Raw genomic sequence first — 71,718 nt, 5'->3', positions numbered from 1 at the left:
TATTGGAGATGAGCGTCCGTAATAGTGGGGATCGTGGTCTCATGATGTCACACGCGACCTGTAGAGGTCGTGCTCATCTCAGCTCGGTTGCTGCAAAGCTACAGGTCGGAGCTGTGTGTTGGACAAGTCCGGAGTCCCACGAGACATTTGGATGGGAAGGAAAAGAGAAGCAGAGGAGGATTTGCCATGGTCGTCTTTGCCGCTCCCCACCACCACGAAGGACGACTCCTGGCATGGTTGTCGTTGCTCTTCATTGCCGCAGATTCGGTGAGCTCGCGACCAGATCCGATCCGATAAGCTCATAGCTAGATATGCCACCATATCCAGCGTCACCGCTTGTAGAGAAGGGATGAAGTGAGAGGCCGGCGGTGGAAGAAAAGCCAGCCATGGTGGTGGATGATAAGGAGGGGGAGAGACGTCGTTGCGTTTAAAAATTGGAGGTAATGACATCAAGAGAAGGGGATGGTGTTTGGGTTAGTGGCAAGTGGGGATAAGGGAAGGGTGGGGTGGGGGACATAGAAGAGGCTAACATCTACGTATTTATTTTGTTGTTATATGGTCTCAAATATAAAAGTTTAAGTTGATTTGATAATGATAATTATGCAATGGCCGACATATAAATGGTTAGGAGCTGAAATAAAATAGATAAAGGTAATCTCTATTATTGAAGGAAACATACAATAGATAAAAGTAGTCTCTATTATTGAAAGTTATGTGACATTTATATAGTAAAAGATATAAAATAGATAAAGGCTCTGATCGTTTCCTGGAGTTCCCAACTCCCCCATCTCATTTTCCGCGCGCACGCTTTTCAAACTGCTAAACGGTGTGTTTTTTGCAAAAAGTTTATATACAAAAGTTGCTTAAAAAAATTATATTGATCCATTTTTGAAAAAAAAATTAGCAAATAATTAATTAATCACGTGCTAATAGACTGCTTCGTTTTCCGTACCGGAGGGATGGGTTCCCAACTCAACCAAAAGAACAGAGCCAAAGGTTAGTCTCTATTATTGGAGGTTGTGTGACATTTGTATATAGTAAAAGATATATGTATCTACGGTGAAGAACCAATGATAACAGACCAAATGAGGGGAAAGTAGTGTGCAATTTTTCTCCTGTAGAGCAGAGAAGTGCGATTAGGCATGTGGTCCAAAATCTTGCCGAAATCAACCAAAACACAAGTCGCACAAAGTCACAACCTTGAGCTCAGGTCAGGCGTTTTAGCTCAAGGAGTCAAGGGTAGCAATCCGGAGTAGTGGCGACTGGCGAGCCCTGATATCGGGCAAACTGGTCGTCATGGAACCTGGAAGCAGCAGTAGGGAGGGGGAGCAGCAGGAGCCAGCAAACGAACGACTAACCGCCACCGGAGGAGGAGGAGGAGGAGGAGGAGGAAGCCCTGTCTCAGATCAGGAACTCTCGGATGGTGAGGAAGTGTCTGATGGTGAGTATCAGGCCGGCGACGATTTCTCTGGCTACGCGGTCCGGGGCCGGGGGTTCGTCGAGAAGGAGCACATATTCGACAAGGTGGTGACGCCCAGCGACGTCGGGAATCTGGGCCGGCTGGTGATCCCGTGGCAGCACGCGGAGTGCTACTTCCCGCGGGACGTACCCGCGAACGAGAGGGAGGGCGTCGTCCTCAGATTCGAGGACGATGCCGGCAATTCATGGCGTTTCCTCTACCGCGGCAGCAGCTTGACGTTGGGATGGAGCCACTTCTTCAGGAAGAACCGCCTCGACGCCGGGGACATGGTCTCCTTCTACCGTGGCGCCAGCGAGGCCACCCGTGACCGCCTCTTCATCCACTCGAAGCGCCGGATGCACATTCTCCCTACTCTAGGCTACTCAGACCCTCAGGTTCATATCAATCGCCTCTTTCAGCTGCTGGTTCGGGTAAGAACCATGGTTTCATCCTTCGGTAAATCTGGGTCGCCGTCGCCGCCCAATTCTCCGCTTCCTACAGTTCAAAATTTCACCTACAAAGCGCTAAAAGATTGCCTCCAAGATCTGCACTACTACAGCCTCCTGTCCATGATGGGGAGAAACCACAAAAGTCAGTCAACATCCGCAAAGATCCGTGATACTATTCCTACGCTTGATGCTTTGATACAATTACGAAGCCTGTCAGATCCAGTTTTTCGTATTCCCGCCGCAGCGACGTCGCATTGCATCCTCTTATGCCGTGGTGTTTTGGGGATCATGGGCTTCCTATGCTCTGATGAGAATATGAAGGAGGATCACCGGATGCTTCAGGTTCCTGCTTTTGATGATCTGAACTACTCTGCCCAAGACAAGATTACCAGGATGAAAGAACAGACAATGCCATCATCCCTGGCTGACCCCATTTATCTGTTGCCCACAGCAATCAGGAACCTGCTGTATTTGGACCTCTCAAATTGCAGTGACATTGTACAACTGCCTCCTTCCCTGGGATCATCACTTCATATGCTCTCTGCACTAAACCTCTCTTGTTGTTATTCTCTTCGTGCGTTGCCGGATTCACTAGTATGCCTGTACGACTTGCAGATTCTGCTTCTTTCCTTCTGCCACAATCTGCAAAACCTTCCGGTGTCATTTGGTGATCTTTCTAATCTCAGGCTGTTGGATTTGTCGGGCTGTCGCAGTCTTAGATTGTTCCCTTCTTCTTTTGTCAATCTGGGCAGTCTAGAGAACTTGAACTTATCTGACTGTATAAGGCTGATGGGCATTCCACAGAATTTTGAAGATCTTCAGAAGCTCGAGTACTTGAATTTTGCAGGATGCTACAGAGTGGACCTGCCTGTTTACTGCCTAACCAACCTTGTTAATCTGAAGTGCCTAACTCTGTCAAACCACACTGATATCAAAGATTTTCCTTATTCCTTCACTGATCTTAAAAGACATCTATACCTGTCAAGATGGTGGAAATACAACTGGGTACATACCCAATGCAACCTAAAGGTATGCTGCTTCTCTTTTTTCTTAAGCTTCAGATCAAGTGTTTTTTAACAGGCTCAAACCTTTGCAAACGTACTCTAAATGTGCAATGTCATTAGTGGAGCAGTGCTTGTTTTATACCATGCCTTTAATACTCTTTTAAGTGTGAAATCTTCTTACTCCAGAAGCTAGTTTTAGTTTATAATCTGTTGATTTTCCTTTTAAAAAAAGATCTAACGTGTAAACATCAACCAAACAGACAAATCTTTTGCAGTCCTATAGGTGTCACCAGCAAAGAATAATTAACAGCTTACTGTCAGATGGTTCTGATGAGGGTGACATTACTAGTGAGCAGAGTCTCACATCTATCTGTATATTTGGTGAAAGAGGCACAGGGAAGACTGAGCTACTCCATGAAATTTATAATGATCAAAAAATTTTAGAGGGTTTTCATCTGAGGATATGGATAAATATGTGTGACAAAAAGAGGCTATTGGAGAAGATCATAGAGTTTACAGCTTGTGCCTATTGCTATGATGCCCCATCAAGCATTCTTGAAGAAACTGTAAGAGAAGAGCTTAATGGCAAGAGATTCTTACTTGTACTGAATGATGCTGATATTGAAAACCAATGTTTCTGGACAGATGTATGGAAGGTATCAAATGTTGGTGCCGCAGGAAGTGCTCTTATTGTAACCACAAGGAGCAAAGAAGTGGCTAGCCTATTTGGAGCAATGAAACCCTATTACATGAATCCCCTATCTAAAGAAGAATGCTTTATGGTCTTCCAGGAACATGCTGATTGTGGTTTTGATATTAATAATGACCATGAGTTAACAAAAGTTGGCTGGAAGATTGTTGAGAAATGTGGTGGTAATCTATTGTGTATGAAGGCTCTAAGCGGGTTATTATGGCATTCTAAAACTGCTTTGTCTGAAATCGATTCGCTTGTTGGCGGTATTGTACCAGCACTAAGACTCTGTTATGATCTTCTACCGTCACATCTGAAGCAGTGCTTCAAATTCTGTTCCCTGTTTCCAAAAGACTATGTTTTCGTCAAGCATCACATCATCCAATTATGGATCTCTCAAGGTTTTGTATACCCTGAAGAAGATAGTCAACCAGAAGACACTGGCCTGCAGTATTTTAATGAGTTTCTCTGCAGATCATTTTTCCAACACTGCCCCTTTAGTAATGATCATGAAGACAAATTCGTTATGCATGAGTTATTTCATGATTTGGCACGTTCCGTTTCAAAGGATGAAAGCTTCAGTTCAGAGGAACCATTTTTCAGCCTTCCTGAAAATATTTGCCACCTTTCACTTGTTATTTCAGATTCCAATACTGTTGTGTTGACAAAAGAACATAGACATCTGCAGTCCCTTATGGTTGTCAGGAGATCAGCAACAGAGTACTCAAGTTCCTTTGTGCCACTTTTGAAAATATTGGGTTTGAATGATCTTCTGATGAAATGTGGATTTTTAAGAGCATTGAATTTGAGCTGTACAACAATAGTAGACCTGCCTGGTTCAATTGGGAGGATGAAACACTTAAGATTCCTGGCTATGAACAACACAAAGATCAAGAGTCTACCAACTGAAATAGGTCAATTGAACACCCTTCAGACATTGGAACTCAAGGATTGTTGCTGCCTCATTGAGTTACCGGAAAGCACGAAGAATTTGATGAAGCTGCGACACCTTGATGTTCAAAAGGAACCAGGAAATATTCATGTTGGCATGCCTTCTGGGCTCGGGCAGCTAACTGATCTACAAACACTAACGGTATTTAATATTGGGGATGATTTATCACATTGTTCAATTCGGGACTTGAAGAATCTCAGTGGACTAAGGGGACATGTTCATATAACAGGGCTTCAAAATATTACTGCAGGTGATGATGCCAAAGAAGCAAATCTAGTAGGTAAGCAATTCCTACAAGCTTTGACACTAGAATGGTGTTGCAGCAGTGAGGAAATGGAAGATGAAAGTGACAAAGAAATTGCTAATCAGGTCCTTCAAAATCTTCAGCCAAACACTAGCATTCAAGAGCTAGCTATTCAAAATTATCCTGGCAATTCGTTCCCTAATTGGATTAAGGATTCAGGGCTTTGCATGCTTGTTTCAATTACAATTGACAACTCGCAAGACTGTAATGAGATCCCGTACCTTGGTGACCTGCCATGTCTTAAATTTCTCTTCATACAGAAAATGTATGCTGTAGAAAACTTTGGACAAAGAAGTAACTCTTTGACTACTGATGGTAAACATGCCCCTGGATTCCCATCACTGGAGATACTGAATCTGTGGGAGATGTATTCTTTGCAATTCTGGAATGGAACAAGATATGGGGATTTCCCACAGCTTCGAGGTCTCTCTATCAGTAGATGCCCAAAACTCAGTAATTTACCACCCCTGATTTCCCTGCTATATTTGTCATTTCACTGTGGTGATCAACTGCCAGCCTTGTCAGAATTTCCATCACTCAAGTCACTGAAGATTGAAGGCTTTCAGAAGCTCAAGTCTGTCAGCTTCTGCCCTGAGATGCCATTGTTACAAAAATTGGAGATAAGTGATTGCAAAGAGTTAGTATCAATAGATGCTCCTTTGTTGTCTGTTTCAAATTTAAAAGTTGTCAGGTGCCCAAAACTTCATTTTGGAGGCAGTTGGCTCGAAGGCTGTCTCATGTGGGAAGAGTTTAAAAGGTAAACAAATATATAAGTTTATACATTATAAATCCGATATAAATATTTGTTTGCCTTTTCTTATCCACTTATCCATAGTTGCCTAGTAACAAAATGATGAGACCAAAAAAAAAAAAAACAATTCTGTCTCAGTAATTTTAATTCATTCTCTCCATGTAAAATATGACCCTACAAACCTGAATATCTATCATATTCTCTAAGAATGCATATATGTTGAACAATTATACTCCATTTAATCACAAACTAGCTGGGTGGCCCGCGCAATTGCGCGGCTAGCACCTATATAAAATTATATTTTTTAGTATGATTTAACTTAAAATTTATTAAATAGTTATCTCATTGTCTTAAGATTTTGAAAGACCAAACCTTATCATCCTCGTATTTCTAATTTTATAGTTTTTAAAAGACACATCAGTTGCTACCCCTTAGCTTGCTCAATCTACCGCTGTTTCTATTCATTCTCCTTGGAACCTTTAAACATTGGATCTAAAAACTTAGTTTTTAGAGTTTATTGTCCTGTTGGGCTTCTTTTTTATAATTTCTAGAAGTCCCGTTAAACACTGCTATTATACTCCTGTACAACCGTCCACTGCATCTTCTCTTTATTATCATTGCTATTTTAAAAATTGAACATAAGTATCATTTAGGTTCATCTTTTTACTTTCTAGAAGTTCCGCCAAAACGTCAATGTCTTTGTCACTGTACTCCTCTATGGCTCACCCGCTGCCGCCCTTCTTTATTGTCATTGAGATTTTAAAATCAAACATGATTATCATTGCGGATTTTTTTTTACTTTTTAGAAGCTCGAACCTTTAAAAATTGAACCTTATAGTTTTTAGAGTTTTATTGTCTCGTTGGGTTTTATGTTTTTTATAATTTTTAGAAATCCCGTCAAACGCTGCCACTATACTCCTGTATGACACGTCCGCCCGGCGCATAATCTTTATTGTCATTGGGATTGTAAAAAATCGAACATAACTATCGTTGGAATTCATTTTTTACTTTCTAGAAGACCCACTAACCATCGGCGGCTCTACTATTGCACTCCTATACAACTCGTCCGTTGCCTCTCATTTTTATTGTAATTGAGATTTTTAAAATCAAATATGATTATCATTGGAGTTTACTTTTTTACATTCTAGAAGTCCCCGCCAACCGCCTTGACTGATTACTTCACGACCTGCCCGTCGTCCTTCCTTTTAATCGTCAATAGGATTCTATTTGGTGTTTTATTAATAGTTTTTAGATGTCTCATCAACCGCCACCACTCTGCTCGTCTATAGGCCTGTTACTTAATTAATCTCATCATGTGTTTTAGATGGTCTTTCCTTTTAATAGTCTTATTTTTTTATCACCAATTTCAGTTATTTATAAACTGTATTCCTAGTTGAAATCTTTTTTTCCTAATTTCAGAATTTATTTTATTTATTATTGTGTTCTTTTGATATTTTTATTTTTTATTTTCAATTTCAGTTGTTTCAAAATTATATTCCTACTTTAACTCTCTTTTTAATTTGCCTAATTTTGGATTTTATTTTATTTTTTATTCTGAATATTAATTAATCTACTATTGGGTTCTTATATGTACTCTTATTTCAATATTACTTATATTTAATTCCGAATTTAAGTTAATTTTAAATTGTATTCCTATTTGAACTCTTATTTTCTTTTTTTTTCTAATTTCGATTTTTTATTTTTTATTATGAATTTTAATTAATCTCGTATTGGATTCTTATATGGACTCTTCTTTCAATATTCCTTATTTTCCGAATTTCAATTATTTATAAATTGTATTCCTACTCAAACTCTTCTTTTTTTCTTTTTCCAATTTTGAAATTTATTTTTTTATTATTCCGAATTTTAATTAATCACGTATTTGGTTCCTATATGGACTCCTCTTTCCATATTGCATATTTTTAATTACGAATTTTAGCTATTTTTAGATTGTATTTCTACTTGGACTCTTCTTTTCTTTTTCTCCGATTAATGTGGGAATTTCTAGCCTCCACAGCGAACGTGATGCCTCCTTTCAAAGCTGTTTTAATAATATATTAGATAGATAGATAGATAGATAGATACTTTCCAGATCACAGCAAAGCAACTTTTACAGTTTGTTCTTACTGTTGTATAATCAACACATTTTTTTGATAAAATATCAGTTAAAGATTAAAGGTTTGATTGTGTGCTTCTCCTTGTAATTAATAACTTTGCTAACAGATTTTATTAATAATAAACACAATTAACGGATTTTTATCTTAACTAATAGATTCTGCTATAATAATAGCCATCCTCCTCTGCAGCTGTTATTCACAGGAAGGTTGATGTGCCTAAAACAATTGTATCAGATCCTTATTGTTCTTTCTTTTTCCTCATACATAGGGATAAATGCACAATAAAATATCTCCTTGTGAACACTATGAAAGATGATGGCTGGAATTGGATAAAGTACGGCCAGAAAGATATAATTGGTTCCAAGTACCAAAGGTGAGAACATGCATCTCTCTTGTTTTGGACTCTACATTCTAAACAGATTTATAGTCAAAGCTAACTTGTTTTGGCTGACTAAATCCTAAAAAACGTACTTTTGTGGTCATCAGGAGTACAAAATAGGTTTTCTAAGCATGTTTTGAGCTATAGATAAAATTTTATGATCATTTTAAAGATTGGAAACTTAAGCATGACTTCCGGCAATTATTTCAGATCATACTTAAGGTGCAACCAGATGCACTCAACGGGATGCAAGGCAAGGAAGATTGTTGAACCTAGCAATGATGATCTGAACATATGGTTGGTAACCTACATATATGAGCACAACCATCAACAACGAGCAGGGCCCACCGACGAGCCGTTGCCTTCTGGTCAGCACGTTCAGCTGGCAACAACACGTAAAAGAAAGGAATTTGATGCATCCAATGATGAAATGACACCAAAGAAACAGTTCAGTGAACAATGAAGTTTTTGTGATTTTTCCTCTGTAAGCTTCCGCTCCTCTCTCACTTGCTTATTCTATACTAGGAGTACAAGCATATGGATACATGGGCCTCTTGGACTACAACACATACAACCTAACACTCCCTCTCAAAGGCGGTATATATCTATCATACACATCTTATTACATAAAGATGTACACTCTTTAACACCTAGAGCTTTTGTTAGACAATCAGCCACTTATTCTCCAGACACTACATAACATAATTCTAAAGTTTCTTTATCCAATTTTTCTTTGATGAAGAAACGATCTATCTCTAGGTGGTTTGTTTGATTATGCTAAACCAGGTTATTGGCAATGTTAATAGTCGACTTGTTGTAACACTAAAATTTCATTGGGGGGAGGGGGCATTCTTCAATAGCTTCAACTCAATCAACAAATTCTTTAACCATATTAATTCACTTACACTCACTGACATGGCTATGTATTCAGCTTCGGCCGTTGAGTAAGACATCACAGGTTGTTTCTTGCTCCTCCAAGGCACCAAGTTACCACCAACAAAAGCACAATAGCCTAAAGTTAACCTTCTATAATCTGGACAACTAGCCCAATCTGCATCACAATAACCTTCCACCCTTAGATGTTTATTTTTCTTGAACCATAGTCCTTTGCCTGGGTGTGAACACCAAATTTGGTAAGCCCCGAAGTCATCATTGGCCTAAAGTCAGTATCGGCTTCAGAGTTCTAGAATCGGTCGGTAGGCACTATCAATCGTCGACAGTTGGATTCTTGATGGGTTCGGTTAAGGAAATTAATTAATTAAAAAAGTTTATCTGGAAGAGACCGAGTTCAAGGAGGATGTGGCATGGTAGCTTATCTATTAATTAGGAAGAGTCTGCTAGTTTCCTTTTATCATTAGGAAAGTGTGTTTATTGTTCGATAAGGACTTTATGTTTTCCTTTTATCTTTAGGAAAGTTTCTTTCTTGTCTAAGAATGGCTAGTATCTACCCATGAGTATAAATATGTACACCTGAGGTCATTGTAAACTATCTCATAGATCAATAAAGTTACAATCGGCGCATCGCCAGCCTCCTTTCCGAGGTTTTATTTATCATCCGGCGGAACCTGGCACCTGACGCGGGGCTGCATCGCCTTTCGATCTCCGGTGAAGGGGTAAGTCCTACGTTTCGCCGGCCCAGGCAATTTTTTTTACGGGTAAAACAACAGGAGAGGCCCAGGCAATTGCATCGGCTACGTTGGTGTTGTTCAAGGCTGCATCGCTTCGATCTCTTAGATCGCTCTGGTTCAATTGATATATTTTCCTACTTATTTATCATATATCTTAGTTAATCTAGTTTGGTAACTTGATTTACTTGTATTGGCTAGGATCTGCTTTAGGGTTTTTTTTGTCGGTATTAGCTAAATTGCTTTGCCTGATTAGATTAGCTAAGGTATCCACCACTCTTAAAATCAGTCAAAGGCTTGATTGTTTGGACTTTATGTTTATTTGCATACTTCGAGTTGCATTGACCTTAGCCATGCTTATAAACGTAAAAACTAACATGCCTTTGATTGTCAATAAGGGTTTCATCGAGGTTTTAGACGATAAGTTATTTGGACGTTGTATCGGCTCACAAGGATTACATACAAGTTAGATTTAGCCGACCGCAACAAAGGTTTCATTGTTTATCTAATCATTTGGATTTAATGGCATCGGACCTTTAGCCGATGTATGCTTTAACCATTGGATCACTTATTCTATCATATCATTGTTAGCCGATTGGTTTCTATTAGACTATATTGTTGTTTTATTATCATTAGCCGATTGTCTTTATATCATTATGTACATTGGACATATAGCCGATTACTCAAAACTCTATCGACATCGGCTAGTATCGGCATTGGCTGAAATTACTCCATCGGCTTGTCAGTCGATCGGCCTCCTGGTGATTAACATATTTGTCTATCTTGTCGGTTGTAGAATCAAATTGACTGGAACGTCCACATCTCATCAATATTTTGTACCTGCACTAGAGCTAAGCAGATCTCCCAAGCTATTGTGTTTGTCGACTTAGTTCGCGCTAACACAGATCTAGCATCATCGGTCGAGCGCGGATTTTTCGTCAACATTAGGCTTCCCTTCAAATATCTTAGGATCCTATACACAGCCTCTATGTGACCACTTTTTGGATCATGCATATATCGGCTCACCACACTAACAGCATATGTTATATCTGGTCGTGTATGGAACAAATATATTAGTCTTCCCACCAACTTTTGATATATCTCTTTATTCACTGGATTTTCGGACTCAGCACACAACTTATGGTTTTGCTCAATTAGTGTAGAGGTTGGTCGACAACCAAGCTGTTAGGGTTACAGATAAGGCATACCCTCCACCCTTGGATATATGTTATACATCGATATGGTATATCTGCGCGTATACGGACGTTCTCTGTACACGCAAAGGAAATTCATCACGGAGTCCACAGATGAAAAGATTCCTACTCGGATAGAACTGGGTCGTCACTGTATCGTGTAGGGTCCGATGTCTCCGAGTCCTACTTGGAGACCACCTGACCTGCGATATAAAAGGGACTCCCCCGGGAGGACCTAAGGCATCGAATCTCATAGCCAAGACAACCACCACAGCCTACGAAGCCGGAGCCTACAGAAGCCAGGTCACCGGGTGATCTAGTCAAACCAACTCGATTACGGTTTCGTCAGTATCATCGAGTTCTGCTATTCCCTTTGTAATCTGTGGTTCCCACTATATAATCCCATACCAACTGGATTAGGGCTATTACCTATCAAGGGGCCTGAACCAGTATAATTCCTGTTTTTTTGTTTCCTTGATGTCGTACTACGTAGATCCTCGTACCAGCGTACCCCAATACCCTCTATATCCGGTCTACGGGTATCCCCCGTCGACACAAGCATACATGTGTCACTGAGCATATCCAATGCATATTTTTTTTTGAAAGTACTATCCCTTTAGTGTATCTTGCAATCTCGATGCCTAATATGTATATCAGCCGACACAAATCCTTAACTTCAAATTCCTTAGATTTTTTTAGTCTTGCTATCTCGATAGAATCATCCCTTGTGATAATCATATCATCCACATACACAGCAAGGATACTAGTGTGACACCTCTTATGGCGATAGAATATTGTATGATCCCCATTGCATTGCTTATAGCCCATGCTACACATTACATGTCTGTTGGTATTTCTTAACGTCACAAATAAAATCCGCAAGCGCACGGAGATACCGATGTAGCACTTCACCCGGGAGTATTCCAAGGTATCGATTTCCACAGGGAACATGTGTGTCAGCTCTTCACCAGGTTCGTCCAAGGACGTGAAGCAAAGGTAGGCAAAGGGTAGAGAGGATTTACTAGTGAGAGACAGTGTCTACAGAAAGCTCAATTTAATCCTAACGCGGTACTTCGGGCGCTGGCCAGCCTGCTGCTCCCAGATATGGCTCTACAATGTACCCAGACAGGGAGGACTTTAGTGTTTTGAGGGCTGTCATTGCCTTTGCACCCACCTCAAACCTACTGTGGGATACGAAGCAAACACCGGAAATTAACTACCTAGACACCACGTCTACGCAGTTTGATAACTACTTTAGCGTTAGCTAAACACAAAAGCAACCACTATATTTTACGAGATTATAGTGATCAGTGATGCTGCACGCTGATTAGGAACTAACCAAGAGGTAACTCTCACAGAATAAATCTTCATTACTCCAAATGATATTCGATTAAAGCAGAGTACTTAATGTGGAGGAAACCGACTGTTAACAGTGAAATTTGGTAAGCCCCGAAGTCATCGTCGGCCTATAGTTAGTATCAGCTTCAGAGTCCTGGAATCGGCCGATGGGAATTATTAAGTCATTAATAGTCGGATTCTTGCTATATTCGTTTAAGAAAATTAATCTATTAAAGGAATCTTATCGAGAAATGAGCGAGTTCAAGGAGGATGCGGCATGGCAGTTTATCTATTAATTAGGAAGAGTCTATTAGTTTCCTTTTATCTTTAGGAAAGTATGTTTAGGTCCAATAAGGACTTTATGTTTTCCTTTTATCTTTAGAAAAGTTCCTTTCTTGTTTGAGAAGGACTATTATCTACCCATGGGTATAAATATGTACACCCGAGGTCATTGTAAACTATCTCTTGATCAATAAAACTACTCTCGGCGCATCGCCACCCTCTTTACCAAGGTTTTTACTTATCATCCGACGGAACTTGGCACCTGACGCGGGGCTGCATTGGTTTTCGATATCCAGCGAAGGGGTAAATCCTACGTTCCGTCGACCCTAGTAATTGTATTGGCTACATTGACGTCGTTCAAGGCTGCATCGCTTCGACCTCTTGGCTTGCTCTGGTTCGGTTGATATATTTGCCTACCCATTTATCATATATCTTAGTTAATCTAGTTTAGTAGCTCGATTTATTTGTATCGGCTGAGATTCACTTTAGGGTTTATGCCGGTATCGGCTAAATCGATTTACCATATTTGATTAGCTAAGGTATCTACCACTCTAAAAATTAGTCAAGGGCTTGATGGTCTAGATATTATGTTTCTTTTCATACTTAGTGTTGCATCAGTACATTCGACTTACTAAGTCGTGCTTAGAACCATAATCTCTAGTTTGCTTCTTGATTGCCAATAAGGGTTTCATCAGGGTTTCAGCCGATGAGTTATCTGGACGTTGCATCGGCTTACAAGGATAGCATATAAGTTGGATTTAGCCGATGATAACAAATGTTATACTGTTTATCTATTCTTGTGGATTTTATGACATCAGACCTCCAACCGATGTATGTTTTAACCATCGGATCATTGCTTATTTTATTATGTTATTATTAGCCGATTGATTTCTATTCGATTATGTTTATCAGCCGATTGTCTTTATATCATTATATACATCAGTGTCGAAGGAAGATCCTCAATAGCGGGGGGTCGTGAAACCCCCATTCTCGTGAGTTCGGCCGGGGGCAGAAGCTCGTTTCATGGAAATCACTCACTCGTCCCTAAGACTAACGACAAGCTTGCACACAGTCGGATTGTACAGGTTCGGGCCGCTGTGGAGCGTAACACCCTACTCCTGTGTTTGGGATTATGGACGAGTTTTACAGAGGTTTCTTCATTCCAGAGAGCGCACTCGCTTTTTTTCTTCTGGAGTTTTGGTTTTCTTCGAATCGTCCCCCCATCTCAGTGGGCAGGGTCCTCCTTTTATAGCTCAAGGGGATACCACATGCGCCGCCTCTACCTACCCTCCATCGGAGAGGGATCCCATTCCACTTTTCTTGGGCTTTAAACCGTGCCTTCTCCCGGAAGCTAAGCAACAACCAGTTCTCGAGTGAAACCCGGCGCCGCCCCCCGCCTCACACGGGGGACAGCCCTGTCATTCCCTCATAAATGAACGATGACTTGTGACGGCCCTTCCTCGAGTGACGCTCGGATGTGACGGGTCATACCCACCCCCACTCCGCCGGGTACAAGGGCGACGTGAGGACATGATTGCCCTATCCATCGGATGTGACGGTGACAGGCCGGTCACAGACCGGTCACATCTGTTGGACAGGGGTTAGCTAGGCGCGCCGCACGTCTACCCTTACCGCATTAAATGCGGTGAGGGACAGTTGGGGCGTCGCACATTTATGGCTGTTCAGCCTATGCTCCCCTCTCGCTCTCTCCCTCCGCCGCGTGGCAGCCGGGTGAGGGCCTCGGGGCGAAGCCACGGGATAGCCCGAGGGGGTGACGGCATGCCCCGAGGCCCCCCCACCCCCTCCCCCCCCGGCGCTTCCACAACTCGCGTGAGGCTTGAGTGGGGCCAACTTACAGAGTCACGTGGCCGGAGGGAAAGTAATTCCCCTCTACTTCACATACCTCTGGGTCCATATCTCCGACAATCAGACTTATAGTCGATTGCTCAAAATCCTATCGTAATCGGCTGGTGGCATAGGCCGCGCAGGTGCCGCTCGAGCATAAGGTCGCACGTGGCTACCGATCGGATCGGTAACATAAACGGTACTGCAAACAAAAGCAATACAATAGCAGATCAGTCTGTATTTAGAAATTAATCTAACAAAAACAACAAATTGGAACGTTAGCGGATCATTAGATTCGTTCCCTGTTCCTCCCACAACAATACAGACATGAGATGATGTATAGAACATCTGCGCCCTTCTTTTGCCTAAAAAACATTGCATAATTAGCCAATAAATACAGTTGTAAATCTCGAGTAAAAACTAATTTTACATGTCTCACCCTTGACCCTTTATATATAGAGGTCTTAAGATGAAATAAACCTCATGTCCACTCCGGTTCGGATTGGCCCACGGAAATTTATCTCTTCTAAATTTGTTTCACAACAGTTGATCTCAGCACCCAGGGACTTAGCATTGTGGCCGGATCTAGATATATATTTTTTTAAATTAATTTATAAAATAAGTTTTTTAAAAGGACCAACCGTCGAAATTTCTGCACAAGCCAAAAGTCTTCGTCAACGCCGCCCAAAGAGCTGTGACGACATTCCTAATCCCTCGTTCGGCTCAACAAATTGTCTGCTTCTCCCTCGCTAATCCTTGATCCCTCGAGGTCCAGCAATGGCTGAGAAACTCATCACCCACGCGCTGCGAGACGCACTGTTTCAGTTCGCGGTCAAGTCCAGGAAGCTGGCGTCTCCGATGTTGCGGGCGTTGGGGCGCGCGTCGACGGGGCCGGTCACCGTCGGCGACGACGAGCTGGCGGCGCTCAGGTCCATGCTCCGCAGGGTCCACGCCGCGCTCCGCGACGCCGACAGCCTGTCCGTCACCGACCACTCCGTCCGCCTCTGGCTCGCCGAGCTCGGCGACCTCGAGTACCGCGCCGAGGACGTGTTCGAGGAGCTCGAGTACGAGTGCCACCGCGCCGCGCAGCTGGAGGACCTCAAGATCGACCTCCTGCGCGCCGCGGCGCTGGCGACGGGGAAGCGGAAGAGGGAGGTCGCGCAGCTGTTCGCCGCCGCGCCGGCCGCGCGCCTCCGCCGCAAGATCGACGACATTTGGGCGAGGTACGAGGAGATCGCGTCAGATCGGAAGAAGCTCCGGCTAAGGCCCGGCGACGGCGCGGCACGGCCGGCGGTCGGTGCCCTCGTGCCGAGCAGCTCGCTCCCCCGTTGCCAGATCCACGGCCGGGAGCGCGACCTCCAGAGGGTCGTCGAGATGGTCTGCCAAAGCCAGCCCGACGGCAGGAGAAACTACGCCGTCGTGGCAATCGTTGGTATGGCCGGCGTTGGGAAGACGTCGCTTATGCAGCACGTCTGCGGCGAGGAGGCCGTCGCGTCGCGTTTCGACCTCGCGCTCTGGGTCTGGGTGTCCCAAGAGTTCGATGTCGTCGGCGTGACGGCAAAGATCGTTGAGGCCATCACCAGGTCACGCCCCGACTGCTCCGAGCTGAGCGCGCTCCACGGAACCATGGTCGAACACCTTACGGGCAAGAGGTGCCTGCTCGTCCTCGATGACGTCTGGGATGACAACCCCAACCATTGGGACACCATCACCGCGCAGCTGAGCTTCTGCGCGCCGGGGAGCACAGTCGTCGTCACGACCAGGAGCAGGATGGTCGCCAAGATGGTTACCCCCAATGTGTACCATCTTGGCTGCTTGTCCGACGAACACTGCTGGCTCGTGTGCCAGCGACGTGCATCGCACGGGTGCACCACCGCCACCATTGATGATGAGCTTACCAACATCGGCCAGCAGATTGCAAAGAAATGCAGAGGCGTACCATTGGCAGCAGAGGCAGCAGGCACAGCCATGAGCACCTCAATCACCAGGAAGCACTGGACACATGTACTGAATAGCAACCTGTGGGCAGACAATGATGAGGCCAAGAACCATGTGCTGCCAGCACTCAAGGTGAGCTATGACCATTTGCGCCATTGAAACGATGCTTCGCCTTCTGCTCATTGTTCCCCAAGAGCTTCGTCTTCGACAAGGATGCGCTGGTTCAGCTCTGGACAGCGCAGGGCTTCATTGATGCCGGAGGAGAACAGAGGCCTGAAGATGTAGGCACCGGCTACTTCTATGATTTGGTAGCAAGATGCTTCTTCCAGCCATCCCCATCTCATGGAATCGATCAAGAGAAGTTTGTCATGCATGATCTATATCAGGAGCTTGCACAGTTTGTTTCAGGCAATGAATGCAGAATGATACAACATATTGTTTCAGGCAATGAATGCCGGACGATACAGCAGAGTAACCTGAACCGAGCCGACAAGACATCGGCTCGCCATTTGTCCATTGTCAACAATGAGTCCCATCCTGAGCAAGAACTATCATTGGACTCATTTTGTGGCCAAGATCTGAGAACATTCCTGTTTCTTTCAAGATTGGAACAGATCATCCATGGAGAAATGCCACTCAGAAGAAAGATTGCTCCATATGGACTGATGACAGATTTTGAATGTCTAAGGGTTCTAGATTTAAGCAACACTGACATTGTGGAGGTACCAAAGTCTATTGGAAGCCTGATACATCTGAGGTACCTTGGTCTGGATAACACTAGAATTCAGATGCTGCCGGAGTCAGTAGGTGCTCTCTTCCACTTACAGACAATCAAGCTTAACCATTGTTCCTCCCTTACTCAGTTGCCCCACGGCAGTAAGCTCCTGCAGAACTTAAGATGCTTTGAGATAGCACATTCCAATGTACAGATGCCATCTGGGATCAGAGCATTGACTAGCCTACAGAAGCTACCTGTTTTTGTCGTCGGAGATGGATCTGCTGGATGCGGAATCGGAGAGCTGGATGAGCTGATAAACATCAGAGGAGACCTGCACATTATAGGTTTAAGCAATCTTGATGCTGCACAAGCTGCCAATGTCAATCTATGGAAAAAGGAGGGACTTCAGAAGCTAACACTCGAATGGTGTGACATACTTCAGAATTCAGACGTGACATTGCGTGATCTGCAGCCAAATGAAGCAAACAGAGTACCAGATTGTCGTTGCGTGCCACAACAGAATGACAGAGCAGCTCAGGTGTTACAGTGTCTCAGACCAAATTCAAATCTGGAGGAGCTCATCATCAAAGGTTATAATGGATCATCATTCCCATCATGGGTAGGGTCTCTGCCTTTGGACAGGTTAGCTTCTATAGAACTAAAAGATTGCCAAAATTGCGAAGAACTGCCGCCACTTGGGTGCTTGCCATCCCTGAAACATGTTGTGATACAGTCACTGCCAAGTGTCCAGCTAGTTGGACCTGAATTTCTTGGCGATGTTGGAGATATCCCTTACAACAACAGGAAGAAAGCCTATTTTGCTTTTCCTGCATTGGAGTCTCTGAAGTTCAGGGATATGGGAGCCTGGGAGGAATGGTCAGGTGTCAAGGATGAACACTTCCCAGAACTTAAGTATCTCAGCATTGTTAGGTGTGGAAAGCTGAAGGTATTGCCCAACTTCACTTCAGGACCAAAGCAGAGAATCAGGAATTGTGAGAAACTACTCCAGCCTCTATGCCAGGTATGTTCTTCAAGTTCAAGTCAGATGAATACCATCAATTTTTCTTGCATCGATTTTTATATAAGAGATTTTTTTATATGCAAATTTCGTTGTTCATCTGCTCTTGGATCATTTTTACTATAGTCACAGCTGACAGCTGCAAATATCATTTCTCTCTTTTTTCTTATGGATTGCACAAATATGCTCATAATTGCTCATCAGTTACGACCAAGAATCATTAAATCATATGAAATGAGCATTAGACTTTTTGCACTCACAAACAGGGTGAATGAGGCAGACTATTTCAGTTAACAGGGACTTCTGGTTTACAATATAAAAACTATTTTAGCCCATACTACAATTTTTTTATCATGGAATAATTAAACTAAAAATAATTTGTTCATTCTTCCCTGATCAGAATATACACTGGAATTTGATGGAATACATACCACCTTCAAGTGAACTGTCGTACACATGCATGGCAGAAGGTGATATTTCAATCCTAGAAGCTTCCTGTTCATACAGTACATAGAACATTGGAAATGGAGGGAGGGGCACCCATTATTGTAAATGCTCATGGATTGGTGCTATTTTGTCAGAAAATCTTATTTCCAGGATTGACATGAATTTTTCAGTAAGTACACATCGTATGAAATTGTTTTGTTCCAAATGTACCCGATCAAGAATATTCATTCACACCAAAACTACTGAATGCATGTTCCTGGAAAACTGCAAAGCATTCCTCCTCTGACAGAAGATGCAAGTAAAAAGTTTGCATTAGCGAAAGGGCCTGTAATCTAGTGGTTACAAGAGCCTCAGTAGCACCTTAGATCCTGGGTTTGACTCCTCATGAGAGAGCGATTTTTTTAGGATTTAACGGCTTTGTGTTTTTAGTGGTAGAAGTGTTTGTGGGTCATGAGAGCGATTTTTTTAGGATTTAACGGCTTTGTGTTTTCAGTGGTATGCGTGTTTGTGAGTGTCTGCGTTCAGTGGCGAATCCAGGATGTAAATTGAGGGGGTGCTAGTGTAAAAATATAATGTGATTAAAACAAATAAAGATATATCAACTAAAGTATTTTCCAATGAATACCAAAAGCGCATATGATCAAAACAATTTTCTCTATTTTGATTTGTGTCTATCTTAAAATATTCATAAAAATCTGTGAATATATTGTTTTGTATACTCAGAGTAGATTCTATTTGGGAAAATTTGAACCATGCCACACAAATTTTCCAAAATTTGTGATATGACACCCTGACCCACATGTCATTGACTCATGTGGGTTCTACATGTCATTGAGATACGGGTGGCATATCTCAAATTTTGCAAAATTAGGGTGGTATGGTTCCAACAAACCCATTCTATTTTACCAGTTTGGACAGTAGAAGCAGTGAGGAAGCCTGCATCTTTGCCGTCTGGGAATTTTCTTCACTAATGACTAACTAGACTTGTTAATGATTAATTAGGGGTAGGGATTAGAGCTAGGGCTGGCGCACCAACCAGTCCCAACAGTGGATCCGCCACTATCTGCGTTGTACTGTATAATTCTTAAAAAAAAAGTTACGTTGTACTGTGTAATTCTCAAAAAAAGAAAAAAAAGTTTGCGTTGCTCCCAAAAGCCAATGACCAATCCACATTCCCGCTCTTGGTTGTTACCATAAGTGCGCCGACATTTAGTATTTTGTACACCTCACTCCAAAAGCATTCATCCTCAATATCTGCATCATCCAATACAAGCAAGAATTTCTTGCCAGTAAGCTCGTCTCTTACAGTCTCTTCAAGAATGCTCCGTGAGGCCTCAGCACAAGAGGTACCGGTCGTGAACTCTAAAATCTTCTCTAATAATCTTCTTTTGTCGCACATACAAATCCATATTCTGAAACTAAAGGCATCAACAATTGTTTGATAATTGTAAATTCGAATGACAAGCTCAGTTTTGCCCAGAGATGCACTTGATACTGCGGTGACAAGGGGTGTGTTGGATAAGCTGCCAATTGAAACTGGAAGGCTCTGTAACTTTTTGCAGGAGCATAGAACCAGAATTAGCAAGCTTTCCAGGCTTAACAATATGGGAGGTTCAGAGCAGAGAGATCATTAAGGGCGCCAAGGGAAACACGCAGTTGTGCAAGGTTACTGCAACCTGAGAGGTCCAAATACAACAGACTTTTGATGGCTTTGGGCAACAGGTAAATGGGATCAGACACATGCTGGCATTCTCTGTGCATTCTGCATTCATCCTAGCTATCTTGACATCAACAGAGTAGCTGGCATTCTCTGCTTTCATAAAAAACAGATCGATCTTAGAAAATCTATTGCTAGCCTCAGACTTGGTTTGGCTGTGTATATCCTTGGTGGATATAGAGGCCGGATTAATAAAAAAACTATTATCTAAAAAAAGCCTTCAACACGTGATAGCACTCAAGCTAGACTTCCACAAAGCCTTCAACACGATAAATTGGAATTGTCTCTACAAAGTGCTCTCACACATAGGGTTTGAACCAAACTGGATAAAGTGGATCCAACAATTATTAGAAACCAGAAAAGCACGTATTATGATCAATGGATCAATAGGGGAATCGATCAGCTACAAGAGAGGTGTCCGTCAAGGTGACCCACTATCCCCATATCTCTTCATCCTGGTGGCAGATGTTCTATAGAAACTAATGCAACTCTAGAATGGCCACCTGCGGCACCCTCTCCAAATACAAACCACGCTGCCTTTCCTTGCAGTATGCAGATGAAACTTTGATCTTAATTCAGGGATATGTTCAACAGGCTAAACTCTAAAAGACATCCGAGATTCCTTTGTTGACTTCTCGGGTTTGAAAAAGAACTATCATAAGAGCACCTTCGTGCCTATCCACATGGACGTTTCTGAAGCAAATGCAGTCGCAAACCTCCTCGACTGCCCGGTGAGTCCATTACCATGCAAATACTTGAGGCCTACCTCCGTCAGCAGCAAAAGTAACCCGTAAAGTGTTGTCCCCGATTATTGAGAGAATTAATAGAAGACTAGCAGTATGGATCCCGGGACTCTTATCCTAGGGAGAATGATTAATAATGATCAATTCAGTGATGTCCGCGATCTCAAATTACATCATGGCATGTACTAAATGGCCGGACAAAAGTATAGAAGAGCATTCCGTTAGAAAGAAAACAATGAAGCAAAAGAAGGCCAATGCCTATTAGCATGGACGACTGTGACCTCGCCAAGGGAATAAGGCGGAGTAGGTATACGAAACCTCAAAAAACATAACTCAGCGTTATCGATGAAGCTGGCTAGTAATCCCCTAAACCATGTTTCCACGGGCTTAGATCCCATCACCTACAATACCAAATACCTTTCAAAGCAAAACCCAATGACACACCAATTTGGAAAAAAAAAATATGGTGCCTTAGAGCCAATGATCATATCAACCAAAGTTTTAGCATGAAACGGTCAATCAACGCAACCCTGGAGAGACCACTAGACAAATGTGGGTCATTTCTTCATTGCATACCCAACACCGGCCTCCTTCGCAACCAACATCAACTGCAGAGTACCTTCACAATTCATACACAGCACTTGGGCCATCGAGCCTCCATCCAATACTGTCCAATCAAGCACATCTCAAACTCCAGCAACTTATGGACACATCGGCAAAATACCAACCTTGGCTAGAAACAACAGATAAAGATCATGCATACACTCCCATGCGGGAATAACAACCGTATTAATTTACAACTTACTCACATTTCATGGCATCTACTCCTTTTGTAAGTTTACTGGACGATGAAAAATGCATAGTTTTAAAGTGGTAGGAGCCATCTTGGGCAACCAAAATGTAAAATTTTCACGCCCCCATTTGCATTTATGATCTCAAGAGATACGTAGCCTAGTTAGGTTTTTTCTTTTTTGTTGAAACCAACCCACTTGATTTAAGTTGTACATTTGACATGGATTTACGACTATCATTAGTGACCGATAATGCTTTAGTGGCAGATCATCTGCCCATCGATAGTGACATTCCCATGATGACTTAGGCTGTGTTCGCTGGAGGTTCATGGAAAACAGAACGGTCCATTAGCATGTAATTAATTAAGTATTAGCTATTTTTTTTTCAAAAATGGATCAGTATGATTTTTTAAGCAACTTTCGTATAGAAACTTTTTGCAAAAAACTCACCGTTTAGTAGTTTGAAAAACATGCGCAAGGAAAACGAAAGAGATGAGTTGAGAAACCTGGGGTGAGAGCACAACCTTGGGCTGTGTTCGCAACAATCTGTTCCCAGCACGCATGCGCGCGGAAAACAGAGCAGTCCATTAGCGTGTAATTAATTAAGTATTAGCTTTTTTTAAAAAAATTGAATCAATATGATTTTTTAAGCATCTTTTGCATAGAAACTTTTTGTAAAAAACACACTGTTTAACCGTATGAAAAGCGTTTGCGTGGAAAATGAGGCGGAGGGGATGAGAACCAACAGTTCCAAACACAGCCTTGGTCAGTTTAAGGTAATCTACCATAGTTTTGGTGGGAAAAAAATAGCGCTAGTAGAAAGGAATTCAGAGGTTGAATTGAGCCTGGGAGAGTGCCGGGTACGCATAGCAATTCCATCCATGCAATGGAAACTGCTGGCGGGAACACGAGCCCGCCACGCGCCTCCCGTCACGCTCCCCGTCCCCCTCTTCCGCCCCCCGAACAACATCGCCGCCGTCCAACTGTCCCGCGGCGCGCACGAATCTCGACGCACTCGCAGGAAAAAACGTTTGCTGCCGTGGGTTTCTTCGTCCTCCTCCTCGCTCCAGCCGCTTCGTATCCCACTTCTTGCCAACAACAGAGGCGAGGTAGAGCAACGTGAGCGCGTTGGGGGGCGGCGGGGGCGCAAATCGGGATCAATCTAGGAGGATCCGCCCGGGCGATTGGTTCGCCGGACGCGCTGGGAGGTAGTGTGGGTCGCTTCTCTCGAGTTCTTGGTGAAAGATTTGGGGTTCTTTTATTCCTTCTTTGCGATGCAGCGATTTGGTTCAATCTTGGTGAGGTTTTCGTTCTGATGGAGGTTTCTCGGTGCTTGGATGGCGTGGATGAGCGAAATGGAGGTTCTTGCTGTTCTTGTCCTGGATAATTTGTTTGTTTTTTTTTCTCCTTTTGCCTTTGCTTATTTGTTTGTCTCAAGTTGTTTTTGTTAAGGATTTTTCTTCACTACAGGCCGATTTGCCGAGATCATCGCTTTGAAGGTTGTTACATTTTTTTGCGCGGTGATAGATTTCTGTTTTTTTTCCCGATAAGGAATCTGTTTCTTGGATATTCTGTTCATGGGTGGTGAATGGGTTTCTTGGATTGCTGGTGTTTTGAGCATTATCCAGATTACTACAAAAGCACAATTATTTGATTGATTTACGTGTATTGTTCAGAATATTAGTGTGAATCAGAGGGATTTGTAATCTATTGTTTCTTGTTTTGGCAAAATCTAAAAAGACTTCTTATTTTGTTCCTGCAAAAATATTTCTGGATAATGCCAGCATTTATTCCATTTCTATCTAATCGGAATGGCATTTAATCCAAGGTTTTCAGATGGATGGTGATGAAGCAAAAGAATCAGCTATGGATGGTCTAGCCAGCGAAACTGCTTCTCGGATTCCTGATGTCTCCAAGAAGCAGCCAAAGAGGAAGAGGACCCTGGTGGATGAAGAAGTTGCATCTGCTGGATTGCAGGGAGAGATTGACGCATTGTTTGATTATTACAAGGAGGTCTCTGGTTATCAGTTGAAGCCAGAGGAGATTGGCTGCTCTACTAATGACTCGATTGTAGCTTGCTTGCTGGAGGAAAGCAGTCTTCCCTATGATAAGTTGGTGGATGAAATCTACAGGAGGATGGAGCTGCGAGATGGCGTCACAAAGTCTTTCATTAGCAGCGCTGTGAATAACATTGGTCAGAGAATGTCATATGGGATTTCTGATATACATGATCAGGTGTTGGTGGATGAGTCTAAATCAAAGCTTTGGTGTTGGGAGGTAATGAATGAAGATTCATATCCTCACAAAAAAAAAGAAAGAAAAAGAATGGCGATCCATATGTTTCTTTTCATCACATGATCATGTTCTAACTCTCAATCTTTTCTGATCTGTAATATGACCCTGTGGGATAAGACGCGAGATTTGAAGCTACTGCCTTCACAACTTCGTGGGAGTTTGCAGATCAGACGTACGGCTCGGAAGCTAATCCATGAAAGGATTCTGGCTATTTCAGGTATGATCATTTCATAATCCTAACCGGATCAAAGTATTGCTCAATTGACAATGTGCAACCTGAAGTATGAACCAAAAAATCATATTTTATTTTGTTTGTTGCTTAACTATCCTATCATTTGATTGTTTCTCACAAAGGAAGAGGCTGATATCTGATGTTGAACCTGTTAATGTATAATTAATGAAGTTTGTGCAATTAACGTGGATGCGCATGATTTTTATAATATGGCAATAACATGTGTATCATGATTAGTGCCTGTGCTGTTTGAACCCTTAATCTTCTCTTTGATTGTTTATGTGTCTATTATTTGTGTTTCCTGTTGAAACCATTGGATATTTTTGCTCACTTGCTATGTTGCTAATGTTTACAAGAAAAGTCAGCTAACTTGCTTTATTTATCCTATATTCAGCGAAAAAACGTACTTATGCTTTTAATAAGAATTAGGCGGGTTGCCATGTATACCATCACATTGCTGTTGTATAACCAGCAGCATGCAATGAATTCAAAGTCTGTAAACTAATGTACAAAGATTCTCTCTTATTTCCCTTGGTCTTGATGATTTTGTTAATAAACAGGCTATTTAGGGTTTAATTAAGTGCATGCTAGCTTGGAAGTTCAGGGTTCTCACAGATGAAGTTAATGGCCATTTCTTTTAAAGCATATGAAGCATTCAAGCTGACAATGGCTCATAGTTCATCAACTGTAATCCTTAGGAAATATAACCTAGTTTGGAAATGAGTAATATTTCGATATGCAGATAGATTCTGCATTAATGCACAAATATATTTCGTTATAGACTTAATGATGAAATTTTAATCTAAACTAAAACATACACTTGGTATATTATTATGTTTCACTTGAATCATTACAATATTGCATTAAAGTATATTTAGTGAAAACAATGTAATTAAAATTAACACATTAAATCCTTTATCCAAAGAATAAAACAGAACACACCTGAGAACATTCTGTTCCTCCTGTGTCCATCTCAGCCTATCCTTGGCTGCTTCCTTCCATCTTAGCTGCTGGTGCTATGATACTCCTGCCTGCTGGGCTCTGGAGTCTGGACCTCCTGTGCACCCTCAGAACAATATCTCTCATCGTACATGACCCTGAAAATGATATCATCCTAATAATTAGCTTAACAATTTCCAATTCAAAATATATGATATTTTGTGCGGTAACTCTTTTCAATGCATGGATGCACTTTTCTTCAATCCCGACCACATATGTGTGAAATATTTCAACATCATCAACCGAACATGGCCTGACTCTGGATATAATCCAAAGCAATCTTCGATTTTTTAGCTTGATATTTAAGAATAATTTTAGGTAGATTTTTTTTACTCATCTTCTTGGCAGTCATGAAAGGAGAGCAGTGCAACAAAAGTTATGAAGCATAAAATTAAGACTAAAAAAAACTCAAAATCAGCTTTGAATTCTAGTCAGAAGTAGGGCAATTGTTTTTTTTTAAAAAATCAACTTCACAAGTTTAGTTTTAATGATTGTGAAGGATACGGGCCAATGCATCATTCTAAATCCCATGAAAAATCTGAGGGACCAAATGTTCATTAGTCATTACCCCTCTGCCAATTAGTTAATCACAATACGGCAAAAAGAAAACCAACAAACAGATAATTCATGGTATGTAGATCCAGACAATAACATATGGATATAGTATTATCCCATGCATGGTAGACATGTACGGAATATTTGATTATCCTATGAAAACAGAATGTTTACATTATAGACTGCCTAGCTATAGATTTCATCTTTTAAAAAAATTACTAGGGCAAGCACGTAACTGTTTTTTGCAGTAAGGTTAGCAAGCTTTATTATGGTGGAGTTTGGCTGTGTGCTTCATTAGGTGGAGGTGCTGGGAGTTTTTTACAATCTTCTGTTATGAAAAAAATTAAGGTGGAGTACTGAAACAAAACTCTAGCAACAATTAAATGATGTCCTTCAGCAAATGCTACTGTCTCTGCCGACCAACTTTATTTACTACTGCAATGTTGACACATGTGAATAGGAATAATTGGTGCAGCACCACTAAAAAAATAATCTGCTCTCTGACCGGATTTTCACCGATCTCAACTAGTGACAAATAGCTTAGCAGATCCAATTGTCATTCTGATTTTCCGTCAAAAAAATATCATTCTGATTCTAACTATGTGTGCCCCAATTCTATCTTACACTCTGCATAGTTGGTCTACCTTATTTGCCAGCTGTATACTTTTGTTTAGTTTTATGAATGAATGCCTTCTGGATGTTCCTAAGTTTGCTATTATATCTTGATTGGATTGTTGATTTTTTTAAAATTATTTAAGGTATATTACAGTTATCTCTATTGCATTGTAATTGGACTCAATGTTGATTGTATGTTGCTTAACCTGTAAGGGATTATGGATATGTGTACCCCATGTTTTACTCTGCTGGAGATTTGTTGGCCACAGGAACTCCTAAAGTACATGTCAACCAGAAGAACACTGGATCTGTAAATGCTAGTCAGGATATACTAAATCTTGATGGTATTCGCTCTTTGGTGGAGAAGTTAAAATCCGACATGTATTATTCTTGCTTCATCTACTTCCTGACATATATATTTCTTACTTCATCTATACGTGTCTTAAAAGTTTTAACATTACTTACTTCGGACCTTGTGTTTTGTCCAAAAGGGCTCAAAAGGATACCAAAACAAAAGAGAGAAGCAGTTTGAAAGCTTCAAAGGAACAGAAAAGGATAGATCACCAAGTTCAAAAGGAGCAAAAACTGAAAGCAAGTCCTCATTTCACACATGCAGAAAGTTTTTACCTTTTGTTTCCTATATTTCTTTTACTGCTATATTAAAGTGAGTAATGTAACCCGTTATGAACATTTGGGAATTACTAAAGTGTAAATCTATCTTTCTTCCTGTTTGAATTTATTTGGTTCAATGTTGCTTCTTTTGTTTGAGAAAAAAAATGTTGTTTTCCTCTTGATATCTTATATTTAATATTGTTCTTTTGTAATATAGTACTATCACCGGTGAACTAACAAATAGGAATGTTCAGAAGACTAATTTATTCCCTTGTGTATCTATTGTAGTATTCTTTTGGGTATTCTCCACATTAAATGAATTTATTCCTATCAATAATCAATTCTTAAATGGCTGCTCTTTTCATCGCTATATGGATCCAGAATCTGCATGCAATGAGCTCAGAAGGTCCATGTGGCATCGACTCCCTCAAATCAAATGTAGCAAACATCAAAGGTCCAGATGGCTCCACATCATAATTTAGGGCAGGATTGTCACAAAAATGAAACAAAAGCAAATTTATTCATGTGTATCATGGAACTCTGTTGCAAGGTCTTCCTTTTGAATTTCTTTTTTTTTCATAGTGTTACTAGTTTAGGAAAGGACATTTTATATTTCCATATGTGTATCCAAAAATGGATTCTGGATATTCATACTAACTGATTTTTTTGAGATGATTCCTGGGCAAAATCAGTCAAAAAGCAGAACTAAATGATTCAACTATTTAATTTGTTGGAGGTTAATTTAAAGTCCACTGGAAACTGGCTGGTTCATTTGAAACTTTTAAGTTTTAATCCTTGTAGATTAATTTATCACATGATGATATTATTTTTCTAGGTACAGAGCTCTAAAATTTGTTAGAGTGGTGTCAAATTATTATATTTATACAGTGTGATGTCAGTCAGTATAAACTGCATTCTGTTTTCTGCAAGTATGTGTTAATTGTTTATAGAAACAGGTTTTTGGCTTGTTGGACTGCTGGGAGTTACAACAAACTGGTTTAGCGTAGTAAGAGTAGGTTGGAGAAATAACCAGCATATTATTTACAAGTAAATTAATTTAGAGTTAGTCAAATTATGTACTCTGGTTCTTCAATAGATTTGCTTCATTACATGATCGAGTTGTAAAATACAGACTGGATAGATTTTTATCCCTTAGCTGGACTTATTCTTTGCACTGAGATTAAACTGTACAATCATAGCTAGTACTATCCAGTCACAACAATTGAGTTATTCAAATTCTATAATTGTATTTCTCCTCTGCAAGATGAAGTTTGTTTCAACATAAACTATTATTGAATTGGCATTGTTTTTGCACTGGCATATAATACTGAAAAACTAATAATCAGGATAGCATTCTGATTCCAATCATTGTATAGTAGGAAAAGTGTTACAATCCTTATGCAGTATGTGACAGTAGATGCTAGCCTCAAGGTTAGGAAGGTAGCATTAATTTATCAGTATTGTGTTCTACCATATCATCTAAATATTGTCTATGATATTGCAGGAAAAGGAACTTAAGCATATCAAAGAAAAAGCTGAGAAAGAAGCAAAACGTGCTGAGAGAGAAAAGGCTGAACAAAAGAAGCGATCAAAGAAGCATCAGGAAGAAGTAGAAAGAGAACAGAAAAGGAGAGAGAGGCAACAAGCAGAACTGAAAAGACAAGCTTCCATTCAAAAACAAGCAAACTTCATGCAGCATTTTCTTAGAGGTAAAAAGGGTGGCAACATGGAAAGCCTTGGCAATCACCATTCAATGAGAAGTCCACATCCTAATGTATTCAGCAAGATTGAGGATTCTTCAGCTACATCAGCAATGGATTGTACATTGTCTGAAGAAAATCAGTTGAGATCGGATGAAATCTGGAAGTAAGATATAGTTTACTTATCTTTATATTCATATTAGCTTTTATTCCTACTAATAATAAAATCTTGATGACGCATGCTTTCTACTGTTTGTCAGCTGTCAGTTAACATGTACAAAAACTGATTTCAGTAATTAATCCTTCAAAACTTAACATTGTGTTAATCATTGGGGGTAAACCACAGTATCAGGCCATAGGCTTCTTGCAAAACGTTTACAAAGTAGTTTGCGTCATATATCTGTTGCATACTTGCGTTGTAGTTCAAAACTATTGTGCTCAGCTTTGGTCAATCATATAGTGAATAGGTAAATGGCATGCACATCAAAAAAAAAATGATGTGATTATGCAATGCAGGTTGCAGATTGCTAGATGGAGAAAACTCTATCATCAGAAAGAATTATGCCGATGGAGTGATAGGAAAAATCCTAAGATTGAGTTATTTAAAGAGCTTAAGCTACAAAAGTGCCCTGCAACTGCACCTTCTGAATATGTGTCAACTCCAAGTAAAGAGCAGTCATCTCAAATGGAACACCAAGGAAGCCTTAATTTCTCAAAATTACTTGACCAATCATATGATGAGAATGCTGACACCTCTAAAACTACTAATGCTAACACATCCTCTTCAGTTTGGCGTGTAAAGAAGCTTTTACAGTTTGACAAAAGTCATAGACCAGCATACTATGGTACCTGGACAATGAAGAGGTATGGTCGATATCTTGAAATTGATAATTTTATTTTAGAGGTGAAACAAATTATTTGAACAGTTCGTTTTTATGCATGGCTAATACCACTCTCATATAAGATGTATTTTACAGCTCTACAGTTAGTGCAAGACACCCCTTTAAGGTGGATCCCCTTTTGGACTATGATGTTGATAGTGACGAAGAATGGGAAGAGGTAATCATTTCCTTTTTTTAAAAAAAAAATTCTGCTATAGACGGAAGTCTTAATGATGGCCTTGATACAGGAGGAGCCTGGTGAAAACCTCTCCGATTTTGATAACGATGATGAAGAGGCTATGGGTGAAAAGGATTCCAAACATGATGCTGAAGAGGAAACTGATAACAGTTTTGTAGTGCCTAATGATTATCTATCAGAGGATGAGGTATAACTAATCTCCTTTTCTTTAAAATATTTTGTTTTGCATTGTTGCTACATGCACCTCTTCTGGCGCCTAAACCATTCAAATCCTTGCCGGTGTTTCTCATGTGGTTTTTTCTTCTTTTTGAATACTTTGTTTTCTCGTAACTTCACCTGAGTTGCTTATTTTGTTAGCTTGGAGACTTTTTATGGGTACTGTTTTTCTCATTGGTGTCCTGAAGACTTGAAAATTGAAATAATTGTTTTCTTGATTGTCATGTTGCTTGTAGTGATCAGATGCATCACTACAAGACTTCTTTATGGGTACTGTTTTTCTCATTGGTGTCCTGAAGAGGCAACTTGAAAATTGAAATAATTGTTTTCTTGATTGTCATGTTGCTTGTAGTGATCAGATGCATCAATTTTCACTGGATTGTGAATTGGCAATTTAAAGTTGTTAGTTGATGAGAAAAAAAATTCTGGTTGCATCACAATTGCTCAAGATTTTGCAAAATACCATTGTGTATAGCTGAATGTCTCACAGTGCTAAACACCATCACAAAATGTCACAAAATATGAAAAATAACAATGCTGTCACATGTGCATACCAAAGAAGTTAGGTGATCAGTTTTATCCCCCATTCTTCTGTTCTTGTTCCATTTTTATTATAGTGGCCCCATATGACATTGTCCTCATTCAATTTCAAAATACAGGGTTTATGAAATTAAAATACTGAAACATGAAATATTAATTAAGAATAGATTAATTCTAAGTTATACTCATTGAAATTTTGTAAACTCATGTTTTCTTTATATTCAAACTATAATAATCTGGGACTTGACATTCAAATTGAAAATGCTAATAAAAATGATTCATGTTTTATGTTTGTAAGTTCTCAGTATATACTTCTGAATATAGAATATTAATCAATAGGAATTTTAAATTATGACATTTTAATTGTTAAAATTCACAATTTTCAAATTAAATTTCCTTAAATTTTGAAACACTGTGGGAAGAGTAGGAAGTGAACAAAAGTATGTTGTTGTTTTTTTCATATTTTTCTCTGCTAATGGGATGCTAATGGTGCCTTAGGATGGTAAAGCTTTCTCAGTGGCATTTTTCACATTTACACTGACATTTCGTGGCTTTCATCATTCGTGACGGTATGCTTAAATTTTCTGATGTTTTTTATGGCACCATACGAAAATGCTCTTTACAATATCACAATCGAAATTTATCAGTTATGAGAGCTTTGGTTTCTCCTACTTTGTATATTTCCTTTATTTTCTTCCCCTTAATGAAATGAAACGCAATTCTCTCGCGTTTTCAAGAAAAAAAGAAGTGCTATTTCTAGCTGATGCTATTTTGGAGTCCCATAGGATGTTTTCCAGATCTCTATTATTATTGCTAATTGTTTTAATACTTTGTTAATAATTTTTATACAGAAGAGATTTTATTCTCATTATTATATGAATTTTCTATTTCATACAAAGTTGACCTTATACACCACTCTTCATAGACTTATTTATTTCCTGCAGGGTGTGCAATTTGAACCTCTGTCTGGTAAATTAGATGACACCTGCAGGTTACTGAGCATTCCTAGGGTTGCAATTGAGGAACTTGATGTTGTTCTGCAACAGCAGAAGGCTCTTCATAGCTTCACTGAACATGCTCTTAAGAAGGACAGGCCTTTAGTCATATACAACCTAGATCATGGGAAAGCTTACCTATTGGATGCTGAAGCTATCACTGGAATACTTAAGGTGGAGCAACTCTGTTTGCAAGCTCTCTGTATGAAGGAATACCTGGGGGCACCCATCATTGATGTTCCTGTCGACATTAATTTTCCCATTAAAGATCTGGAAATTGGTCGACTGAACAGAAAGGGACCTAGCACACCTGTGGCCTCCAAATCAATTTCAGGCTCTGACTTGCCAGAATTTGTAAGTTGATGGTATGCAATGAAATGACAATTTTCTTATAAACTCTTATTTCAAGAGTTCCTACTAAATCATGCTGTTATGCAGGTAAAAATTATTTCATCATGCCCTTATGGGATAGGCAAATTGGTGGAGTCATTGCGTGTGCAATTTCCTTGTGTCCCTAAGTTGCAACTGAAGAACAAAATTTGGGAGATAGCTGACTTTACCAATAACCGTTGGCAGGTCTTTAACATTCCGCTCATTATTTTAATTGATGTGTAGTTATGCCTATATTACATAATAATGGTATTTTCGAGCAGGTTAAGAAAGATATCTTGGACTGGTGTGGTCTATCTCTTCCACCAGGTACTAAGCCATCTTATAGTGCCTTTGCTGCATTTGAACATGAAGTGTTACTTGTAACTGAGAACAGTGATGTGATGTTGCTAAAAGAACATCTCAGAAGCTACTAATGGAGTTTTTTTTTCTTTACTTTAAATAGAATCGATATTGCATGCTTTTAATCAAGTATGTGTTGCGGATGCTGAATTGATGAATGTGGATTGATTAAAAAAGTGCATCTAACTGTCTAATTGATTATGCCGTGTATTTCTTAGATTCTGTGTTATCTGCAATTCTGGTTTGCTTTCTTCTATAGATAAAGGTATACAGTAATACACTGCTTTCCTGGTACAGATAGAGGTATCCAACAGATGCAGCCTGATGAATCGGGAGATTCAGTTCAACCCTCTCCTCAGCCTGGCGCTAAATTGGAAATACACAAACACCAAATTGATGCCTAAGGATCAGGTTGCAGCACATCTCCCTTCTGGCCCTTGAGAATCGAGACACACTGCTTAAAACAACACCATAGACTATACACCAGTGTATATACTTAGCTTATTAGGTTGTACAGAATAGAGAGTTTTAAGATTCAGTCGTTCAGAGACTACAAGTATTGGGCTTCAGTTGTATAGTGTAATGCAGCAAGTCCCTTGTAGAAATGGTGGTCATGGGATGAGTCTCCTACGTAGTACTGCCCTCTGTCTGGGTTACTAGCATGTGGGCCTGCTGGATGTGGGGCTCATATATCAGATTATCAGTCCCTCGAAGTCAGATGGCAGTACTGTAGAGGATCTGTTGCCGTGGTCATGTAAACTGTCTTGAGGCAGAAATAGGCTTTTTACACCTCGTGTCATCTTCGAAACAAACTATGGTGCACCATGTGCTTGTTTAATGCGTTAAGTGGTATATGGTCTGGATCAGATCTGATGACAAGAATCTAGAAAACTGAAGGAATGATTGGATTGAATTGTAATCTTAAACATCATGGAACCAAAAATGCTATGGCACTGGAATACTGGGTAAACTGGTTTGGCTATCGGGGCTGTTTTGGTATCACTTCGGCTTGATGAATAAATTTGCTTTGTCGAAATCCCTATAATGAGTAGTATTTGCTGTTGCCGAATAAACCAACTCTGGGACAAGATCTGGCATGAGGTTCAGTATCATAATGGTTTCTTCGTAGTAACGCATCTCATGAAGAACTCTTTTGTACTTTGAAAACGGACATGGATGTGTTTTTGTGCTTTGAAAACCCGTTTGAACTAGTAGATGACCGGTTGGTATTTTTCTCGCAAATTCCCTTAGCCCACTCTTCTTTATTTTATAGGGGTATAATTTATCTTCTTTATTCTAGGGGTATAATTTACCAGTTTAAAATTTACTAGTTTGAATTGACACTTTATTACTGATTCATGTGGAATGTATAAAATCTTATCTCTTCATGTGGATGGCCCAACAAATTAAACTAAAATCTACATTTGCGGGTTTTGATGTTAATGCATGAAGTTTGCGGGTGACAAGTGGGGTTTTCTATTTGGTGCAGACGTACATCTGCCACGCACTTTTTTTTTCCACAATTGTTTTTTTCAATTTTTTCGCAACTTATTGTCACGTGAGCCTTTTTCCCGTGTTCTTTTTACGTATGTTTGGTGAATTTTTTAAATGTATTTTAGAATTTGAGTCTTTCACCTCAAAATTCAAAACATGCTATTGAAAATTTTGAACTCAAATTTCAAAACATTCATCTCAAAATTCAAAACTCTCAACTCAAATTTTAAAACATTCAACTAAAAAATTCAAACCTGGATATATCTTGACTTAAAAGTTTTCAATTTGAGTTGAAAGTTTTTTAGATTTTAACTTAAAAGTTTTTAAATCTGAGTTCAAAGTTTCAAATCTTGAGTTTGAGTTAGAAGTTTTCAAATCTTGACTAAAAATTTTTCAAAGAGTTGAAATTTTTGAATCTTGAGTTTAAAGTTTTGAATTTTAGATGTAATTCAATTTGGAGTTGAAAGTTTTTAAATTTTGAGTTAAATTGTAAGTTCTAAATGTTAGAAAGCAGAAACCGTCCGGCTAGTCATGCATAAAATCGTTAATGACATCGCTAATCAAATTTGTTACAAATTCCGATTTTCATGGCAGCTAGTGATTCCGCTCATGTGGATGCATTCGTTGACACATGCACATGTGATACGTGATGAGCGAGCTCTATTTCTAGTGCGTAGGCGCACGTTAGCCTTTTTGGCGACTATTCGACGTATACCTATTTTGCTTTACACATAATCTGTGTACCTCGTGTGGAAATGGTTAGAGCAAATTGTGTTATTTTATTACAAACATACCAAGTTTTAAATTTAAAAGTCGCTTACTATAGTTTTTTATGAGATAAATTTAATTTGATGACAAAATTAATTTTGTACGAGAAACTTTTGAATAAGGATAGAAACTTCCACTAGGATTTCTTTTTACAAAAAGTTTTTTCATTAGAAAATTTTGACTATGCAACTACGGAATGTAAATACCCCTAAATTTATACTTTGTAAAAGAAGATATAAAATTTTATGTAAGATATTACGTCTATTTTACCTCTCTCAAGTACTGCCCTTGGTCGAATCACGTCTCTCAATCGTAAAACTGGGTATAGAGCTTGCTCCTCTCTCCCCTCTTTATTCATTCTCTTTCTTTGCGCCCACATGTCGTTTCAGTTCATTTGTTGTCCTCCTGCTCCTCTCACCGCTTGCCATCTCCCACCTCTCACCGTGGAGCTCTCTTATCACATCCTGATTTTTGTCTTAAGATTTATAAATTATTTAATAAATTATTTTTAGAACTTATATTAAATGTTCATTAATTTACAAGTGAAGTTAAATGTGGGAAATAAAATTTCCTAAATATAAAGTATGGTTGGATTTAATTTTTATTAAATTCTCCATGAATAATTATACTCTTTGGAATTTTCTCGGATTTTTCGGAGCTCAATTCCTAATTTTAATAATACAAAGAACATTTCAGTAATTATTTAAATAATACATTAATCATTAAATAATCTGATTTTAATCTTGTTAAGTAATTTAAGTGTTCAAGTATTTTCAGGATTATTCTTGAAATTATTTTAGCATTGGAAGTATTTTTAACAATTCAAAGATCATCTCATTGATTAATTTATTAAATTGGAAGTCCTTTGATGATCCCTTCCGGCCCAGCCCAAAAAGTCTAGTTTCCCTCCCTGCCGCTACAGTGTCGTCTTCCAGCTCCAGCCAGAGCCGAGCTAACCTGTGCAGCCGCCTCCTCCTCCATCAAATCCGGTGCATCCGTTGCTTCCCTTCCAAAATTGGTTGCAAAAACGAATTCCTCTCTATCTCCTCTACCTAATCCCCAAGAAACCCCCACCAAATTCGTTATCTATCCCACGAATTTTGGCCGTTTTTATCCGGGTGAACTCGGGATAAGCCCGAATCTTCCTTCACCGAATTCATCCGTTCCCGAGCTGATCTCTCCCTCTTCCGGCTATAAATAGCAGACCCTCGGCCTCCTCTTTCGTTTCCTCCTTTTTCCCCAAGTTTTTCCTAACCCTAGCCACCTCCCCGCGCTCGTCTTCTCTCTCCGCCGCCGGCAACCGCTCCAGCCGCCGTTTGTCGTCGCCTCGACCGTCGCCCTCCTGCGCCGCCACCTCTCTCGGCTCCGCAAGGTCAAGCTCCACCCCGGCCGACGGTTCTTTTGTGCCGAGTTCCACCGGAGGTTGCCCGCCGCCGTGAACCAGTGGGTTGCCACTGGGTTTTGGTCTCCAGCCGCGCCGGTCGTCGTCGTCCATCGTCGCCTTCGGTCGTCGTCGCCGTCGTTGGATTCGCAAGGAGAAGAAGCCCGGCCACCTGTTCCTTTTCGTTGTAACCCGCTGGAATCCCCTCGTCGACGTGAAGCCGATCTACTCCACCTCCGGCCGAGCCTTGCCGTCGACTTCGTGGTTGCTGGACATCGTCGTCGTTTTCTTCGGCAACGTAGCGCCAAGGTGAAGCCCGTCCGCTGGTTTTTCTCGTGTTGGTAAGAATCGTCGCGTCCTCCTATTCCTCCTTGTGCTCTCGGTTTCCGCCGTCGTGCAGCCGTTCGCCATCGCCGTCGTAGCCTAGGGTCGCCGGCCCTCGTGCTCGCATGGCAGTGCGTGTGCTTGCCTTGTCATATGTCCAGTTAGTCACCTATCTCTTTTTAATGGCATATTAGGTCTTTTTACTAAATATCGTCAACTAAATTCATTCCAGTTTTTAGTCTTATATCTTATTATATCTCAGTTATAAATTATTTATAAATTGTTAAATTAATTTGGAATATTTTTTTTCTTTAATAGGCTTTAATTGGAATTAATCTTGTAAAATTCATAACTATTTTATATGTAGTCAGAATGAGGCCGTTCAAGTCCCTAAATTTATTTAAAATCATGATCTACATGTTTGTTTACTTTATATGTACTTTTTATTTGGTTTTTGTTAGTCTTTTTCTCCGTTTTGTGTGTTAGCTTGTCGTTTCCGTCATTGCGAAGGTTCGTTAGTGCGTCGGAAGTGGTTCAGAAGACTAATTGAAGACCGATTATTGCAAGGCAAGTCACACAGATCCTAAACACAATCCTTTGAGCATGTTGATCCTATATTTAAATTCTCTATTTATTTCAACTGTGCATTTATTTTTGAATGTCACCGGGTGGAGTGAACATATTCCTTTGTTATGGCCAATTTGAATTGAATACCCTATTCCTCGATACCTTGGGTAATAAATTGATTAGCTTGAACCTTATATATTGGTTTGGTTCAGCTAAATGCTATATATATATATATATATATATATATATATATATATATATATATAATTGCTTAGCCATGCTTAGAAACATTAGCTCATTAAGGGGATAAATCATACTACATTATTACTTATGGTTATATTTAATAGTAGCTCACGATGGTTAATCGTGTTATGATAATTAATTGATAATTGAAATTTGACAATGGTGGGTTGTGAGCGCATGGTTTTGAAGGTCGTGCTCATGACAATTAAGGACCGGTTCACGAGCTACTGGTGTGAGACATTAACCGTACTAACCACAAGTCAGAATGGGCAACGGCTAGACACTTTGTATAGCAAGGCTTATTGTGGTGAGCCAGACTGAGAAGCGGTGAGAAGTCCGTGGGGGTCGCTGGGGAGTTCATGCCTCTGGTTTTTGAGGGGGTGATTATGATCCAGGAAAGGTGCGCTGCTTTGAGTTGAGCTATATGAGGGGTCTTGTCACAACTACACAAATGGTGACATGTTCAGCATGGGCACATGGTGATAGGGTGACATATTGTGGAGTTGTGTCTTGTGGGTAAATTTGTACACATCTGGCCAGAGTAAAACTATTCGAATAGCCGTGCCCGCGGTAATGGGCGGGTTGAGCAATGTTTTTCGTGAGTAGTCTCACATCTCTCACAATAACTATTGATGCTATAACTGGTAATAATTTGCTTAGCTCCTGGTTTGGAGTTAGATCTGTACAGCCGGGTATGGTTGTTCAGGATGGTTGGGCCTGAGCAGCATGGGTGTGCTGTTCAGTGTTGATTAAAGTTGATGAATAATTACTCTACTGTTTTACTTCTAAATGTTTGCTAAATGCTGCTTTTGCAAATGAGCCTATATTATGCCATCCTTTGGTATCCATGTGCACTTGCATATTTGCTGTGTGGCTTGCGGAGTATATCATATGCTCACCTTGCAATAATCAATCAACCTCAGTTGAAGAAAAAGGATCTAGAAGGAGAAGACGTTTGGCTTATACCCCAGTTGAGCTGCCTGTGGGAGTGGAGCCGGAGCTTCGCTAGACCGTTAATTCCGCTGCTGTTTTCTTTTCTTTTTTAAGTATGTAACGTTATTATTATGATGGATTTGTATATTAAACTGTCAGTTTGTGTATCTCGGCTGATTTCTGTACGAGGATTTTATGCACAAATTAGTTCGGAAATTACAAGTGAATTTCCAGGCGTGACACCTCTCCCGGTGCCCCACGAACTTAACATCTCCTGCCCCTACCCCTACACCAATTATAGATGGCCAAAAGGCCCACCCGGCACGGCCCACCAGCCATCGGGTCGGCACGGCCCGATCGACACTTCGTGCCGGGCCGTGCCGGCCCATGGGCTACGCCTCCCGCCCAGGCACGGCCCACCAGCTGTCGGGCCATGCCGGGCCGGCCCAAAGGCGTTGTGGCCCATTGTGCCTTTTTTAAATAAGTCTAGTTTTCGTCCCTCCTCTTTGAGCTGTGACATAATGTAACATCCTGAGAATCCCTGACAATAAAAATCACTAAAATTTCAAACTTTTTAAAAACTTTTTGCATCATGCTGGAAGTTATGGTTGTTATTGCTTGCCAAACCATAAATCGACGCAATGGAAAAAAATCAATCTAAAGATTTACACCCGAGCAATAGTTACGATTTACAACGATACGATATTTATTATCAATCCCATAAATATTTATGCACATGAAAGCCAGGCCAAATAAAGTACAAGTCAATTATTAAACCCTTTGGTATAAATCACAAATCAAATATTAAATAATCAAACCATGTTGATAGCCTGATTTCATATTTAACAAAAGGAAACAACATAGTTGAATATAATTCACTTGAATCCAATCTCACATGAAATATAAGTACACATGAAATGATGATCACATCAATGGCCCCATCTATAATAGAGTATCTCACTAGAATATATAATTAATATTTGAAACACCTTATCAAGCTCCTCATAGCATGAAAATCACTCATATAAAATAATGGTCATATAAATAAATTAGGCTTTATACATAAATAAGAATATGTGAGTGTTTAATTAAACAATTAGATTAATGTTGTAATAAGTCTCAATTTATATTTATAGAATGAGTAGACCCACGTAAAATGCATTGTTATACAAATAAGTTCATTCAATGTGCTATTGTAATAATGGCCACATTAGGATATTTTAAATTAATTTTAGAACCCTCAAAGCCTCCAAAATTATCTAGGTTAATTTTAGATTTAAACCTCATTTAAATAATACAATAGGAAAATATATAAAATATGGGTAATATTAAATTTTGGTCAACTTTCATCTAAAATAAAACATATATTGGGTAAAACTCTAATTGTGTGAAATCTAGAAATTATGGGACAAGTTTTAATAGGAAATAGGCCTCAAAAGTGGATAATGAGGAAAAAGTCACTGTTCATTATGGCCTAGGTGTTTGATGTGGTTCCCTAGCCCTTCCCCCCTCCACTGCCGTGCTCCCCCTCGCGCCCCGTGCCCCTGCACGCGCCGCGCCGCGCCGCTGCCGCCCACTGCTGCGCGCCGCCTCGCGCCCCGCGCCGCCGTCGCCGTCACCTCGCTCCGCCGCTGCCGCCCCGCGCCGTCGCGCCGCCTTGCGCCCCGCGCCGCTATTGCCGCCGCGCGCCGTCGCGCCGCCTCGCGCCCCGCGCGCCGTCGCCATCGCTGTCACGTCGCCATCATCACCGCGCCGCGCGCCGTCGTCATCGCCGTCGCATCGTCATGATCGCCTGTCACCGTCGGCTGTGCCGCGCCGAGCCCCGCGCCACTCCCGTCGCCGCCGTCGCGTCGCCCGTCGCGTCGCCATCGCCATGCGCCGCGAGCCGTCGCCGTCGGCCTCGCACCCCGAGCCGCCGCACGCCCGTCCTCTCGCTGCCTCGCGTCTGCGCCCCGCCGCGCGGCCGTCCCGTCGCCGTCACCCTGAGCCGCTGCCGCGCCCCGAGCCGCTACCACGCCTTCGCGTCACCGCCGTCGCCATCAGCGCCTCGAGCCCCGCCCGCGCCGCGCACTGTCGCCATTGCGCCGCGCCGTCCCGCCGCCGCGCGTCGCCGTCGCCCCGAGCCCCACGCCGCCGCGCCGTCCCGTCGTCGTTTAAAGCCGGCCACCCCTCCCCGCGCCTATATAAGCCCCTCCCCGGCTGCCCATTGCTCCCCACACTACCCCCACCACCTCCCCTCCCTTTTCCCTCTCTTTCCCATCCCCGGCGTTGCCGCCTCGTTGGAAGCCGCCGCCGCCGCCGCTGAGCCGACGCGCCCCGCCGCCGCGATGTGCCTCGTCGCCGCGCCGTGCTCCGCCGTCGACCTCGCCGCCGCGTCTCCGTCGACCCCGCCGCCGAACCGGTGAGCCTCCCCCTCCCCCACCGCTTGCCGTCGCGCCGTGCCGCCCGCCGGTTCTAGCCGAGGCCATGAGAGAGAGAGGAGAAAACAGAGAGGAGAGAGAGAAAAGAGAATGGAGGAGAGAGGTTAGAGTGGGCCCCACCTGTCATTAATTCCATCCAATTTCCCTTAGAAAAATAATTCTGTAGAAAAGAAAATCAAGACCTTGACCCCACCTGTCAGTCACTATAGCTGGTGGATAAGGTTGTATTATAAATAAATGAATTAGGAACAGTACCATTTCACAATTATTAGAATTAATTCAAATTTGAATCTTTACACTAGCATAACTTATTCATTTCAGCTCCGATTTGAGTGAAACTTGAACCTAAATTCATCTAAATTCATAAGCTTTCCAATGATATATAATTCACTATTTGATAAAATATATTTATAAATATTAAATAATTAATATCAAGATGATGCATAATAGTCAACTTAAAAATATGCTAATAAATAAAATTAGTATTGTACAGTAGAGTGGATGTAATAATATTTGTCTCTAACATGTCTTGCCACTGTAATAACCACACAAACTAATTTTATGTGATGTCTCAAATGAATGGATGTATAGGAAAATACTAGTACTTATTTAATATTCGATGGCCATATAATTAAATCCATGGCTTATAGGTTATTTAAATCAAGTATAGCCTTATGATTATGTAACTAAAATATAAACACACATAGATGAATCTTTAACCTGTTTAGGAGAATACTAACAGAGCTAGATGTGGAGGAATCACTAATTAAATTAATCGATGCAATACCATATAGAATAGCATATATATGCCTAAATTGATTACCACTTATTAGTAACCCAATAGAACCAGTGCTTAAACTTGTCGCATCACATATACAATATCACTCATAGAAACTAGCTAATGTATAATTAAACTACAATATATTCAGGAATCACTTGGAGCATTGGGTAGTACACTTTCTAAATAAGCTCATGTACAGTAGGCGACCAAAACATTATACGTTGTTGCACACATATATTGTACATCCCATTATAGTTATACAATTAATTTATCTTTTTCATATATTAAACTGGGGAGTATATAACAAACATGCATAGTAGATAAGTACTAATTATAAATCTTGACCTCATATGTTTATAGTTCAATTGTAACTCCGGATTGTTCATTAAGAGATAATCTGTAACTATAATATTATAAACCTCCCGAATTTAACATATAGAGCATGGATAATTATTAGCCCTTTTATAATTTATAATGGCAAGTAAAATATGTTCATAATTAAAGTAAAGCTTCCATCAATAAAATAATAATACAAATGATTCACTGTAATTATTTGATTGATCCTAAATCCATTTAACAACAGAACCTCTGATATGTAACCGTGCTATTTAGATAGCTGCATACATAGCCATAATCCTTCCATAGCCATTTGATAGACTAAACCACCGATTAGCCAAATATATATGTATCCCATAAATGCTATGTTGGTTAACTCCTAAATAGGCCACGATGACAATAGAAAGATTAAGAAACTTTAGCCTTAGCATGATTGGGATCCATTAGCAAACACGAATAGTACATTTTGTTGCACATATTTGATTGTTGTTTGAATATTGGTTTTTCTCGCGTATTATAGACCTTGTGTATCGGTTAGTCGTGAGGCAACGTCTGCAATTTCCAGGAGGTGAAGGTTGATCAAGATTATATCAATAATAAGGATTATCCTGAGCAGGCAAGTCATCACTATTCCTTGAACATGTTGATCCCAATTGCGAAATTGTTTTGTTTACAAATAAAATTACATGCAATGATGAACATCCTACTTGTGATTATGCCATGCCTTGATTATTGTTTACCCTTAAATATTTGTAACCATGTTTACGTATGAGTCCCTAGTCAACTATGACAATTGCTTAGAAATGCTATTCTAGAATCATGCATACTCATATTTATCAAATGCTATATGCTTGGGCAATTACCTTTGGGAAGGTAATTGAGATGCGGCATGTGGAGACATGAGCGCCACATTGCCATAATGTTGATGACATGATTTGTGAAAGGAGAAATAAAATTAAACAACTGTTTTCGACTGGGGCGGACGGAGGATTTGGGTGGTATCTGGAAAAGGCTAGTACCGTCCCCGGTCAATTAAGGACCGAGCCATGAAGTTAAGCACGAAACGACCCCCGTACAACCGCACTTCTCGTATGGGTATAGGCCTAGCGGATTAGATAGCCGAGCGGAGGCAGTATCCCTGCATAGATGGTTCACCCTTGAGTGAGGCAGGTGTGCTACGGTGGGACAGCTGTTAAGGTAGGGCCGAGAGGCGTGCCCTACATCGGTGTCGCCATTGGTAGGACTGCCATGAGTGTGTGAGAGAGAGAGAACTTAACTTGAACCATAATTTAATATGTGTGAGACTTCTCTTTCCCGGGAGCACCAGAACTCCTCACACTGCTAGAAACATGGACGCCTAGAGTGCATGAGGATTTAAGTTCATGGAGCGGGTACTGCCAATGCGAGGTTATCGAAAAACTTTGCCGTGACGCGTCTCATGTGTTGGGACGAGGATCATGTGTTGGGCAGTCGCGGAGTGCGGGTAAAGTGTACATCCACTGCAGTGTGAGTAAACCAAATCTATTCGAATAGCCGTGCTCGCGGTTAACGAGCACCGGGACATGTATTACACTTGGCTAGACTCTAAATTCTTAACTTGTGTGGGATGGGATATTGCATGGTGATTTTTATGCTGATGGAGCCACTTCCTGAGAGGAGGGAAGGTGGACGTCCTCAGAAAACCATGACGACTCAATGGCGGGAAGCTATCCTTGGGATCACAATGGATGGTGGACAGAACCGTCGTTGTTTAATGTGAACACTGGAACTAAAATTTGATCAGTCTATGATAGGTCTTAGGCTTGTGAAAATATTTGCAAAACGCAGCTTTATGCAAAAGAACCTGAAACCATTCCTTGAATACCCTCTATCATATGCATTGTTGTTGTGGTGGCTTGCTGAGTACGGTTGGTACTCACCCTTGCTATTTATATATCTTTTAGGAGAGTGTTGAAGAGAAGCCCTTGTCGGTACGCTTGCGTATCCCACAAGATGATCGGAGTGCGGTCTTGTGCTAGGTCTCGTTCCCCAGTCGACTGCCTATGGCATGTTAACCAGACCCTTATATTATTTTGTCTTCTGCTGTTGTTCTCTGATAGTTGTTGGCCTACCTGGCCCTAATGTAAGTATTTAACTCTTTTAGCCTAAATTCATTCGTGATATGTTGTGATCCAACTATGTATGTGTGTACCAACTACTGATCCAGGGATTGGTATGGATAAACACAGAAGATTTCCGATTTCCAAAATCGGGGGTCTACACATAATATAGCGAAAATAAGTCTATTTTCCGTCCCTCCACTTTGGGCTATGAATTATATATAGTGAAAATAAGTCTATTTTTCATCCCTCCTCTTTGGGCTGACATATATATGTAAAATAAGTCTATTTTACATCCCTATTCTTTCGACCGTGGCATATAATATGTCTATTTTTACTCCCTATTGTTTATGTGTCGGGCCTGGCATGCGGCCCATCGTGCTGTGCCGGCCCAACGTGCCGGTGGAGAGGCCTAGGCACGGCCCGGTGGTCGGGCTAGGCCGGCACGGGCCCGACCCTTGACGGGCCGTGTCGTGCTTGGGCCGGGCCAAAATGCCGTGCCGTGGGCCGGGCCGTCGGGCCTTGGGCCTTTTGGCCATCTATAACACCAATGACTCTATCTTCATCCGCATGCGTGCCGTTCCACTTGGAGGAGCACCACGGCTCGTCCCTTGCTCGCCCACCGTGGCCGACAAATGTGGAGGTGGTGTCGGGGAGGTTGGGAGGTGCAGGATGCATGCACGCCACTTCCGCTCGGAGGAGCGACACCGCTTGTTCCTCGCGTGCTCGCCGTGACTGACAAGTCATGACAGCATACACCACGACCACACTCGTCCGTCATAGCAGGCGTGCGAGGGATGAATGTCGGCGCTCCTCTAGAACGAAAACGACATGCGGGCTTAGAGAAAGGGAAGGAATAAAATGGGAGAGATAGAGAGATGATGGAGACTTGCTGGTAGGTCCCACCCTATTTCCGACGCCACGCTGTTGCCACATCAGATAATGACCCGATCAACATGCCACGTAGGACGAAAATCGCCATTCAAACCGTTCGAGGAGGTAAATTGATCCGGTATTTATAGTTGAGGGATCACTAGTACAGAAAACCCTATAGGTGCCGGTTAGGAACTGGCTCCATTGGTCGGCACCTTTGCCTCATTTTTATTGCTGCCGGTTCTAAAACCGGTACCTATACTATTAAAAAAATAAAAAATTGATGGCGCCTACAGTGCCACCGGCCTTCTCCACCGCCGCCACCACCACCTCGCCTGGCCGGCCTCCACGCCACCACCTAGCCATGCCTGCCTCCATGCCAGCGGCCGCCACCCAACACCGCGCTGGAGGAGGGGGGGCCCGGGGAGAGAGGGTGTCGGTGAGATCCAGCAACCGCGCCGCAACCTCGCCGTGTCGGTCGCCACACCACGTCGTGCTAGAGGAGGAGAAGGGAAGCGGGGCGAGGTCCCTCGGGAGAAAGGTGGCCGCTGTCACTGCCACCTCGCCACGCCTGCCTCGGCGCCGGCCTCCACCTCACCCGCGCTGCCACGAGGAGAGGAAGGCGAGAGGGGCGAGGCTCCTCTAACCATCAGCCGCCGTGCCGGCCAGCCTTTGCCACCACCGTTGTCGCCGCTACCTCGCCGCGCCATCCTCGGCGCCGGCCTCCACCTCACCCACGCCGCCACGAGGAGAGGAAGGCGAGAGGGGCGAGGCTCCTCCAGTCGTCAGCAACCGCGCTGGCCAGCCTACTCCACCACCGCCGTTGTCGCCGCCACCTTGCCGCACCAGCCTCGGCGCCGGACTCCACCTCACCTGCGCCGCCGCGAGGAGAGGAAGGCGAGAGGGGCGACTAGCGAGGCTACACCGCCGCACCGTAGAGCCTCCCTGGAGGAGAGGAGGGGCGAGAGAGAGAGAGAGATGGCGTTGTGTGGCAGTGTGGGATGGATGGATAAGATAAAGGATGTCGTGTGGATGGCGCTGTGGGTGGTCAAAAAAGCCGGCTTGGTTTTTTTCAAAGGTGTCAGTTCCGTTGAAAAACCGACACCTATACTATAGGTGTCAATTTTTTTAATAGAACCGATACCTATATTTGTATTACAGGTGTCAGTTCTGTTGGCAACTTTTTGTAACAAGTTGACAAGCACGATCGCAGCACCTTAAGCTTTGCGGTGATCCTAGAGTCACCAACGACCTCAATCTAGCCAAACGGCCAAACCAAGATGGGTTTTCATAACTAAACCGGCTAGCGGAGCCGATTTGAGATAACTACCCGTATCGTGGGCAAAACGGAAGGTTTTTAGGACAAACCTACAAAGAGGTGTTGCACTCTTACAGTGACGGTGCAAATCGACAAAGATGGACTAAACTAGGGTAAAATAGAAAACATAACTGAAAAGTAAAGAAAAAACGATTCAAGTAGATTGTATTAGGGGGATTACAATGAACCGGCCTTGTCCCTTAAATAGGGGTTGGTCTTGCCCTCTACAGGCCCTTCTCCACGTCCAACTCGGAATAGAAACGAAAGGAAACACGAAACATAGCCTTCCCGAGCAAGGAAACCCGAGACCCGACGAAAACAGACCCGGATTCGGACCCTGACGGTCTGACCGCGCACATACCTGCGGTCAGACTAGCCCTACTAGCCGGTCAGACCGCACACATACCTGCGGTCTGACCGGCCCTGTGAAGGAAACCCGACACTTTCCAAACTTTGACAATTTTCCCCTATTTCATCCATAGGTGCCAAATTTGGGTGTAAACATGTTCTAAATAAAAACCGACACCTATCGTATAGGTGCCGGTTTTTTAATAGAACCGACACCTATAGTATTTAAAGGTGCGGGTTCTATTTTTTTATCGTGCGGAGGTGGGAAAATGTCTATAGGTGTCGGTTTTAAATGAACTTCTATAAGACCGGTCCCTATGAGGGTTTTTTAAGTAGTGGATGCGATTTAACCAAAGGCAATAGTTTAAGAAAGCAAAATAAACTTATTCGGGCTCAAAATTTACGCGTATTACACAAGGCTCGTGTTTGGGCCAAGCCCACGAAGCCAATGCAAACATACCAATTCCGGATTGAATTGCCACGTAAGCGCCACGTCAGTGCCACGTCAGATGAAGACAGATTCAAATTAGCCACGTAGGCACTACGTCAGCTAAAACCACCCTCGAAACCTCCAAGGAACCTTATATGTATCGGTTTTGATAGTTGAGGGACCGGTTGTACCTGGTTTAAGGAAAATTGGATTCGTTGACAAGTTAAAGAGAACTTAGATGGACTTATTCCACACCAAAATACCACATCACTCCCCAGTCCTCGTTGCCCTCTTGCCGAGCCGTCCTCCGCCATGCTCCGTACTCCATCTCCGATCGGCGACCCGCCCTGAGCCGGCGGAGCCGCTCGACGTTAGGGCCCCACCTCACCAGGCGACGGCGTGGGCATCCTCGATTCTCAGGGGTGTGGCGGCGTCGGCGGCGGCGCAACGGTGGGCGCCGTCCATCCCTCCCAGCCGGCTCGGCCTGGTGACCGGTGAGCTCTCTGGAACCCGTCACATGAAGTTTCTTTTCGTCAGTTTCTATTGGGCCATCGATGATCGATCTGGTGAATCTGTGATCCTTTGCCGTGTCGGGCTTCAGATTCTACGGTCTGCATACCTTTGCCCTTTTGTATTAGAGTATAAGTTGGAAAACTGATAACTGGCCACACAGTTGAGGTGATTCCAAACACCAACTTCGTCATAACCTTCGAGGCAAATAGTTTCTTGTTGATGGCAAACGATCAATGTGTAGCAAATGATCCGATTTTTTATTATTCCATGGTCTCGAACTGAAAAAAAAAAGTAGTTCGATTTTACTTGACTAAATTGCTGTTCACGTTGGGCTGGTTCTATGCACATACTCTCTGCTCCTGACACTAAATGTCGATTTCTTGTAGGATTCAGAGATGACGGCGAGATGCAAATTTGTCAGGCAATGTGATTAAGTAGATATGCATCCTGGTTGGTCACAAGGTGTTATGCTCACGCCTCGATATGGTTCTTGCGTAGCCACAGAAAGGAGCAGCTACTATGTGCTTACTCCAGCCACTGGAGTTGTATACAACTTGCCTGTGAATCCAGCAGAGGAGCATGTGTACCATGTCCAGTTGATCACCTGCACAGACCTTACCCTCATTTGCATTTGGGCATGTTGCTTCCATGGGAGAGTACAAGGTGATCCATATTTACAGACCTAGAGCTACATCAGCTCTGTGAGTTCATTACTGTCAAGTGTGGCACTCACCATGCAGACCTATGTTGAAACACAGGCAAACATCAATGTTATCTCTTATTGGGTGGTGTACTTGATGGATATTGGATTGTGTATATGAGCTATGATAATATGTGGTGTAGGTACCTTCATCCATCAGTATTTCATCTGTTGTTTCAATCTTGGGATGGAGCAAGAAACGGGATGTCCAGGGACCAATTAGCAGCATTTTATTTTATTTTATCTTTTTGAGAAAGCGATTTTCCTGAGGAGTATATGTCAATTGGCATCAACAGTTTCACTGAACTGAAAGGCTACTTAGTTTTAGTATACCACCAGCATTACTGTTGAACCATGGATTAAAGAGTATACATTCAGTCTGGATCATTCATCCCTGTTATTGAGTAGGATATAAAGCCAATAAGCCATTGTTGGCGTTAGATGATGGGAGGATATTCTTCTGTCTAGGATGGACTGGATTGCTAAGCATACCTGATGAGACATTTTGCACTTTTCCAAGAACCAGCACTTTGCAGAAGTGGAGATGAGACATCTTGCTGGAAATAGCACACAGCAAAACAGATGACTTTACAAAATGGTGATGTAGTGCAGTATTGCAATGTATTGCTACTCCCTTCAGTTTGCAGTTGATGAAATTTGCAAGAACCATCCATTGCTTTTGGAATTGATCGTTGGGCAGAATCATAAATTTTGGCTGTGATTCTTTTCTACTGTTGAATTGAAGCCTGCAAAGATGTCTTCGATTCTTGAAGATGATAGTTTTTTTTCTCTTTCATTTTGTACTATCTTCTGAGATTGTAATATAAGGTGTACTTGTCAGCATATATCATAGTATCTGACATAATTTAGGGCTGCTGCAACTTTGTTTTGCAGTAAAAAGGTGACAGATTGCCAGTGCCACTTGTGTTGTAGGTGAAATTCGCTGTGCATGTAAAAGGATGCGGTTTGAATGCTTATCATATAATCTCTGTTACTGTTATCTAGATATAATGCACAAGCTCTTTGAGCTCATATATTATTCAATGAGGGTTGAAATGCTCTTGTGTATTGTGATGAATGATGAGGAGCCTTTTGTTGTATTTGTATGTCAGTCTCAGTCAACAACTCTGTAACAAGGCTGCATGCCTATATGCATTGCTCAGCCCGCCGTCAATTCTTGAAAATGAATGCTGAATAAACCTGAAGGATCCAAACATGGAGAGTTACTTATATTCAAGTCAAACAGCAACCTGTTGTGCTACCAGGACACTGATTTGATAATCTGATTGTTTTACTTCAGAAGATAATCAACAGAAAAAGGGGAAAAAGAGTTACAGTATCAGAATAATGTTACATTGAATTCAATGAGCAAGCCCAGGGTAATGTTACTTGCATTGAATTCAACAAATCAGCAGTAATGTCAACTGAACCACATGTTTTGCATACATTTAATTACATTCAATTGAACCAATCAAGAATAATCTCAGATTTGCATAATAAGATAAGTACACTTTGTCAATAATTACAACCCATCAGAGCACAGAACTCATAAACACCTCAATTCTGAGCTACCGAGTATCATTAAATCTATTTCTACCAAGGCGGACAAAGCTTTTCATAATACAGTTTGTCCATAAATACAAGCATCAGAGCACATCTCGCTTCTGATCTACAGATATTATCATCAACTAAATCTCTTCCTACAAAGGACTAAGCTAATCAGCCTACAGATCAAACTGAATTCTCTACATAATAACATCAGCAAATCTCTCTCTTGCTTCAGGAGGCTAATCAGCCGGCGGATCAAAGTCTAAGAGGTCGTCCATGGAGAACTCCATATCCAAGCAGCTCGGGTCGGCCATTGTGAAGTTGATGCTGTTTAGAACCTCATCAATGGTCTCTGGGAACTCGAAATCAGACAATGCCGGCGCCTCACTGTCGATGATGCCCTGTGAGGAGTATTTTTGGTTGTCCAGCGACGGCGCAGGCGCTGCACTACAAGCATCGGCTTCTGCTTCCTCTGCTGGTAGGGTAATCAGGTCTTCAAGGTGACTAAACACCATGGAAGAATCATCCATCACGTTGGAAGAGCACTGATCTGCGCCGTCAGCATCACCGGCAACATCGAGCAGAGGGTACTCTGGGAACTCGAAATCAGACAAGGAGTAGTTCTGATAGTCTAGTGACATAGTCCCAGCCGGCGCATCAGGACGATCAGCTTCTTCTTCTTCTGGCAGGACGATCGGGTCTGACAGATGAGTAAACACCGCAGAAGAATCATGCATCACAACGGAGCATCCCTGATCAGGGCCTTCAGAGCTATCGGCAACTTCAACCAGAGCAGCCAGAGGAGGAACAAGCACTGGCTGTGGCTGCGGAACGAACTCCTCGAGCAGATCAGACTCTATTCCAGTGCTCTGGGGCTCATGGAGGTCGCCCATGGAGAGCTCAATGTCCAAGCAGCTGGGGTCAGTTGTGGTGAAGTCGATGCAGTTAGGCAACTCATCCATGTTGATCTCTGGGAACTCAAAATCAGCCCAGGAGTAGTCCATCGACGCCAGCGCTGCACCACCGGCGGCATCACCTTCTTCTGCGGGCAGGGTGATCATGTCCGGAAGATGACTGAACACCATTGTGGAATCGTCCATCACGCCGGAGCATCCCTGATTGGCACAGTCAGCATCATCGACAGCGTCCACCAGCGCTGCGGGAGGGGAAATCGACACGGTCTGTGGCGGTGGAACGACCTCGTCGAGCAGAGCAACCCCTGTTCCGGTGATCTGGGGCGCGGTCTGTGGCGGCAGGACGCACTCCTCGAGTAGAGCAGACTCTGTTCCAGCGCTCTGTGGCGCGGCTCGTCCTCGAACGTCCTCAGTGCCGACGTCCAGGGCATCCTCTGTTCCGGCGATAGGAGGGATGGGAACGGGCTGTGGCGGCGGGATGCGCTCCTCGACCAGGGCATCCTCTGTTCCGACGCTCTGGGGCGCCGGCTGTGGCGGCATGACGCGCTCCTCGAGCAGAGCAGTCTCTGTTCCAGCGCTCTGTGGCGCCGCGCGTGCTCGACCGACACCGTCCTCGCCGGATTGTGGCTCTCTCTTGCGCTTCTTGCCGTGGCCGCTGAACCGGACGCGGTAGAGCCGGATCGGCGACGCGGCGAGCTCGGCGGGGGACGTGACGGCGTACTCATGCATCACCCAGCCGGAGCTCCCCCTCTCGCCCTCGGCGAAGAAGCTCAGCAAGTACTTGCGCCACACGATCTCCACCTCCACGCCGCCGCCATCGGGGACGAGCAGCTTCTCGCCGTCGGCGCAGACCCTTTGCCCCTGCCAGAGCCCACTACCCTCGACGGTGCGCTTCTGGCGGCTCCCCTTGCCGTTCTTGGCCCGAGCCTCGGCGAAGAAGAAGCCCTCGTCGCCCCGGCCGTGCTCCGCCAGCAGCTTCCATGGCGGCACGCTGAGGGGGTCGGCCTCGAGGATGACGCCATTGAGCGGGAGGGGCTTACCCTGGAGGCGCCGGAGCAGGAATCGGGAGACGAGCTCGCCGTCGGTCGGATCGAACCTGAGGCCCGGAGGGAGCCCATCAGCGCCACCACCACCCGCCGCCATCGCGATCTTGATTTCTAGGGTTTCTAGGGTTTTGGGGAAGAGGAGGCGGGAGAGGGTGAGAATTGAAGCGTGGGGGGATGAGAAAGCCGTTTCTTGATTTGAATTTATCCAGTGGGGGAGCCCAATGTCGGTGCGATACGGCTACCGCGCGCGATCGGCTCAGATCGCTGGTGGGTGTGTTTTTTTTTGTGTGGATATTTTTCGCTTTTTTTTTTTTTTGGGGGGGGGGGGGAAGGTTTGATAAACCAAATCCTAGCAATTTATTTGGAACCTATTTTGAATAGAAATTTGAACAATTGCTCAGGTCCTCAGGTTATATATCTCATTGTGACAAAGAAAACGTTGTTTACAGATTCTGAACATCTGAAGGATTTTACTAGCGAGGTACTTACATCCAATTCAAACATGGGTACTTCTGAAGTGAGAGGGGGTTGGGGGGGGGGGGCAGAGTTGTGTGGTAATTTATCAGATTCACATCAATCTATCTCTTGAGTAATGGGTCTGAATTCCTGATGTTTAGTGTGTGTTCATCCAGAAGGGGGAAGTCTTCTGCTGTTCTACCCTTCTCTGATCTCTGAATCCTTTCTTATTCTGATGATCAGGTTATGAACATAATTGCGCTGAAAATTATGAGAACCTGCAATATCTGCTACTAATGGTGTTCCCTGATCCGCAGTTGCACAAACTTCACAAGATAATCAAATTAAAAAAGGAAAAAAAGAGGACAGAGTTTCATTATCAACAAAAGTACTGTGTCGTGGTTAATTGATGGCAAAAAAAATAGTTTTAGGAAATTTGTGGTTATTGCACATATACAGTCCAATACTCCACGTCACATGCACCCTGAAAGTCTGAAGATTAAATGCAACTCTTTTATTCATTTTGCTAACTGCACTCTGTTGTGCTTTAGTGCAGGCTATGAATCAGTTTGGTGAGAATTGTGATATTCCACGCAGAAAAGGACTGGCAGTTAGTAGCAGTGTAGCACAAAGCCACATACTTTAACCTGTACAGTTCATGTGACATGTACTCTGTCAAAAAAAAAAAAAGAGAGAGACAAGAATCAATTTTGGAGAGAAGTTTTTGAAGCAGGACATGAATAGTGCATGGCTATTTATATTGCCGTGCATGAATAGTAGTATTGGTCAAATTGATCACAGGATAGCCATTTTATCTGTTTGTTACAACTGATACAATATTATAAACTATATACGAGATAAGATTCAATTTGTTTTGCACCCTCCTTCAATCTCAGATGTGGGGAGCATATTAAAGTTGCCTTTAAAGCCTCTAAATTTTTGGATGATGGGGATTTCATTAAGCAAATGAAAGAAAAGCTTCTGATTGAAAGGGTCTTTGCCAACATATCTGAAAAAAATGGATCCTGAGTGGAAATGAATCAAACATCCTGCATCTTCCATACAAACCCACTACAGTGACAATGGTCTTGACTGAAAAACCACAAGCTCTGTTAGCAAGAACTTTTTCTTTTTTACCAAGGGCAAGAATACCCCCATTTCTTTTTTTAGAAATGATCACACATACAGAGTCTGGAAATAAAAGAGAAGGCAGTCCATCAGGTCTAGGACTGAACTGAGATAACAGGAACTATGCCTATTACAAAAGCACTGCAGGTTAACATACATCGCTGGACTGAAGAGCAAACAACATAAACTGAGAAAGATTCAGCAGATCATCCCTCAATTCTTCTGGCACAAGCCCTCCATCCATGTCTTGAGCTGTAGATTTCATTTGCTACCTGCCTTATGAGCCTAGCCCCCAATTGCAGTCTTCTTTGACTTGCTCCAGATTTCTTTGACCAAATCAGTGGGATCTTGTGGATACCTTTTCTCAAAGCATGCTTTATTTCGAGTTTTCTAAATGGCCCAAATAACAGCAGCCATTCCCACCGCAATCAACAACACAGTCTATTGTAAAGAAAAGGACACCAGCGATGACAACCAAACAGAAGGTAAAAAAAAAAAAGAAACATATTTACACTATCAACAACTGTATTCTGTCGTTTTTAACTAGAGGCTAATGAACTAGGTTGTGATAAAATAGGATTTTCGAATAAATAGAGTTAGTACTCAATAAGAAATTTTGTTAGGGAATCCATTGTATAGCCTGCTCTTGTATATTTTATTTATCGAAGTAGAAGATCTCTTGCACCTTTCTTTCGCAAAAAAAAGACTGGGACAGGGTAGAGAAGTCCCTTTATTTTAACAGAATGATTTTACTATGAAATTATAGTCTCTGTTCTGAATTTATTTTGTGAACAGAAGCTCACGCAATCTGACCGAAAGAATTTCCCTTTTCTAAAGCTTGTTTGTACCACTCTCTTCACTGCAAGGCTGTGGATGTAACAACTCCTGATGGAAGAGATGCGCATTCTGCATTAAGTGATGTTGGGTTCAGAACGTGCATCCTCCCTCACTAAGTATCTCGACAAACTGTGTAAGTATCTGTATGAATTTTCTCATATGAAATCGGTTGATGGAGCACTCCAACAAGCTAACACTCTAATAAATTGATGGTTAATTGTACACTCGAATCATGCAGGAACAAGTCTGAAATTGGGATGTGAGGTTCATTTTGCAGCAGAGCTTACCTGAACCCATGATGACTTCAGTCATCTATCATTTCTCAGAAATTCCACAAACCTAAGTGCACTCTGAACTCTAAATGGTCGTGTTTCCAGGTACCGTCAAGACGGTCGATGCAAATAACTGGATACTGAATCTTGAATAGCTATCACCACTGGTACAGTAGTGATGGCATTTCTGTTCGGTGACATTGGGAAAATGGTCCGAATATACTTACTACACATGCATAGTTTCTTTTTGTTGGAGTTCTAAATTACAAGATCTTAACTTTAGCCTATAAAGCAATCACTCTTAATTACAAAATTAACTTCTCTGACCTGTCGCATTTGAAGCCATTGGTTCCTCTTGCTTTTCTTCTTCTTTCTCTTTCTCTTTTCTTCTCGCTAGATCACGCCGGCCTTCGGGTCTCCACCAGCACTGCCCTGAGACAGCCGAACGAACCCCTTCCAGCGCTTAAGCCGATCGGTGGCGAATTAGGGTTTTAGATTAGATAGCAAGAATTGAGCATCCTCTCCTCCTGCGATTACTTCTCTTATATAGCACTGGTGGGGCCCGGGAGCTTATCTCGAATTAGGTGTTAAAAGTTGTTTTAACCGATTACAAAACAACCTTATCTCTTATCTCAAATTAGTTCGGATTGTGGGCTCATCCGAAAAATCAACCAACACTTTTTACACTACTACAGAATCTCTCATAGATATTGGTTCATAGGTGCCGGTTAAACTAAAACCAACATCAATTCTAGTTTATAGGTACCGGTTATAAGATACAACCGACACTTATAGTATTGTTAACAGTGAAATTTGGTAAGCCCCGAAGTCATCATCGGCCTAGAGTCAGTATCGGCTTCAGAGTCTTGAAATCGGCCGATGGGAATTATCAAGTTGCCAATAGTTGGATTCTTAGTAGATTTGGTTAAGGAAATTAATCTGCTAAAGAAAGTTTATCCAGAAGTGACCGAGTTCAAGGAGGATGCGGCATGACAGTTTATCTATTAATTAGGAATAGTCTATTAGTTTCGTTTTATCTTTAGGATAGTGTGTTTAGTGTCCGATAAGGACTTTATGTTTTCCTTTTATTTTTAGGAAAGTTCCTTTCTTGTCCAACAAGAACTAGTATCTACCCATGGCTATAAATATGTACACCCGGGGTCATTGTAAACTATCTCCACAGATTAATACAACTACTCTCGGCGCATCGCCACTTTCTTTTCCGAGGTTTTTACTTATCACAGCGGAACTTGGCACCTGACGCGGGGTTGCATCGGCTTTCGATCTCCGGGGAAAGGGTAAGTCTTACGTTCCACCGGCCATGGCAATTGTATTGGCTACATTGGCGTTGTTCAAGGCTGCATCGCTTCAACCTCTTGGATTGCTCTGATTCGGTTGACATATTTGCCAACCTATTTATCATATATCTTAGTCAATCTAGTTTAGCATTGTAATTTACTTGTATCGGCTGAGATTTGTTATAGGGTTTATGCTAGTATCGGCTAAATTATCTTGCTAGATTAGATTAGCTAATGTATCTACCACCCTGAAAATTACTCAAAGGTTTGATTGTTTAGACTTTATGCTTCTTTGCATACTTTGCGATGCATCATCTCTAGTCATGTTTAGAATCATAAAACATAACATGTCGTTGATTATAATAAGAGTTTCATCGGGGTTTTAGCCGATGAGTTATATGGATGTTGCATCGGTGTTGACGGTCGTTAGCGATCAATTTCGACCGTCAATACTACCAAAATAGAGGAGAACTAGTTATGCTTGCAATGCATATTTATGTTAGAATAATAATATTTCACTAATATTAGGATTACTAACCTTTTGAAGAGAATAACCATAAAGTGGAGGAGAATCGACATCAAATCAGACGATCAATCAATCGAACAATGTCGAGAATCAGACTTATCAATGAATGGACCAACAATGTAGAAATGACATGACCAATTGGGCCAAAATTCACAAGTCTGCGTATGGGAGCAAAAGAGGAGGCCACCTGCCGAAATTGAGCCAAGCCAGCCCAGCCCATGGTTCGGCCGAACCCACCGCGGCTTCGTTCGATGCAGGGTTTTGATGGACGGCTGGGATTGATCCACAGTGACGGTTGGAGAGTATTACCGACCTTTTCCAACCGTCATAACCGTCATACTCAAGCTATAAAAGGCTCTCACTCCCTCCATTTCAACACACACTTCAAGCAAGAGCTTTCTCATTTCTCTCAAGTTTAGTTTAGTATTCTCAAGCTAGTGAGTAGGAATAGAATAGAAATCGAAGTCTGGAAGTCTTCGGAAGAGTTCAGGTATGGCTCTAGTAGCTCTCCTTTTCTCTTTTGTAAGATTTGTACTTTATTTAGAATATTCTTCCTTATACAATTCTGGTATTAAAATACTTTCCGAGTATATGAATACCAACTTTACTTTATGTTAATGTTATACTGATTATACTGCTAGCTTATTTAGGAGATGCATAGGTACGGGTATAATGTTTGCTATTGTAATTACTCTATGTCATAACGATGATATTAGAGTAGTATCTGGTAGTTTAGGCGTGGTGTCTAAATTATCGGGAATCATTATTTGGGGTTATATGCTGCGGATGAGAGGTGGGCCGTTGTCGGAAGGTGAACTCCTCCACCAGGGAACCGTGAGGCCCCCCTTTTTTGGTTCGGCCGGGGGTAGCGGGTGAGATTCGAGGGCTTGGAGAGCGAAACTGTGTGATCTTGAGGGGGTTAGGCCCCTCCAAGACGATGAGACAAAAGGGGTTTATACAGGTTCCGGCCGCTGAGAAGCGTAATACCCTACTCCTGTGCTATGCTGATTGTGGGAGAAATTATAAGATCTCCTTGTTGGAGTAGAAGGTGTTGATCATGAGGGGCAGAAGCTGCTCTAGAGTCTAAAATGGCTCATCCTCCCCTCAATCTGTCCATCCCCCTCCTTAAGTAGGCCTAGACCTCCTTTTATACCTTAAGGGGTTACCACATGGGCCCAACAACCTAACTTAGTGGAGAAGTATTACAATCTTTGCATTAAATCCATGTCTTGTATCTTGATTTGGGAAGCCAAGCGCACGTCGTCTTGATGATGTGGCCCGTCAAATCTTGCCGCCTGACACAGGGGGTGCCCCTGTCAGTTGCCATTTAAGAGATGAAGACTTCTGGGCTCCTGTTTGACCAGAGCGGATAAACCGACTCTGGCTATGATGAGAGACTAAAAAGCCTCTCATTATGATGTGACGGGACAGAGCACGCCGCATGCCGCCTGGCACACTGACAGGGTGGGGGTACACAGCCGCCGTCCCATCGGTCATTCGACCGGTCATAGACTAGCCACAAATCGGTCACAGACCTGTCAGATGTGCAACATGCCGCATTAAATGCGGCGTGCCATAGCATGGCTGCAAGGACCACTTTAAATGCGGTTAGGTGGGCGTTAGGTGTGCCCACCTAACCCTGTACACGTGGGCTGATACGGGGAGCGGGTCGGGGCAACCCGACCCCAAGTTGGGAGGGGGTAGCCGCCGCTCCACCCAGGGCTCGATCCCCCTCAGGGGGAGCCACGTGGGCTTGGGGGCGGCCCCGACCCTAAGCTGGGAGGGGGCAGCCGCCGCTCCACCCCGGGCTCGACCCCAAGTTGGGAGGGGTAGCCGCCGCTCCACCCCGGGCTTGACCCTCCTAGAGGGGAGCCACGTGGGCTTGGGGCGCAGCCCCGACCCCAAGCTGGGAGGGGGCAGCCGCCGCTCCACCCCGGGCTCGACCCCCCTCAGGGGAAGCCACGCGGGCTTGGGGAAGGCCTCCTCCCTCTAAACGTGATACCCCCAGGCCCATATCACCGACAGCCGCTGATGGTGATAGCTCAGTACGGGAATTCCTCCACGCGTGTATATAGTCCTAAGTTAATTTCCTGGTGAACGTATTTAGCTCCGGTTGTATGGTCATGACGGGCTGTCGTAAGGAACTCAACAGTTAGGGGTGGCTTCTCGAAGTACTAGGAGGGCATCGGAAAGAGGGCATTAGCTAGTTAATCATATAACTAGAATGTATGTATAATATGTATACTAGATGTATAGGAATAGATTCTTTTCTACTTTCTTTCCACTTAGCTTAGATAATTTAGTATGAGAATGAGTAGTTCAATGCTTGTATGTCATCCTACCCTATGGATTATATTAACCCCTGCTTAGACTATGATTATTACAAGTAACATATAAATTATTAGTACGGTTCTCTCTACTATAATCTTCCCACGGGATTAAACAAATACGATACCCTTGGAATACTCTTGGGTGGAATGCTACAATGGTATATCCGTGCGCTTGTGGATAAACTTAACCATAATATACCAGGAATTATTTCTACGCCATTGCTGGGAATTATATTTCTAGTAATATCGTTAAGAAATACAAACAATCAGCTTACAAGGATTGTATACAAGTTAGTTTTAGCCGATCGCAACAAAGATTTCACTGTTTATCTAATTAATCTCTTGAATTTTATAACATCGGATTTCCAGCCAATATATGCTTTAACCTTTGGATCGACACTTGTTCTATCGTATCATTATTAGCCGATTAGTTTCTACTAGATTATATTGTCGAATTATATTGATTATCACCCGCCGATTGTCTTTAATTATATCATTTTTTACTCAAGTATCAGAATATACATTGGATATATAGCCAATTGTTCAAAACCCTATCGACATCGGCTGGTATCGGCATCGGCTGGTATCGGCATCGGCTGGAATTACTCCATCGGCTTGTCAGCCGATCGGCTATTTGATCTGTTATTTGCATATCTTATCAGCTACAGGATCAAACTGACTGGCACGCCCGCATCTCATCAATATTTTGGACTTGCACTGGAGCTAAGCATATCTCCCAGGCTATTGTGTTCATCGACTTAGTCCGTGTTAACACAGTTTTGGCACCATCGGCTGAACACGGATTTTTCGCCAACAAGCATATGTGTCGATTATTAACCAAAAACCGACACCTATAGTTGGTCCGGCCGGCACATTGGCACTTGTGGGCCCACCTATAGGTAACGGTTCATTTAGAAAAATCAGCACCTATATGCAGGGAGGTGTAGGCACCGGTTCTTATGACAGAACCATCATTTATAAGTGGGCCCCACTAACGGTCCACCAATACTTTCGGAAGGTGGGCCCACTTATAGGTGCTGATTTTTGCTTGGGGGTATTGGGTCTGTTTTTAACATAGAACCAGTACCTATAATAGAAAATAGGTACCGGTTTTGTCCTAAGAACCAGCACCTATTGTGTGCAGTATAAATACCTCCTACTTACCTCAAGCTGGCCAGGAGTAGACAGAGCTAGTGGCGCCTCTATTCTACTCGTCTAGCTAGAGGAGGGGAGGTTTTGCCTTAAATTTTTTATTTAAGGTTAATTTCTCTATATTCTATCTCCGTTTCTTTTATTGATGCATGTGTTTTCACTAGTTGCTAGATTTTAGCATTTTGGATGTAGATTTTAGCACTTTGGTAGAAATTCTTGCAAGTGCATTATTAATTAATTTTATAGTAAAATAATAGTGGAAATCTAAATAATCTTGTTGGACGATAGGAGTATCCCATGCGGTTCGGTATTGGTGCCGCCAAATTGGTACCGACTGGAAACCAGATTCCCAACCGGTACCCATAAGGGTTCTGTAGCAGTGTTACCACATTATACAGTGAAGTTTCACGCATGAAAACAGGAGATCTGGTCTATATAAACGCTGGTGATTAAGCATGAGTTGATTCTTGACATTGTGCTACCAGGACACTGAATTGGTTGGTTCTTTACTTCAGAAGACAATCAAATAGAAACGAAAAAAAACATACAAAATTTCAGTACCGATAATAGTTCTGTTATGCTTAACTAGTGTCTATCGAAATTTCAGATATTTGTGATTATTTTTCACTCAAAATGAGTTAACACTTAGCTGAATGTGCGCTACTGAAAAAGTGATTAGCAGTTAGCACATGTTTGAACACATGGAGACCACGTGTCCATGTTACATATACCCTGAAAATATATTTAGTATAACATATTAATATTTATATAGTTGCGTTCAGTCTTATTTTAAGTTGAATTTGTTTCAAACAAAAGATCTAAAATGCAAAATAAACGAGATTAATTAACTCCAATCAATTGTTGATGTTTATACCAGCTTAGCCACATGTTTTGCGCAAGTGATATTTCTGTTCACATAGCTTAAATCCCATTAAATCTATGTAATTTTGAGGAGATAGTTATGGTAATTTTGTAATTCAATATAAAATCAAAAGCATATGACCTCTAATAGTATGATGGTCACAGGTCACATGTATCATGTGCCTCGGTGAAGCAATTCTGATCGCAAGAGAACTCCTGAGTTTCCATGCATGTTTTAGCTACTCCTTTCTGGCCTCCTTTCTCTTCTCAATAAAAGAAATATAATAAAAAATAGGCACAGTGTCCATCAGTTAAGAGCCATACTTTGAGAATATGTTTTCCCAAAGTTTTGCTTCTACGACGCAGCTAAAACTGTCAAACCAGGATGTCCCCTTTCGCAAATTTTTCCATATCATTTTGACCTTACAGATCTTGCATGCCATGTGTGTAGAGGTAGTCATATATAGGAACCATATGCTATTGTTGGTACAAACATTTTTATTTCAAAGTTAGCTAGAAATAGCCAAATTATCTACTCCCTATATGCACTTTACTCATATAATTAAATTAGCATTTGAATTTACTTTCATGTGAACTTAGTTGCTAAAACATTATCGTATAATCAGAATCTAAAAGTCAAAGATTAGTTTTGTAGAATATGCCAAGTTTGATCATGTCTTATATTGTGGAACTTCAAACACCTTATATCATGGGACGGATTGGGATCAAAGTATTTCCTTCGATTTCATAATTCTTAACCTTTGAAATAAGGTTGAGATCGAACAATTAAACTTTGACTATCAATAACTAATAACTCTAGTTTGAAAACACTGTCTCAATAAAATTAAATATTTACTTGTCTTTTATGTGTTAAAATAAAAGATATATTTTTAGAGACCATGTTAGCTATAAAAAAGGTCAAGAAATATGAAACAGGCGGTATTTGTCAAGCTTCCATGCTGGTCTGCTGAAGTACATACGGGAGTCTTTAAGTACTACTACAGAGTTTCTCACCGATCACTTGCTCAGCCGCCTCTAGGCTTCAGCTTAGGTATTCCCAAGCTCCGTATATCATTGGTTGCTTTTTAATTGTGCCGCTGCTCTGCTCTACCATTTTCTACAGCGCTAGCAGCCGCTGCCAACTCCCCTCCGGCCTCCCATCTCTCTCTCGTGCATGGTGTCCATCAGTAAAACCATGTCAGCTCAGCAGCCTTTCAATAATTGAATTAAAATTTTCAAAGGCTGGACCTTTCATGAAAAATGAAGCTTAAAGCTTCAAGTTGCTCTTCAGAAGTGCCCAGGAGAGGCTGTTACGCAGAATTTTTTACTTTATTTTGTTTTACAAATATAGAATCATAGAAGTGGATTTATGCATGTATGCGTATGCACACTTTGAGTTATATGCATCGACCAGTTCAACCCCAAAAGCTTAAGCTGATGGGGAAAGATAGGCAATTCACTTTATATTCTAACATTCTTCCTCACGCGAGGCCCCTTAAGTATCTAGCATTGATGCACTAATCAGTTCAATCCAAAAGCTTAAAGCTGATGGGGGAAAGATGGTTAATTCACTTTATGTTCCAACACATATCAGTACACACAAACAAATAATTGCAAGCAACTCCTTTCCTTTTAGACTAAACCACAATGTGTTGATGAGAACAAACTCTAGTCAAATGTGTTACCATGAAAAAAAAAGAAACAACGAGATATTTTGCTAGTTCAATATTCTTGTATGTGCTAAAATATCATGTAATGTAACAAGTTGAAGCTCCTAATTCTGTATCACTTTTGATCGTTCTAATAATCCTCTTTGCACCAGAAAACCCAACAATCTGGAAGGAGTTCAACAGGAAAGAAAGTACACGTAATTATAAAAGAAAATACAGACAAAATTTATGGAAATTCGGTTTTAGAAAATCTTTTCTTTGAATTTTAGGTTATATATAGGAAGTGAATATCAAATTCATGTAGCCTATGAGGAAGTAATGCAATATTGTTCAACATGGATTCTTCACCTAGTTATTAACATACATGCATGATGGAATATATATGATGCGATATATTGCAGGTCAGCTTGAGTTGCTGCGAGTTGGCATAAAGAATGGTGGGATGGTGATATCCGATAGGGTGGATGGAGGAGCCAGTGGTAGCAGCCCCAGGCAGGGAGGAGCCAGTGGTAGCAGCCCCAGGCAGGGCCATCTTGTGATGAAAACGTATGACAAGGCTTAAGAATATTATCGTGAACTATGGAACAAAGGCGCCATAGCTAGTGGTGCAGGTAATATGATGAGTTTCCGATAATTTTTTTCTCGTATTTTCCAATAAATGCTCACACTATTCAATGTTTAGGTGTTAAAACTGAATGTGAGAGTGAAGCTGAAAGTGATAATGAAGATGAAAAGGCTAAGGCTATGGTTAGAGCTATGCTTCGAACAAACAAAGGTATCTATGAAAATTGTTGGTGATGCTAGCTAGAAAATTTTATGGTAACCTTTATTTTTTATCTTAATCATGTTTTTTGTTGTGACTGCAAATCTTCAGCACTTCAGTATTTTCCTATGGTCAATAATTGTGGCCGACTATCAATATCGGAACCATTTGAACAGTGATGATGCCATGCTAATGCAAGTTCAGAATTTTTCGAAGAAATGATTTAGTCGAGCTTAAATATTTTTGTTGTTATCCTTTTTAAACTTTATGCGCACTCCTTTCATGCTGTGTGCATCCTTAGACTTTAGCTAGTAGATTGTAAGTAACATTTTGTAATGCTCACAAAGTTTTGTTTAATTTCTGAAATAATGCAACTGTATTTGATTCTTTTCATGCAAAACTACATTGAACTAACATTTTGTAACGCTCACAATTAAAGTTCTGTTTCATTTTTGAAATATTGCAAATGTATTTGATTTTTTTCTTCCAAAACTACAGCTAACTAACATTTTGTAATGCTCACACTATTCTATTCAATGTTTAGGTGTCAAAACTGAAGATGACAGTGAAACTGAAAGTGACAATGATGATGAAAAGCCTAAGGCTATGGCTATGGCTAAGGCTATAGTTATACTTCGACCAAACATAGGTATCTAAACAAATTATTGGTGATGCTAGCTGGCAAATGTTTTGATACTCTTTATTTATTTATTTATATTAAACATGTTTCTTAGTTGCGACTGCAAATCTATAGTTCTTCAGTATTTTCCTATGGTCAATAATTGTGGCCAATGATCAATATTGAAACCATTTGAATAGTGATGATGCCATGCTAATTCAGGTTCAAATTTTTTTGAAGAAATGATTTAGTAATGATTAATTATTTTTGTCGTTATCTTTTTAAAACGTTGAGCACACTTCAAAACTCCATTAGTAGGTTATTTTGCTATGCATACATGGAAATGGTACTAAGTTGATCCGTGGTGTTGCACACGGGAATTTATCCCATTTCCAGTTGGAATGGAATTATTTGTTGTTAAACTGCTGCTTTTAGTTTAGGGCATTTTTAGTGTATGCATATTAATGATAGACATAATGAAATTGCGGATCGTTGAACTCCAAGGGAGTTATCTAGGTTTGGAGACTCGATAATTTCGGGTTGTACCCACGAAGTTGCCATGTGTGCTTATTGTAGGTTCAAACTAGGCATGGTTATATCTTTGATGGAGGTGGTATCTACGCAATTCTTTCTATCCAACTCATGACCAATATTTGCTTATCGTTGACCTAGTTTGTCCACGTCACCACACATACGCCCCCCCCCAACAGGTGTTCTTAGGACAATTGCACCACCTTGATGTAATTTACAGAGTTCAATAAAGCTTTCATGTTCTAAAAATATATATCAGCTCCCTTGCAGCCCTTGGCCTATCCAGCACTGTGGTTTGCATGGTCACATTGGTGACAACACACGGTCGGGCCTAGCTTTCAAAAAATATGCCATATAGTTTAAAATATATAGGGTTCACTTATAATTAAGTGTCATTTTAGGATGGTGGTTTATTATCCCCTCATATCTAGGCTCGGATGAGGGAATAAAATGCATTTCTTAATGTCAAGAAGTATGCTGACTAGGTGCTTTGTCCACTAGAGGGATGGCAAAGGCCGCATCAAACTTAAGCAAAGCAAGAGCACAAGTCGGACCCTAGACACGACCCGATACTGTCTTGCCCGAGCTATGCCTGATAGCCTAAGCGGGCAGGAATCAGTGCACACACCCATGCTTAGTGGGCACCTGAAACTCAATGAGTGCCAATCGGGCATCTGCTACGTCAGCACCCACCCACTTACTCCGTAGGTGCGTCCACAATTCGCCTAGTCGACAATGCTTGCTGCATAAGTCAGCACTCCATCAAATCAAGCTACCACCAACGCTATTGGATCTATCAATTTTTTATGGTTAAAATCATAGCTTTTACATGGTTCGGGGGTCAGTGGGCTTGATTTACAGTTTTGGTTTACATTTTTGATTCATGACTAGGTGCTTCGTCCACTATAGGGATGGCAAAGCCCATGTCAAGCTTAAGCAGAGCAAGAGCACAAGTCTGACCCTAGACACAACCTGATACTTTCTTGCTCGAGCTATGCCTAATAGCCTCAGCGAGCATGAATCAGTGCACACGCCCATGCTTAGTGGGCACCTGAAACCCAATGAGTGCCAATAGGGCATCTGCTCTGTCAGCGCCCAGCCACCTACTCTGTAGGTGCGTCCACAATTCGCCTAGTCGACAATGCTTGCTGCATAAGTCATCACTCCATCAAATCAAACTACCTCCAACGCTATTGGATCTATCAATTTTTCATGGTTAAAATCATAGCTTTTATATGGTACGGGGGTTAGTGGGCTTGATTTACAGTTTTGGTTGAGAGGAATGATGCGGCCAAAGGAGGTCTAGGTGACATTTTAACATAAGGAGTGTACGAGACCAAAACGGAATGTTAGTGCACCACAAGTGCATTTGATTGGTACAAATGTGGTCTCTCTCAATGACCAATAGTTTCCCTAAATATACTGTAGAATGCATTTGAAGAAACGTGGGATGTAGAGGTTCCTCTCCTGATGATCGGCTGATCGCTAGTACAAATATCTGTTTTCACGTATCCTATGTCATGCGCGTGTAAGGAAGCTATGCTTCTCCAGTCGATAAAAGGAGTTAAAATGGATGGATAAGAGTACAAATGATAAGCTCATAGAGCCTCATACCAAAAGGATTTGTGTTTTGTGAAAGAAGAGCTAATTAAACCACTTGTTGAGATAAGTCAAGTTGTTCCTAACCATAGTATTTTAGATCTCGGTCGGTCCACTCAACCTTACCATATTGTTTCATGCTTCACTCATAAGACTCCCTCCTCAGGCTAATAGACAAGATCTGTTATCAAACTAGCACTGCTATCACTTAGGGGAGAGGGAAGTTTGAGTTGTTCACTCGGGGAAGGAAGGGCCCATCTTACCGTCCTTTGGGAAACCTCTGGACTTTTTGGAGTGTAGAATTGCTAGATGTCTCCAATTTGACAATGGAAAGTCTTTCTTTGACTTAAAAAAAAGGATGATTCCATCATCGACCATACCCGCTATATATACCAAGTTGCCATATGTTCCTGAGTCCTCTGTTTGTACAAAAGGAAAGGATCAAATATGTTTTTCTGGAGTGCAGCTATTTGCTTTTATCTTCATCTAGCCAAGTATGTTCTTTGCAGTGGAGGAGCCAATGACGTCATCAAGCTCAGGTGATGAAGAGTGTTTCCTATTGATCGATAAATATTTACATGTGTTTCTAATGGAAAAATAGTGCAAAAGTCGGCGATGGAGCCGGTGGTCGCCCGACCAGCCCAGGAGCTAGCTTCACTGCTGGTTCTTTACGTGCAAATACGATTTACCATGGAAACTGTGTAATGTTGTACATGTGTGTTTGCTGGATGCAACATTGGATCGAATACGGTAATGTGCAATGAACATACCAAAAAAGTGTCGTACTTAATAACTCTGCACGCCGGGAGAAGGGGGGAGGTGTGGTGTGGAGGCATGGCTTAGGAGGACAATGTCCTAATGAGAACTCACTAGTAGCTCAGCAGACGGCAACGTAGGCGCGGATCAGCATCGTGCCGTGGCAATTAGATGCATGGACAAAAGATGAGAACCCACATATCGCAATACACCTCTATTTTCTACTTGGCATCTTGGCCCGGTCACGTGGGTGACAATGAATAGTTTAATTGAGGGAAAATTTCCAGTCCTTGTTTACCATTGGTTGTGGTGTTGTGTTTCCTTACTCCATGGGGGATGCTAGCCCCACCCTAGTGGCGGTGAAGGAGCAGATGCCCGATTGTGACTCATTGAGTTTCAGGTGCCCACTCAGCATTGGCGTGTCTTTCATGCCCGCTGAGGCTATCAGGCATAGCTCAGGCAAGACGGTATCGGGCCAGGTCTAGGGTCGGACCTATGCTCTTGCTCTGCCTAAGCTTGACCTAGCCCTTGCCATCCCTATAGTGGACGAAGCACCTAGTCAACATACTTGACATTTAGAAATGCATTTTCTTCCCTCATCCGTGCCCAGATATGAGGGGATAACAAAACACCATGCTAAAATGACACTTATAAGTGAACACTATATTTTTAACTATAGGCATGTCTTCTGAAAGTTGTGCCCGACCATGTGTTGTCACCAACGTGATCTTGCAAACCATACTGCTGGATAGGCCAGGGATTGCAAGGGGGCTGATATATATTTTTAGAACATGGAAGCCTTATTCAACTTAGTAAATTATAATTGTCCTAAGAACACCTATTGGGGGGGGGAGGGTATGTGAGGTGCGCGGACAAACTGGGTTAATGGAAAACAAATTATAGTCATGAGTTGGCTGGAAAGAATGGTGTAGATACCACCTCCATCAAATATATAACCATCCCTAGTTTGAATCTACAACAAGCGCACAAGAGAACTTCGTGGGTACAACCCAAAATTATTGAGTCTCCAAACCTAGATAACTCCCTTGGAGTTCAAGGATCCGCAATTTCATTTAGTTTATCATTAATGTGCATACACTAAAAATGCCCTAAACTGAATGCAGTAGTTTAACAACAAATAATTCCATTCATGCTAGAAATGGGATAAATTCCCGTGTGCAATACAACGGATCAACTCAGTACCATTTCCATGTATGCATGGCAAAATAACCTACTAATGGAGTTTTGAAGTGTGCACAAAGTTTAAAAAGGATAACAACAAAAATATTTAAGCATGACTAAATCATTTCGTCAAAAAAGTTTTGAACCTGAATTAGCATGGCATCATCAATTTCAAATGGTTCTGATTTCGATCATTGGGCACAATTATTGACCATATGAAAATACTGAAGTACTAAAGATTTGCAGTCGCAACTAAGAGGCATGTTTAATATAAAAAAAAGAATATCATAACATTTTCCGGCTAGCATCACCGATAATTTTCTTAGATACCTTTGTTTGGTCGAGGTATAACTCTAGCCTTAGCTTTTGCCATAACCTTTGCCTGTTCATCTTCATTATCACTTTCTGTTTCACTCTGATCTTCAGTTTTAACACCTAAACATTGAATAATGTGAGCATTAAACAATGTTAGTTAGCTGTAGTTTTGGATGAAAAAATCAAATACAATTGCAATATTTCAAAAATTAAACAAAACTTTAACTGCGAGCAGTACAAAATGTTAGTTAGATGTAGTTTTGGGTAAAAAAAAATCAAATACAGTTGCATTATTTCTCAAATTTGAAAAATTGTGAGCATTCCAAAATGTTACTTCCTACCTACTAGCTAATGTCTAAGGATAGACAAAACATCTAAGGACTGTTCACAAAGTTTAAAGGATAACAACAAAAATATATAAGCACTATTAAATCATTTATTAAAAAAAATGAACCTGAATTAGATTGGAACCATCACGGTTCAAATGGTTCCGATATTGATCATCCGCCACAATTATTGACCATAGGAATGCAATCACAAGAAACATGTTTAAAATAAAAATAAAAAGGTACCATGACATTTGCCAGCTAGCATCACCAATAATTTTCTTGGATACCTTTATTTTGTTGATACACAGCTCTAGCCTTGGCCTTAGCCTTAGCCTTCTCATTTGCCTTCTCATCTTCATTGTCACTCTCGGTTTCACTGTCATCTTCAATTTTAACACCTAAACATTGAATAGTGTGAGCACTATAAACTGTTAGTTAGTTATATTTTTGGATAAAAAAAATCAAATCATTTGCATTATTTCAAAAAATAAGCAAAAGTTTAATTGTGAGCCTCATAAAATGTTAGTTAGTTGTAGTTTTGAATGAAAAAAATAGATACAGTTGCATTATTTGACAAATTAAACAAAATTATGTGAGCATTACAAAATGTTATTTCCAACCTACCAGCTAACATCATCTAAGGATGCACACGACATGCAAGGAGTGACCGACAAAAAAAATAATACAGCTAAAAGCCAACAATACGGTACTATATATCTAGCAAGGCGTAGGAAGTGGTGTCGACATACGCAAAGATCTACGATCATCAATCAATAAAAAAACTCTTTCAACGTGTGGTTTTTGTTTGAAATAATTGAGGGTGATCAATCGTTGGCCTATGTGCACTCAGCTGGTTAAGCCAGCTAACAACCCTGACCCTTATCTGCCTAGGCGGTTCACTCCTCTCGGTAGCCAACCATACTATTTTCTATATGTTCTATTGTATTTTAGACAAGAGAAAAAATTATCGAAAACTCATCATACTACCTGCACCACTAGCCATGGCGCCTTTGTTCCGTAGTTCGCGATAATATTCTTGAGCCTTTTTGTACGTTTTCATCACAAGATAGCCCTTCCTGGGGCCGCTACCACTGGCTCCTCCATCCACCCTATCGGATATCGCCATCCGGTCATTCTTTTTGCCAACTCGCAACAAGTCAAGCTGACCTACAATATATCGCATCATACATGTACCACCATGCATGCATGTTAATAACTAGGTGCAGAATCCGTGATGACTAATGTGTAACTTAAAATTGAAAGTAAAGAATTTTTTAAACCGAATTTCCATGAATTTTATCTTTATTTTCTTTTATAATTACACATACCTTCTTTCCTGTTGAACTCCTTCCAGATTGCTGGGTTTTCTGGTGCAAAAGAGGATTATTAGAACTATCAAAAGTGATTCAGAATTCAGCAGCACATATATGGAACAAAACATATTGGTGAAATATCAAATAATTTCGTATCATATTCATACCTGGGTAATCATTTGGACCAACTTCATTATGCCCATGAAGTGGAGATGGCATGGGATAGTACGGAGCATCTGGATCCTTGCTGCTGTTTCTCATGGCTTCGATGGCCCCCATGGCGGCCTCGACGGCGGCGGGGTCAGCGGCAGCGGAGACAGTGAGGAAAGGCGCGGCGTCCTCGACTTTGATGGTGACCTGCGGCTTCGGCTTGGGCGCCTTGAGCTTCATCCTCACCGCCTCCGGCTTGAGGGAATCCATGAGCTTCCACGCCCTGGTCGGCGTCGTGCGGTGCGGGTGCCGCGCCATGTACGTCTCGCGCTCCCCGGCGACGCCGTCGTCCCACGCCCTCGCCTCGGCGTCGGTGATCCTGCTGGTGACGCTGGGCGCCATTCGCACGGCCATGAAGAGGCGCTCGAAGTCCGGCACGAGGTTCTTCACCATGGCGACCACGGCCACCTCCTTCTCCGCCTTGGACAGCAGCGGCGCAGGCCTGTACGGCGGGACGACGGCGCCGGCGCCGAGCTCCGGCCACCACTGCTCGCGCCCCGTCGGCCACCATGGCGGCCGCAGTGGCGACTTGCCAATCAGCGGGTACAACGCCTGCGGCGGGTGGCACTTCCTCATCAGCACCTTCACCATGCGCTCCAGGACATGGTCCGCCAGCCCCGAGACCGCCATAGCGAGAGAAGACCGCGGCGCCGGCGCCACCGCCGGTGGTGCCAGGTGAGCAACGCCGCTGCCACTAGCCATGTCCATCTCCCCAGCGTGATCTGCAACAGCAGCAGCAGCAGGAGGAGGAGGAGGAGGAGCAGTGTGATCTGCGGTTGTAGCAGCAGCAGCCTTGTCTTGTTCCTCGTTGATGGCATCAGCCTCGGCTGTCATGACTGCTGCCGCTGGGCTTGCTGCTGGCGACAGTTGTTGCTCCTCCTTCGTCATGACGGATTTCTTGGACGCGTCCATGGCTTCTGACTGCTTCCAGTAACAAAAAGCGAAACAAACTTTGGAAGCAACAAAAAAGAAAGTAACGAAGATTAGTGATCATCATTTACATGCGTTTTCTATTGTCCATATATCATAAAAATGCGAGCGAAAGTTTGATGAATTCTGGCTGTGGCCTATGGATTCATGGCAGAGAGGGTTTGGTTGTACCCTCTGTGGTTAATCTGGTGCGACTTTGCGGTTTTCCGATCAGAGTTTCTGTCAGGCTTGAAGGTTCTAAGCTTTGGAGGAAAACATGTGTGATCAGTAATATAGGGGAAAATGATACCATTAGTTATGTAAGCATCCAAACATAGCAGTGAAAATCTAGAGTTAATGTACTTATTAAATGGTCAGATTTAGGTAAAAAGATTTGGTATAAATGAATTAATAGCATGCATGCTAATGGCCAACTGCTTCACATCTCAAGAAGGAAGCACTTATTAAATTTATTTATTTATCATGATGTTGCATCTAGCCAAAACAGGAGAAAACAAATCTATAATAAATGTACTGCTTCATTACCCAGATTTCTACGAAAGATTTGATATTAAAAGACTTAATAGCATGCATGGTACTTGCCAATTAATTCATATATGAAGAAGGAATTAGTTAAAAAATGTTTATCTATCATGAGGCTTTATTGGTACTTATAATTAATGTAATCCTTAATTACTTAGATTTCTATCGAAAGATTTGAAAAATAAAAAATTAATCATACAAGGAGAAGGAATATGATAAAGAGGTATAATTTTTCATGATGTTTTATCAAATGAAAACTGGCGGCAAATACCACAATTAACTAATTAATTGTTTAACTTCTCCAAGTCCTATGAAAAGATTTGCCAGAGTGAATTTCATTTTACCCGATGGGGTTGTCTAGTTTCGAAAATGTTGATTATATAGAGTTGACCATTTGTCTCAAACAAAAATATATCAATTTATTCCACCTCATCTTACCCAAAACAAATTTCCTCACGTATAGCCAATTAAAAGGTTGAAAAACTCAAATTTAAATTACTTTCACTCCCTGACTTCTGGGCTACTACTAGTAATAAAAGCAAAACAAACTTTTGAAGGAAAAAAATTAAGTAATGAAGGTTAGTTCATCACTTACATGCTCCTTTTGCCCACATATCATAAAAAGGATTGCAAAAGTTTGATGAATTTTCGCTGGGATTCATGTCAGAGGGGATTTGGTTGTACCTTTTGTGGTTAATCTCGAGCGATCTTTGCAGTTTTTCGATCAGAGCAACACGAGAGCTTGCATCAG

General features: G+C 41.9%; 4 protein-coding genes and 1 long non-coding RNA gene across 10 annotated transcripts in view; 4 read left to right on the top strand and 1 right to left on the bottom strand.

Moving 5' to 3' along the window:
* Positions 1-1,165: 1,165 nt before the first annotated feature.
* Positions 1,166-8,864, top strand: LOC4342906 (uncharacterized). 2 transcript variants are annotated; one of them, XM_015789351.3, is made up of 5 exons: positions 1,166-2,937; positions 3,173-5,616; positions 7,996-8,100; positions 8,317-8,553; positions 8,632-8,864. In XM_015789351.3, exons 1-5 carry the CDS (start codon positions 1,297-1,299, stop codon positions 8,804-8,806), a joined length of 4,602 nt encoding a protein of 1,533 aa, XP_015644837.1. In that variant the 5' UTR covers positions 1,166-1,296; the 3' UTR covers positions 8,807-8,864. The 2 variants fall into 2 exon arrangements, with proteins under 2 accessions (XP_015644837.1, XP_015644838.1); XM_015789352.3 differs by lacking the exon at positions 8,632-8,864 and having other exon boundaries at positions 8,317-8,594.
* Positions 8,865-15,147: 6,283 nt separating this feature from the next.
* LOC4342905 (putative disease resistance RPP13-like protein 1) lies at positions 15,148-18,801 on the top strand. Its single transcript, XM_066312471.1, is given in 3 exon segments — positions 15,148-16,475; positions 16,478-18,066; positions 18,464-18,801. Coding segments are annotated over 3 exon segments (3,012 nt in total). The 5' UTR covers positions 15,148-15,166; the 3' UTR covers positions 18,578-18,801.
* Positions 18,802-22,838: 4,037 nt separating this feature from the next.
* LOC107276899 (chromatin assembly factor 1 subunit FSM-like) lies at positions 22,839-33,368 on the top strand. 3 transcript variants are annotated; one of them, XR_010742565.1, is made up of 13 exons: positions 22,839-22,969; positions 23,590-24,038; positions 24,174-24,273; positions 26,727-26,838; positions 26,949-27,048; positions 28,574-28,935; positions 29,286-29,633; positions 29,747-29,828; positions 29,899-30,036; positions 31,550-31,965; positions 32,039-32,176; positions 32,254-32,299; positions 32,630-33,368. XR_010742565.1 is itself a non-coding variant. In XM_015789920.3 (13 exons), exons 2-13 carry the CDS (start codon positions 23,598-23,600, stop codon positions 32,734-32,736), a joined length of 2,379 nt encoding a protein of 792 aa, XP_015645406.1. In that variant the 5' UTR covers positions 22,839-22,969; the 3' UTR covers positions 32,737-33,368. The 3 variants fall into 3 exon arrangements, 2 of the variants coding, with proteins under 2 accessions (XP_015645406.1, XP_015645407.1); XM_015789920.3 differs by having other exon boundaries at positions 23,598-24,038; positions 31,550-31,954; XM_015789921.3 differs by having other exon boundaries at positions 31,550-31,954.
* Positions 33,369-46,923: 13,555 nt separating this feature from the next.
* On the top strand, positions 46,924-48,920 carry LOC9272721 (uncharacterized). The gene is made up of 2 exons (XR_001547326.3): positions 46,924-47,141; positions 47,547-48,920. It is a non-coding gene; the product is annotated as an uncharacterized lncRNA (long non-coding RNA).
* A 12,902-nt stretch (positions 48,921-61,822) lies between these two features.
* Positions 61,823-71,718, bottom strand: part of LOC107276281 (uncharacterized) — a 9,907-nt gene continuing 11 nt past the window's right edge. Inside the window, exons 1-6 of one of the 3 annotated variants that reach the window (XM_066312091.1) lie at positions 69,473-71,718; positions 69,321-69,359; positions 68,980-69,159; positions 68,280-68,390; positions 67,679-67,783; positions 63,172-65,829 (exon numbers count right to left, since the gene is read on the bottom strand). The exon at positions 69,473-71,718 is cut by the window's right edge and continues 11 nt beyond it. In XM_066312091.1, the coding sequence (XP_066168188.1) occupies positions 65,645-65,829; positions 67,679-67,783; positions 68,280-68,390; positions 68,980-69,159; positions 69,321-69,359; positions 69,473-70,427 (1,575 nt within the window). In that variant the 5' untranslated portion in view covers positions 70,428-71,718 and the 3' untranslated portion in view covers positions 63,172-65,644. The other 2 variants (XM_066312092.1, XM_015790914.3) reach the window with 2 other exon arrangements.

The sequence above is a fragment of the Oryza sativa genome, chromosome 7, assembly GCF_034140825.1.
Source record: "Oryza sativa Japonica Group chromosome 7, ASM3414082v1".
NCBI lineage: Eukaryota > Viridiplantae > Streptophyta > Magnoliopsida > Poales > Poaceae > Oryza > Oryza sativa.
Note: the sequence above shows the minus strand (reverse complement) of the source record. Positions and strands in the feature narration are given on the sequence as shown.

What these genes read in the sequence shown, in the direction of transcription:
- LOC107276899 (XM_015789920.3), top strand. Translation starts at nt 23,598, where the DNA reads ATGGATGGTGATGAAGCAAAAGAATCAGCTATGGATGGTCTAGCCAGC. An exon ending in CAAAGCTTTGGTGTTGGGAG is followed by an intron (nt 24,039 to 24,173) that starts GTAATGAATGAA and finishes CTGTGGGATAAG; the next exon opens with ACGCGAGATTTGAAGCTACT. An exon ending in GCTCTGACTTGCCAGAATTT is followed by an intron (nt 31,955 to 32,038) that starts GTAAGTTGATGG and finishes GCTGTTATGCAG; the next exon opens with GTAAAAATTATTTCATCATG.
- LOC4342906 (XM_015789351.3), top strand. Translation starts at nt 1,297, where the DNA reads ATGGAACCTGGAAGCAGCAGTAGGGAGGGGGAGCAGCAGGAGCCAGCA. An exon ending in ATGTGGGAAGAGTTTAAAAG is followed by an intron (nt 5,617 to 7,995) that starts GTAAACAAATAT and finishes CCTCATACATAG; the next exon opens with GGATAAATGCACAATAAAAT. An exon ending in ATTGGTTCCAAGTACCAAAG is followed by an intron (nt 8,101 to 8,316) that starts GTGAGAACATGC and finishes CAATTATTTCAG; the next exon opens with ATCATACTTAAGGTGCAACC.